At 49.7% G+C, this 65567-nt stretch overlaps 5 protein-coding genes and 1 long non-coding RNA gene across 20 annotated transcripts; 3 read left to right on the top strand and 3 right to left on the bottom strand.

Moving 5' to 3' along the window:
* Window positions 1–4927: 4927 nt before the first annotated feature.
* On the bottom strand, window positions 4928–8194 carry LOC134759433 (uncharacterized). Its single transcript, XR_010135569.1, has 2 exons — window positions 7891–8194; window positions 4928–6685 (listed from the first exon to the last, which is right to left on the bottom strand). It is a non-coding gene; the product is annotated as an uncharacterized LOC134759433 (long non-coding RNA).
* Window positions 8195–8282: 88 nt separating this feature from the next.
* On the top strand, window positions 8283–21357 carry HYOU1 (hypoxia up-regulated 1). 8 transcript variants are annotated; one of them, XM_024254572.3, is made up of 26 exons: window positions 8283–8370; window positions 9356–9453; window positions 9680–9773; window positions 9953–10031; window positions 10182–10336; window positions 10461–10537; window positions 10848–11029; window positions 11287–11402; window positions 12693–12885; window positions 13093–13227; window positions 13363–13445; window positions 13584–13716; window positions 13910–14097; window positions 14362–14500; window positions 15696–15756; window positions 15898–15977; window positions 16330–16515; window positions 16647–16819; window positions 16969–17056; window positions 17162–17284; window positions 17452–17585; window positions 17714–17798; window positions 18739–18979; window positions 19074–19124; window positions 19734–19787; window positions 19913–21357. In XM_024254572.3, exons 2-26 carry the CDS (start codon window positions 9363–9365, stop codon window positions 19972–19974), a joined length of 3003 nt encoding a protein of 1000 aa, XP_024110340.1. In that variant the 5' UTR covers window positions 8283–8370; window positions 9356–9362; the 3' UTR covers window positions 19975–21357.
* Window positions 21358–32296: 10939 nt separating this feature from the next.
* On the top strand, window positions 32297–38861 carry SLC37A4 (solute carrier family 37 member 4). 6 transcript variants are annotated; one of them, XM_054523541.1, is made up of 10 exons: window positions 32360–33170; window positions 33648–33990; window positions 34799–35031; window positions 35354–35597; window positions 36133–36291; window positions 36540–36625; window positions 37148–37261; window positions 37471–37536; window positions 37897–38035; window positions 38150–38861. In XM_054523541.1, exons 2-10 carry the CDS (start codon window positions 33843–33845, stop codon window positions 38314–38316), a joined length of 1356 nt encoding a protein of 451 aa, XP_054379516.1. In that variant the 5' UTR covers window positions 32360–33170; window positions 33648–33842; the 3' UTR covers window positions 38317–38861.
* Window positions 38862–39544: 683 nt separating this feature from the next.
* Window positions 39545–44487, bottom strand: TRAPPC4 (trafficking protein particle complex subunit 4). Of its 3 annotated transcripts, none has more exon segments than NM_001132446.1 (5): window positions 39545–39898; window positions 41301–41427; window positions 42952–43055; window positions 43906–44080; window positions 44253–44487. In NM_001132446.1, coding segments are annotated over 5 exon segments (660 nt in total). In that variant the 5' UTR covers window positions 44428–44487; the 3' UTR covers window positions 39545–39819.
* Window positions 44488–44807: 320 nt separating this feature from the next.
* RPS25 (ribosomal protein S25) lies at window positions 44808–47562 on the top strand. Its single transcript, XM_003777898.4, has 5 exons — window positions 44808–44980; window positions 45209–45304; window positions 45715–45898; window positions 47335–47433; window positions 47516–47562. The coding sequence occupies exons 1-4, from the start codon at window positions 44978–44980 to the stop codon at window positions 47427–47429; spliced, it is 378 nt and encodes a 125-aa protein (XP_003777946.1). The 5' UTR covers window positions 44808–44977; the 3' UTR covers window positions 47430–47433; window positions 47516–47562.
* On the bottom strand, window positions 47529–64000 carry CENATAC (centrosomal AT-AC splicing factor). Its single transcript, XM_002822564.6, has 11 exons — window positions 63742–64000; window positions 63466–63629; window positions 62950–63048; window positions 52251–52317; window positions 51800–51862; window positions 51079–51143; window positions 50828–50933; window positions 49825–49855; window positions 48191–48277; window positions 47836–47968; window positions 47529–47737 (listed from the first exon to the last, which is right to left on the bottom strand). Exons 1-11 carry the CDS (start codon window positions 63859–63861, stop codon window positions 47677–47679), a joined length of 996 nt encoding a protein of 331 aa, XP_002822610.1. The 5' UTR covers window positions 63862–64000; the 3' UTR covers window positions 47529–47676.
* Between the last annotated feature and the right edge of the window lie 1567 nt (window positions 64001–65567).

Here is a 65567-nt window from a genome sequence, read left to right as displayed (position 1 = left end):
GTAGTAAATTATATCTAATAAAGTGCCTTCGCTTTTCATGGAATCTTCATAGCAACCATCTGCAGAAGAGTTATCATTATCCCTGATGAGAAACGGAGTCTCAAAGAGTTTAACTTAAAGTGGCTCTCTCTGGGCAAAAACTTCAAAGTTCTTTGGAAACAAAATGAGTAATTCAGTCCCCACCCTCTAATTAGATAGTTTGATGGGTGTAAAGCTAGATTATGCCTGTCAGAACATACACCAGGGTTTGTCTCTTAGTTACACTGGTCTGAACCCAGGAATTTCAGGATAGTGAGGAATATAACCAAGCAAATTACACAGAAAATGACTGTTCACTTACAGTTAGTTCTGCATACTGAGAACTCAAGTTCTGAAGAGACTAAAGATAAAGAAGAAATGCAAGTCTTTAGTTTCAAATTAGAGAGGTCATAACTCAGAATCAAGAATGCAAGAATTGTCTTGCAGTATTCTCTCTTTTCCCTTTAGCAAACTGCTGCCCATGATATAAAACAGTTATATCCACTGGAACAAAACAGGAACACTTCTTGTCCCAGATCCAAACTTTAATTTATTTTATTTTATTTTATTTTATTTTTGAGACGGAGTCTTGCCCTGTCGCCAGTCGTCAGGCTTGAGTGCGGTGGCGCGATCTCGGCTCACTGCAACCTCCGCCTCCCGGGTTCAAGTGATTCTCCTGCCTCAGCCTCCTGTGTAGTTGCCTCAGCAAACTTTAATTTTCTGTTTTTCTCATCTGGCTCTCCAGGTAGAAACTATCTTCTTTTCTTTTTGAGATAGAGTCTCCCTCCATTGCCCAGGCTGGAGTGCAGTGGCACGATCTCGACTCACTGCAACCTCCGTCTCGTCTCCCAGGTTCAAGCGATTCTTGTGCCTCAGCCACCCAAGTAGCTGAGACTACAGGCGCACACCATCATGCCCGGCTAGTTTTTGTATTTTTTGTAGAGACGTGGTTTTGACATGTTTCCCCGGTTGGTCTCAAACTCCTGGCCTCAAGTGATCCGCTTGCCTCTGCCTCCCAAAGTTCTGGGATTACAGACATGAGCCACCACACCTGGCCTGTTGTTGTTTTAATATTCTTCCAGTTTTCGTCAATAACCACATATTTTTTTCATTCTTTTTTGTTTTGTTTTTTGAGACATGGCTAGAGTGCAGTGGCACAGTCACGGCTCACCACAGTCTCCACCTCCTAGGCTCACATGATTCTCCCACCTCAGCCTCCCCAGTAGCTGGGACTACAGGCTCATACCATCACGCCCAGTTAATTTTGTTGTTGTATTTTTAGTAGAGACAGTGTTTCGCCATGTTGCCCAGGCTAGTCACAAACTGCTAGGCTCAAGCAATCCACACGCCTCAGCCTTCCAAAGTGTTAGGATTACAAGTGTGAGCCACCATATTTCTTTGTTTTTTTTGGACGCAGGGGCCAGGGGGACAGGGTCTCACTCTGTTGCACAGGCTGGAGTGCAGTGGCTCGATCTCAGCTCACCCCAACCTCCACCTCCCAGGTTCAAGTGATTCTCCTGCCTCAGCCTCCCAAGTATCTGGGATTACAGGCACATGCCACTACCACCCAGTTAATTTTTGTATTTTTACTACAGATGGGGTTTCACCATGTTGTCCAGGCTGGTCTCAAACTCCTGACCACAAATGATCCACCCGCCTGGGCCTCCCAAAGTACTGGGATTACAGGTGTGAGCCACCGTGCCCGGCCCTAGCCACATATTTCTTTTGTAATTTTAAAAATGTTGTTATAGAAGTAGGAAAAAATTTATCTTGGTTCATCTCCTGCTGAAAATGGGCTCTCTCCTGCCTGGGGTTATAGCAAAGTCAAACCTAGAATCTCTTGAGGCCAGGCAAAGTGGCTTATGCCTATAATCCAGCACTTTGGGGGGCCAAGGTGGGAGGATTACTTGAGGCCTGGAGTTCAAGACCAGCCTGGGCAACATAGGCAGACCTCATCTCTACTAAAAATAAATAAATAAATAAGTAGCCAGGTGTGGTGATGTGCACCTGTAGTTCCAGCTACTAGAGAGGCTGAGGAGGGAGAATTGCTTAAGCCCAGGAGACGGAGGCTGCAGTGAGCTGTGATCACACCACTGCACTCCAGCCTGGGCAAGAGGGTGAGCACCCTGTCTCAAAACAACAACAACAACAAACCCTAGAGTTGTTTGTATGACAGACAAAATAATTTTTAAATGTTTTATTGAAGTAACAACATACAAAAAAGTTGTAGAGTAGTACAACCCACTGAAATTCCACAAACTAACTGGACACTCCCATCGTAATCAGCAATAAGAACATGGCTAGCAGCCAGGCACAGTGACTCAGGTATGTAATCCCAGTATTTTGGGAGGCCGAAGCGGGCAGATCGCCTGAGGTCAGGAGTTCGAGACCAGCGTGGGCAACATGGGGAAACCCTGTCTCTACTAAAAATACAAAAATTAGCTGGGCATGGTGTTGCACGCCTAGTCCCAGCTACTTGGGAGGCTGAGGCTGGAGAATGGCTTGAACCCCAGAGGCAGAGGTTGCAGTGAGCTGAGATTGTGCCACTGCACACAAGCCTGGGTGACAGAGTGAGACTGTCTCAAAAAAAAGGGGGGGGGGAACATATCTAGCACCCCCAGAAGCTTGTCTTATGTCCTCTTCTAAACCCTCCAGCTCGGGCAACAGAGCGAGACCCTGTATCTAAAGGATAGCAGCATCCTGACTTCTATCCCTGTAGCTTAGTTTTGCCAGCTTTTAAACTTGATATAAGTTAAATCATACAGTATATACTTGGGCTTCTTTCATTCAGTATGATGTTTGTAGAATTCATCTAAGTTGTCCTATGTAATAGTAGTCCACTTATTCTTATTGCTGTATAGAATTCCACTGTATGAATCTCTGATTCATTTATCTATCCAATTGTTGATGAGCATTTGGATAGTTTTCAGCCCGGGGCTGTTATAAATAAAGCTATTACCAACAGCCTCTGGGTGAACGTTTGTTTACTTTTTTTCTTTTTTGTGACAGAGTCTCACTGTGTCACCCAGGCTGGAGTGCAGTGGCACGATCTTGGCACACTACAACCTCCACCTCTTGGGTTCAAGCAATTCTCCTGCCTCAGACTCCTCAGTACCTAGGATTACAGGTGCGTGCCACCACGCCGAGCTAATTTTTTTTTTTTTTTTTTTTTGAGATGGAGTCTGGCTCAGTCACCCAGGCTGGAGTGCAGTGGCGCGATCTCGGCTCACTGCAACCTCCACCTCCTGGGTTCAAGCGATTCTCCTGGCTCAGCCTCCTGAGTAGCTGGGACTACAGGCATGTGCCACCACCATTTTTTGTATTTTTAGCAGAGATGGGGTTTCATCGTGCTAGGATGGTCTTGATTTCCTGACCTCGTGATCTGCCCGCCTCAGCCTCCCAAAGTGCAGGGATTACAGGCGGGAGCCACCCCCAGCCGACAACTAATTTTTAAAAATTCTTCTGGTGTAGGATGTTCTCTCTGATCAACACTGCCCTCAGCCCATCATATAATTTGCATGGTTTATGTACATATATACCCTCACCAATGTGTCTATTTTACACCTCTGTCAGTTTGGCACATGTTCTGCAAGACGGCAACTTTCTTCCCTTGGGTTTCTGCAGTGTTGGGGAAGGGATACAGTCCTCAAATGTTAACAAGTTATTGTGGAGAAGAACCAATAAGTTCACCTGCCTAGGTCAATCTAAATCAGGTGTTTTACATTAAAAATTTCCCATTGTTCTTCAGCTTGTTCTTGTGAAATACTATTCTACCCTCTGGTCCCAGAACAAAACAGCTGACTCCTCAGAGCACTTGCACCTGCTTCACTACCCAGGAGGACAGATACCCAGGTTAAGAACTGTAGCTGTGGCAGAACCATGCTCCCACCAGGGGTATTCATGGTTGGAGCTCTCTTAGGAGCTTCGAGAGCTTTCTTCTTCTTTTTTTTTTTTTTTTTTTTTTTTTGAGACAGGGTCTCACTCTGTCGCCCAGCCTGGAGTATAGTGGTACAATCTCGGCTCACTGCAGCCTCTGCCTCCTGGGTTCAAGCAATTCTCCTGCCTCAGCCTCCCGAGTAGCTGGGACTACAGGCATGCACCACCACATTGGGCTAATTTTTTTGTATTTTAGTAGAGACGGGGTTTCACCATGTTGCCCAGACTGGTCCTGAACTCCTAAGCTCAGGCAATCTGCCTGCCTTGGCCTCCCAAAGTGCTAGGATTACAAGCGTGAGCCACTGTGCCCGGCCCTCCCAAATAGATTTTTAATAAGCGCATGAAACAATGAACATATTTGTTTCCCAACACATTATGACTTCTTTGAGGGTAAGGACAAGCTCACACCCATCTCTGGATTAGCAGCACCTAGCCCAGTGCTTGCATATCAGAGTGGCCCAATAAATGTTAAAACGCATGCTCTCTGTTTGAAATGGATGGAAAGGCTGGGTGTGGTGGCTCACGCCTGTAATCCCAGCACTTTGAGAGGCCAAGGCAGGCGGATCACCTGAGGTCAGGAGTTCGAGACAAGCCTGGCCAACATGGTGAAACCCTGACTCTACTAAAAATACAAAAATTAGCCAGGCATGGTGGTGTGTGCCTGTAGTCCCAGCTACTTGGGAGGCTGAGTCAGGAGAATCGCTTGAACCCAGGAGGTGGAGGTTGCAATGAGCCAAGACTGCACCACTGCACTCCAGCCTGGATGACACAGACTCTGTCGCAACAAAAAAAAAAAAAAAAAAAAATGGATGGAAAGAATCTACTGGATAGTTGGCCAAAAGTGGAGTCAATTACTGAGAAAAAAAATATTTCCCTGTGGAATTGAACTGACAGCTTATATGTCTATCATTATGACAGAACGAACCCATGCTATGGAATGTTCTACAGCAGTAAACGAGGAAGTGAATCACAGTTACATGCAAAATGCTCCATTTTATTAGTTTATTAGTTTAAAAAATGCTCCAATTTATTAGTTTAAAAAAAATTGCAAACAATGTAATTGTGTAACATTTTATGGTTTTAAAAAAGATAAAAGGCAAACAAGGTGTTGGTTACAAAAAATAAAAAAATGTATATTATGAAAAGATAAAAGCTACATGTTTCTAAGATATATATATGTGTAAAAGGGGGAAATACCTGGAAGCTTATACACCACACTGACAATAGCAGATACCTCCACGAGAGAGTGGGGGTTTGGGTTGGCGTCAAGGAAATTTACCTTTTTTTTAATTAAGTATTTATTGATCATTCTTGGGTGTTTCTCGGAGAGGGGGATATGGCAGGGTCATAGGATAATAGTGGAGAGAAGGTCGGGAGATAAACACATGAACAAAGGTCTCTGGTTTTCCTAGGCAGAGGACCCTGCGGCCTTCTGCAGTGTTTGTGTCCCTGGGTACTTGAGATTAGGGAGTGGTGATGACTCTTAAAGAGCATGCTGCCTTCAAGCATCTGTTTAACAAAGCACATCTTGTACCGCCCTTAATCCACTTAACCCTGAGTTGACACAGCACATGTTTCAGAGAGCACGGGGCTGGGGGAAAGGCCATAGATCAACAGCATCCCAAGGCAGAAGAATTTCTCCTAGTCAGAACAAAATGGAGTCTCCTATGCCCACCTCTTTCTACACAGACACAGCAACAATCTGATCTCTCCTTCCTTTCCCCACACTTCCCCCCTTTCTTTTCAACATAACCACCATCGTCCTCATGGCCCGCTCCCGATGGTCGCTGTCTCTTCGGAGCTGTTGGGTACACCTCCCAGACAGGGCAGAGGCGCTCCTCACATCCTAGATGGGGGGCGGCCGGGCAGAGGCGCTCCTCACTTCCCAGACGGGGCGGCCGGGCAGAGGTGCTCCTCACTTCCTCCCAGACGGGGAGGCGGCCGGGCAGAGGCGCTCCTCACCTCCCAGACAGGGCGGCCGGGCAGAGGTGCTCCTCACCTCCCAGACGTTGGGTGGCCGGGCAGAGGCGCTCCTCACCTCCCAGACGGGGCGGCCGGGCAGAGGCGCTCCTCACCTCCCAGACGGGGCGGCCGGGCAGAGGCGCTCCTCACCTCCCAGACGGGGCGGCCGGGCAGAGGCGCTCCTCACTTTCCAGATGGGGCGGCCAGGTAGAGGCGCTCCTCCCTTCCTCCCACACGGGGTGGCGGCCGGGCAGAGGTGCTCCTCACCTCCTAGACAGGGCAACTGGACAGAGGCGCTCCTCACATCCCAGACGATGGGCGGCGGGGCAGAGACGCTCCTCACTTCCTATACAGGATGGCAGCCGGGCAGAGGCTCTCCTCACTTCCTAGACGTGGTGGCGGCGGGGCAGAGGCTGTAATCTTAGCACTTTAGGAGGCCAAGGCAGGCGGCTGGGAGGTGGAGGCTGTAGCGAGCCGAGATCACGCCACTGCACTCCAGCCTGAGCAACATTGAGCATTGAGTGAGCGAGACTCCGTCTGCAATCCCAGCACCTCGGGAGGCCGAGGCGGGCAGATCCCTCGAGGCCAGGAGCTGGATACCAGCCCGGTCAACACGGCGAAACCCCGTCTCCACCAAAAATACAAAGACCAGTCAGGCGTGGCGGCGCACGCCTGCAATCCCAGGCACTCAGCAGGCCGAGGCAGGAGAATCACAGGAGCCCGAGGCAGGGAGGTTGCAGCGAGCCGAGATCACGGCAGTACAGTCCAGCTTTGGCAACAGAGGGAGACCGAAAAAAGAAGGAGAGGGAGACCGAAGAAGGGGAGAGGGGAGAGGGGAGAGGGCGGAAATTTACCTTTATGTAGAATGAATTTTTTAAAGATTACATTTGTGTATTATTTGTGTAATTAAATTCTGTTAAAATTTTAAGTGAATTTCTATTTCTACCAATTTGTCTACTGCCTGAATACGTAACTATTCTTAAAAGGAAGAATAGACTCTCTCTGGGACTGCCAATAATTTTTCCTTCTAAGCATAGACACCGGACCACTCTCCACCTAAGCATCACGAAAAATGTAGAGAAAGGAAGAGCTAAGAGCTCCTTAAACAAGTTCAGGCTTGACACAGCCCTGGCCCTGACAGCCAGGGCCTTCAAGCGGGCCTTTCTGTGAAGGGTGGCCAGGCATCAACTTAGTAGGAGAGAAAACAGATGACTTATTTCCATCCACACTTAAGGAAAATGCACTCTCCAAGGACTGCGCACATTTCTTTTTCTTTTTGTTTTTTGATTAGGAGTCTTGTTGTTGTCGCCCAGGCTGGAGTGCAGTGGCGCAGTCTGGGCTCACTGCAACCTCCGCCTCCCGGATTCAAGCAATTCTCCTGCCTCAGCCTCCTGAGTAGCTGGGATTAAAGGCGCCCAACACCACGCCCGGCTAATTTTTGTAGTTTTGGTAGAGACGGGGTTTCACCATGTTGGCCAGGCTGGTCTCGAACTCCTGACCTCAAGTGATTCGCCCGCCTCGGCCTCCCAAAATGCTGGGATTACAGGCGTGAGCCACCGCGCCCGGGCGACTGCGCACATTTCTATGGCGCTGTAAGTTAAAAGAGAAAGCTGTGAGGTGCTTCTGTCATTCTATGACAGAAACAGCTAAAGAGTAATGTTCACAAGATTTAATAGAACAGAAATATGAGAAGGTGCACACAAGCTCAACCAACTATAGCCTCACAAATAAAAGTGTCTTTTGTGTGTAGCACTTAAGTTTGGAATATTCTTTCTTATACAAATGAGTGGGGCTTAACCTAAGAAATCCAGGCCAGATTCTGCGACGAATGCATCGGTTATCTCTGACCCATCAGCAAACATCTTTTTCTGTGGCTTGTTTCCTCAGCAAAACAGAGGGGGTTGCGGCGGACTCAGTCCGAGGCACAGCCATTCTCCAATGTCTATCCAAAGCCTAGGGCACCTCAATACCAACCGGCAGACCAGCGCCTCCTCCGCGGGGCTGCGGACAGGATGTCTGTCATTCCATTCCTCGGCCGGGCTCTCCAGGTGACCGGAAGAAGAGCCCTGAGTGCGGGACTGCAGTGCGGCCGACCTGCTCCAAGCGCAGGTTACTCCCGAACCCCGGCAGCAAAGCATCCAGCGCCGGAAAATGTCCCGCGGTCGCCCCGGGGCCGGCGCTGGGGAGGAAAGAGTGCAGCGCGCTGGCCCCGTGACGTGGTCCAATCCCAGGCCGACGCCGGCGGCTTCTGCCCAACCGGTGGCTGGTCCCCTCCGCCGCCCCCAGTACAAGGCTGGCAAAGGGAGGGGGCGGGGCCTGGGACGTGGTCCAATGGGTACGCGCGCCGGGGCGGCGGGGGCGGGGCCGGGCGCACAGCGCAGGGCCGGGCGGCCGAGGCTCCAATGAGCGCGCGCCGCGTCCGGGGCCGGCTGGTGCGCCAGACGCCGCCGAGAGGTTGGTGGCTAATGTAACAGTTTGCAAACCGAGGGGAGTTGTGAAGGGCGCGGGTGGGGGGCGCTGCCGGCCTCGTGGGTACGTTCGTGCCGCGTCTGTCCCAGAGCTGGGGCCGCAGGAGCGGAGGCAAGAGGTAGCGGGGGTGGATGGAGGTGCGGGCCGGCCACCCCTCCTAGGGGAGACAGCGTGCGAGCTCCGGGGGCGGGTCGGGAGCGCAAGGGAGGGCCGCGCGGACGCCGGGCGCTCGGCCTCGCACTGGGGGGCACGCAGCTCGGCCCCCGGTCTGTACCCACGCGCTGGGGCGGGCTGGGATCCGTTTCCGGGAGTGGGAGCCGCCGCCTTCGTCAGGTGTGGTTTAGGTGAACACCGGGTACCGGATGCCCGCCGGGCGGGGAACCTTACCGCCCGTGGCACTGCGTCTCTGGGCACAGCGGGGCCGGGGAGTGAGCTGGGAAAGGGGAGGGGGCGGGACAACCCGCAGGGATGCCGAGGAGGAGATAGGCCTTTCCTCCATCCTAGCCACCCCCAACGTCATTACCTTTCTCTTCCCGTCCAGGCCCAGCCTGGCTTTCACCGTCAGCGGGGGAGCTCCAGGTGTGGGGAGGTGGTTGAGCCCTGGGCGGGGATCCCTGGCCGCACCCCAGGTGTCTGACAACAGGCACAGTGCTGCGGTGCGCCACTCACTGCCTGTGTGGTGGACGAAAGGCTCGGGTCTCCTTCCTCTTGTCCTGTTAGCTTCCCTGTTTAGGGATGTGGCAAAGCCGAGGACCCATGCTCTTTCACTTGGGCCTTTGTGTGGGCGCTGCTGGGATGGTTAGAGAGTGGTTTGTACCCATCAGGAGGGAGAAGGGGAGAAGTAGGCTGCTCTGCCCTGGGTAAGAATGGAGTAGATATGATCTTACAGCTTCTCCGTTCTGGGATGTGGTTCCGTCTCCTTCACTCCGGGCATCCAGTTTCAAGTGTTTTCTTTCTTCGCCTCCCCCAGGGGCACTATGGCAGTCAAAGTTAGGAGGCAGAGGCCGAGGAGGCGAGTCTGTTGGGCCTTGGTGGCTGTGCTCTTGGCAGACCTGTTGGCACTGAGTGGTATGTACCCCAGTAGAGGGAGCAAATGGATAAATGATGACTGAAGGATGCATGATGGGAAGTGGGCTTGGGGCTGTTGGTCAGAAGTCTCTTGAGTTGTTAGGTCCAGGCCTTTTTGTCTTTTGCCATCTTCGTTTACCCACGGAAAGTGGTATGCTTTGATTAGAGGGAGTCTCAGGAAGGTGGGCGAAGGGAGAGCTAACTGACAAACCTCTTTTCCCTTCAGATACACTGGCAGTGATGTCTGTGGACCTGGGCAGTGAGTCCATGAAGGTGGCCATCGTCAAACCTGGAGTGCCCATGGAAATTGTCTTGAATAAGTGAGGGTGGCCCCCGTGTTAAGGGTGGGGAACGAGGGAGTCTGGGCTCCCAAGTGTGAATGTGTTAGTCACAGTGCCCACAGCAGACTTTGGCATCTGAGTGGTTAAATGTGTGTGAGTGTCGAGGCTTCTGAGTCCTTCTGCTGCAGGCACCTGGGCCCAAAGTCTCTTTTCCTCAGGGAATCTCGGAGGAAAACCCCGGTGATTGTGACCCTGAAAGAAAATGAAAGATTCTTTGGAGACAGTGCAGCAAGCATGGTGAGCTAGCAGTCCCCCTTCCCAGAGTGGTGGACAGAGGAGAGGAGATGGCAGCCCCCAGAGTCTGTTTCCTTATCAGGCTCTGTGATGTAAGTAGGTAATGGTGGACTTGGGAGCCTAACACTGGTCTGCTTCTTCTTCACCCCTCAGGCGATTAAGAATCCAAAGGCTACGCTACGTTACTTCCAGCACCTCCTGGGGAAGCAGGCAGATAACCCCCATGTAGCTCTTTACCAGGCCCGCTTCCCGGAGCACGAGCTGACTTTCGACCCACAGAGGCAGACTGTGCACTTTCAGATCAGCTCGTGAGTGTTCTGTTGGGGAAGGTGGTCTCGGCAACGCTGCTGGGCTCCTTATTGGTGTGTGTTCCTGATTGTCCTGCCTTAATGCCTGGCTTTCCTTGGCTCTAACTACCTTCCCTCCCCTCAGGCAGTTGCAGTTCTCACCTGAGGAAGTGTTGGGCATGGTTCTCAATTATTCTCGTTCTCTAGCTGAAGATTTTGCAGGTAAGTGGTCAAGGTGGGGCCCTTGGTGGCCAGGCTCCCCAGGATCTAGGGCAGTGATTCTCCAACAGGGGCAACTTTGCCTCCCAGGGAACATTTAGCAACATCTGAAGATATATTTTGGTTGTCACATCTAAGGGGTGCAACTGGTATCTAGTGGGTAGAGGCCAGGGATGCTGCTAAACATCCTACAGTGCACAGGGCAGCAGCCACAACAAAGAATTACCTAGTCCAAAATGTCATTAGTGACGAGATTAGAAGCCCTCATCTAAGGTATGGAGCCGGCGGGACCTTTTTCTGTTGTCGTCTGTAGAGCAGCCCATCAAGGATGCAGTGATCACCGTGCCAGTCTTCTTCAACCAGGCCGAACGCCGAGCTGTGCTGCAGGCTGCTCGTATGGCTGGCCTCAAAGTGCTGCAGCTCATCAATGACAACACTGCCACTGCCCTCAGCTATGGTGTCTTCCGCCGGAAAGATATCAACACCACTGCCCAGGTGAGCCAGGGGAGCCTCGACCAGACGTGCAGGGTGACTGAATCTAAGGATGGAGGCCACTTGGTCCCTTTTGCATCTTGTTTGCATGGCTAGGCTGGCCCTTGGCAAAATGCACCAATAGCCTCCTCCCAGCCCCTGTTGGAGCTGTTTAGTTTTGTGTTAAGAGTCAGACAGCCCTTTGGAAGCAGGTGGGTGAGCAAACAGGCCCCCTGGAGTTTGAAAAGGTTCCTGTGACAGTTGCCTCGATATCTCTACAGAATATCATGTTCTATGACATGGGCTCAGGCAGCACCGTATGCACCATTGTGACCTACCAGATGGTGAAGACTAAGGAAGCTGGGATGCAGCCACAGCTGCAGATCCGGGGAGTAGGGTGAGTGGGTACTTGGCAGGGAGGGCTGCTTGTGAAGACCCTCAAGTCAGGGGTTTCTTCTTGGAGGAGACACACTGCTTTGCTTTCCTGCATGCTGCAGGAATGGTCTCCTGATTGAGGCATCAGTCATCGTAGGGGACCACTCACAAAGAGTAAGGGGAAGCCGGGGCGCAGGGGAGGACAGTTTGGGAAAATTGGAAGACATGGAACTTTCAAAATGTATTCTAAGGAAATCCATGGAGCTGTAGGCAATATGTAGGGTGTCAGATTCAATTATGTTTTTGTTCTTTTGTCATTTCTAGTTAAATAATTTAACATTCTTGTTGTCTTATTTCTTTTTAATTTTTTTTCATGGCCTGTGACATAGCCCTCAGGAGATCCTGAGAACATGTGCCCTGTTGTCTTATTTCTTGAAATCATCTTTTTGCGTTTTCACCATTACCACCCAGCCCAAGTTACCATCACCTCTTATTTGCAGAATTAAAAACATCTCCCTGTTCCTAGTGACGTCTCCTTTCAGTTCTTTCTTCATATTGCAGCCAGAGGGTTCTTCCTAAAATCCAACCTGATCATTACCTGTTTCTTTAAAAACGTGTCACTGGCTCCAAAACTTTCCCTGCGTCTGTCTCAACCCTGTCTTCCACAGCCTGTCTGAGCCCTGAGCCCTCTCTCTCTTTGAGCCCCAGTGATGCTTGCCCTCCTCTGGAACTTGCCATGCACTCTCCCACTTCAAGGTCTTTATGAACATTGTTGCTTCTGTCTAGAATGTTCTTTCCCCTCCAGCTAGTGAACTCTGAACTCTTCAGTTCAGGTGATGCTTGCACTGAACTTATCCTTCAGGTTTCAGTTCAGGCATCACTTTTTAGGGGACATGTTCTTGGGTCTCCCTCAGTAGCCTGAATCTCCCCCCATACATGTTCTGCAGGCATTGTCCCCTCACCTTTACAACATGTGATGTAGTGATAATTTCACATTTGTGTGATTATTCAACTTTTCCATAGCAGGGACCCTGTCTCTTTCCCCGCCGCCACATTTGTATTCCCAGAGGGAAGTACATAAGTAATGCTCAGTAAACACTGTCGAATGAACGAGTGGAAGAAGGGTCACTGCGAGGTGTCAGCTGTGCTGTAGAGAGTTGAGGGCAGAGTGTGTGTCCACACATGGGGCACTGGAGATGAACAAGGTCCCCTGAGATGAAGGAAAGGTGCCATGTGGGGATGAGAGGCTCCTATGCAGATGCGGGGACTCCATGTGTTCTTCATGTTTTTCCCTGCTCCCTTTTCTCAACAGATTTGACCGTACCCTGGGGGGCCTGGAGATGGAGCTCCGGCTTCGAGAACACCTGGCTGGGCTTTTCAATGAGCAGCGCAAGGGTCAGAGAGCAAAGGATGTGCGGGAGAACCCGCGTGCCATGGCCAAGCTGCTGCGTGAGGCTAATCGGCTCAAAACTGTCCTCAGTGCCAACGCTGACCACATGGCACAGGTGCCCACAAGTGGCTGGTTGAGGCTATATTTTGTCCCACATAGAGGGTGGGGGACCCTGCCACTGAACTGGGCTGCTCGTGCCTGGCATGGCCCATGCTCCTCCCTCTACCATCCTCCCAAAGACCTATTCTTTTTGTTTCTGTCCTACTCACCAAGAGAGCGGGATCTGGGCAAGAACCCCCTGACAGTCCCCATCCTCTCCCAGATTGAAGGCCTGATGGATGATGTGGACTTCAAGGCAAAAGTGACTCGTGTGGAATTTGAGGAGTTGTGTGCAGACTTATTTGAGCGGGTGCCTGGGCCTGTACAGCAGGCCCTCCAGAGTGCCGAAATGAGTCTGGTGAGCGAGTAGGGGAAGGCGGGAATGCCCCTTAGGAAAGGGCATAGTAAACCCATGGGACGTCAAGGGGCGAGTCAGTGCCAAGGAAGGGTGCTAACTACATGCTGTTCCACCTCTCATTCTTACCCACTGCAGGATGAGGTTGAGCAGGTGATCCTGGTGGGCGGGGCCACTCGGGTTCCCAAAGTTCAGGAGGTGCTGCTGAAGGCCGTGGGCAAGTGAGTGTGGGGGCTAGAGCGCTGGGCTGAGTTCTGCCTGGGGCAGGGCTTTGGGGTGAGCAGCTGGAGGGCTGAGGGGAGGGAAGTCCCGGTTGCATGCTCCAGGGTAGACCGTGCTGAGGCTTGGGGCTTTCCCAGGGAGGAGCTGGGGAAGAACATCAATGCAGATGAAGCAGCCGCCATGGGGGCAGTGTACCAGGCAGCTGCGCTCAGCAAAGCCTTTAAAGTGAAGCCATTTGTCGTCCGAGATGCAGTGGTCTACCCCATCCTGGTGAGTGAGCCTGACTGAGCAAGTGACAAGCTCCCTTTACCTCTCCCAAGTGGGGTTTCCCCTTCTGTCTGCTCTGGCTCATCCCTTTGTCTTTCTGCTAAGAGGTATCCCCCACCCCACCCCCATCCTTACCCCAGAACCTACTCGGGTTCTCTAGTGTGCAACAGTTTGCCTCTGTCTGCCTGCTGTGTAGGTGGAGTTCACGAGGGAGGTGGAGGAGGAGCCTGGGATTCACAGCCTGAAGCACAATAAACGGGTACTCTTCTCTCGGATGGGGCCCTACCCTCAACGCAAAGTCATCACCTTTAACCGCTACAGCCATGATTTCAGCTTCCACATCAACTACGGTGACCTGGGCTTCCTGGGGCCTGAAGATCTTCGGTGAGGGGCGGGGGTGCAGGATGGGAGCTCCAGGGAGGGGGAGGCGTGGCTGCTGGATAATCTGAGGACTGGGGGGTGAGGGAGGATGTGGGTCTGCAGGGCTGAAACAGGGCAGCTATGAGCAGCTTCGCTGGAGAATGCATCCGTCCTCTTGAGTGTGCCCTTGGGGAGTGCCCCGACACCTCGTGCCAGGAGGCCATGTAGTCTAGAGGGGGAGATGGGCTGGGGTGGGTCCCCCTGAACTCCTCTTTCCTCCCCAACCAGGGTATTTGGCTCCCAGAATCTGACCACAGTGAAGCTAAAAGGGGTGGGTGACAGCTTCAAGAAGTATCCTGACTACGAGTCCAAGGGCATCAAGGCTCACTTCAACCTGGATGAGAGTGGCGTGCTCAGTCTAGACAGGGTGAGAGCTAAAGGAGACCCTGTGTGCAGAGCAGGGGCTCAGACCCTGCCAGCCATTTCCAAAGTGGGTTCCACATGGCATTAGGATATGATAACCAAAAAAGGTTTAGGAATCAGAAAAATGTTGGCTCTGAACAGAGCTAACTGATGATCTGGTGCAGACCTCCTTATAGCCTATAAATGCTTATAGGCATTGTAAATTCCTTGGAACTATTGAATGGTTTGATATAGGCATTGTAAATTTCTTGGAACTATTGAATGGTTTGAAGAATCCACTGTTTTTTTTTTTTTTTTTTTTTTTTTTTGAGAGGGTCTTGGCTCTGTTGTCACTTAAGCTGGAACATAATGGCATGGTCATAGCTCATTCCAGCCTTGAACACTTGGGCTTAAATGATCCTCCCATCTCAGCCTCCTGAGTAGCTGGGACGATACGCATGTGCCACCACATCCTGCTAAATTTTTTTGTACTTTATTTATAGAGACAGGGTCTCACTATGTTGTCCAGACTGGTCTCTAACTCCTGGGATCAAGCGATCATCCTGCCTCAACCTCCCAAAGTACAGGGATTACAGGTGGGAGCCACTCTGCCTGGCCTCAGGAATCCACTTATTATTATTACTACTTTTTCCAGACAGAGTCTTGCTCTGTTGTCCAGGCTGGAGTACAGTGGCGTGATCTTGCAACCTCCGCCTCCTGGGTTCGAGTGATTCTCCTGTCTCAGCCTCCTGAGTAGCTGGGATTACAGGTGCCTGCCACCACGCCTGGCTAATTTTTGTTATTTAGAGTAGAGATGGGGTTTCACCTTGTTGGCCAGTCTGGTCTCAAACCCCTGACCTCAAGTGATCCACCTGCCTTGGCCTCCCAAAGTGTTGAGATTACAGGCATAAGCCACTGCACTCAGCCAGGAATCCGTTTTTGAAGAACAAATCTGGGGGTAATATGGATGTAATGGCCCATACAGTTATTGAGTGGAGAAGTAGGGGGCTCTTTGGAGAAAAAGGAGCTGGGACCCTATTCATGGAGGGCTCTTAATCAAAGGAGATGGGCGACCACCTCCAAGTCCTTAGAAAAGGCAGGTGAAAGACTAGGCCTGTGACGGCATGGAGTGTGCATAAGCAAACACCCACTTTGGCAGGATGTTTGTGGAGAAAAGGTGGATTAGCCTGTGTGTTTCTTCATTTTGAACCTGTTTTCAGGTGGAGTCTGTATTTGAGACACTGGTGGAGGACAGCCCAGAAGAGGAATCTACTCTCACCAGTAAGATGAGCTTGCGTGTGTGTATGGGAGAGAATGTACTTGTGTGAGGGTTGGGGAGGTGGACAGGGCATGGCCCTTGGGTTAGAAGGTGGAGTCACTGCTGTGGTCTTCTTTTGAGTCTTTGGGTTTTGCTCCCCCTAGAACTTGGCAACACCATTTCCAGCCTGTTTGGAGGTGGTACCACACCAGATGCCAAGGAGAACGGTACTGATACTGTCCAGGTGAGTTCAGGATGGAGCCAGGGAAGCATGGAGGATGGTGGGGGGTGCAGGTAGTAGCAGCAGAGGAAGGGGGTGAGGGTAGGCCACCCCTGCCCCTGTTGTGTTAACCATTCACTCCCCAGGATCCTCTGGGCTCTGAGCTGTTTCTTGACCGGCGCTCCCAAGGCCCATTCCCCTCATTGCAGATGCTCTTCCTTTGTCCAGCTAGATTGCCACAGTCCAAGCAGGCCATTGACCGTTTCCATACAGCAGTCACCTGTATGGAACCCCCATGGGGTCGGCAGTGCTGAGCCAGGCCTGCCTGGAGGCTCTGCTCCTGATCGTTCCCTGGGGCGCCTGTGGTGTTTCCCAGGAGGAAGAGGAGAGCCCTGCAGAGGGGAGCAAGGATGAGCCTGGGGAGCAGGTGGAGCTCAAGGAGGAAGCTGAGGCCCCAGTGGAGGATGGCTCTCAGCCCCCACCCCCTGAACCTAAGGGAGATGCAACCCCTGAGGGAGAAAAGGCCACAGAAAAAGAAAATGGGGACAAGTCTGAGGCCCAGGTGAGCTGTGGCAGAGGAAGGCCAGTGTGGATCCAGAGGCTAAGGGAGCGGGCGCCTGCCTTGTTTCTGGCCTTGTGGAGAATGTAGGAGGGCAGAGGCTTTTCCTGACACCCCTGACTCTTCCCACCCAGAAACCAAGTGAGAAGGCAGAGGCAGGGCCTGAGGGCGTCGCTTCAGCCCCAGAGGGAGAGAAGAAGCAGAAGCCCGCCAAGAAGCGGCGAATGGTAGAGGAGATCGGGGTGGAGCTGGTTGTTCTGGACCTGCCTGACTTGCCAGAGGATAAGCTGGCTCAGTCGGTGCAGAAGTAAGTGAGGACAGCTGGTGTGTATGTGTACATGTGTGTGCAAGGTGGCAGGATGTGGGATGGTGCCCTGGGAGGGAGGGCTGTCTGACCCAGAGTCTCAAGTTCTCACTTCCCCTCTGCCTCATCCCTTCCCCTCTTTTGTCCCATAGACTTCAGGACTTGACACTCCGAGACCTGGAGAAGCAGGAACGGGAAAAAGCTGCCAACAGCTTGGAAGCGTTCATCTTTGAGACCCAGGTCAGTGGGCAGGAGGCAGCAGCCCCCCCACTGGGCTTACGCCTGGCTCTGTGGGCCTTGCCTCTGGGCTTGCGGGTGCATGTGTTTACATGTCCCCCTCCCCAGGACAAGCTGTACCAGCCCGAGTACCAGGAAGTGTCCACAGAGGAGCAGCGTGAGGAGATCTCCGGGAAGCTCAGCGCCGCGTCGACCTGGCTGGAGGATGAGGGTGTTGGAGCCACCACAGTGGTGAGGGGCCTCTCAGGACATGGCAGGTGGAAGGGGAGCTCTCCTTCCTCTCCCAGGGTGAGAGAGAGAGAAGAGCTGGGGCTTGAGCCCATACAGAAGGACATGGGGCTGACTCCAGGCTCTGCTGTCGTCCCTTCCACCCCTCTGCCCAATCCCACATCCATCAGATGTTGAAGGAGAAGCTGGCTGAGCTGAGGAAGCTGTGCCAAGGGCTGTTTTTTCGGGTAGAGGAGCGCAAGAAGTGGCCCGAACGGCTGTCTGCCCTCGATAATCTCCTCAACCATTCCAGCATGTTCCTCAAGTGAGCAGCCCCTGAATCCTTTTTGCAGTCCTGCCAAGGCCACTGGTTTTCATTCCTACCAGCTTCCCACTCCCCACACTCCAGGCCCCTCTCCCTCTGGGGCTAATGGTCTCCTTTCTGGCTTCCAGGGGGGCCCGGCTCATCCCAGAGATGGACCAGATCTTCACTGAGGTGGAGATGACAACGTTAGAGAAAGTCATCAATGAGACCTGGGTAATCACTTCGTAAATACTTAACCAGATACTTAGCTGCCATCCTAAGAACTGTGGGAGAGGCGGAGAGATGAAGCCACGGCAGCCCCTGCCTCCTGGCTTAGCATCTAATCTGAAGACAAAAGATGTTTGTATTTGAGCCCACATCTGATTAGTCCCAAGCAAGGGCCATGGCAGTAAGAGTCATCAGCCTGGAGGAGCAAAAAAGCCCATCCCATGAGGACAGAGAAAGCTGCTTTGAGGGGCTGGGATTTGAGCTAGGTTCAGAACATGGTCCAGGGTTTGGCTAGGTGAAACTGATGTGTCATGTGAAGTAGAAACTGTTTTGGATGTGTGGGGACTCTTGAGCCAGAGCTCAGTAAAGTGGAGAGTCAAGAAATGAGTATTCAGCCGGGCGCGGTGGCTCACGCCTGTAATCCCAGCACTTAAGGAGGCTGAGCTGGGCGAATCACGAGGTCGAGAGATTGAGACCATCCTGGTCAACATGGTGAAACCCCGTCTCTACTAAATACACAGAAATTAGCTGGGTGTGGTCGCCTGTAGTCCTAGCTACTTGGGAGGCTGAGGCAGGAGAATCCTTTGAACCCAGGAGGTGGAGGTTGCGGTGAGCCGAGATCGCGCCACTGCACTCCAACCTGGCAACAGAGCGAGACTCCGTCTCAAAAAAAAAAAAAAAAAAAAAAAAGTATTCAAGGGGTTTGTTCAGTTGTAGTCACTCCAGAGTAGTAGGATGTAAACCAGAAACATGCAGGTTGGGACTTCATTGTGGAGAACCTTTAATACCCTTCTGAGGAGTCTGTTAGCCTCATGGGGCTGAGGCCAGGGGTGGCAGTTATTTGCAGTCTGAGGGAAGAGGCTGGTTGGGGGTGTGATTCCATCTGGGACAGAGATGTCTGCTCTCTCCATGGCTAGCTTGGAGCCTCTCCTGGTCTCACCCACAGGCCTGGAAGAATGCAACTCTGGCCGAGCAGGCCAAGCTGCCCGCCACAGAGAAGCCTGTGTTGCTCTCAAAAGACATTGAGGCTAAGATGATGGCCCTGGACCGAGAGGTGCAGTATCTGCTCAATAAGGCCAAGTTTACCAAGCCCCGGCCCCGGCCTAAGGACAAGAATGGGACCCGGGCAGAGCCACCTCTCAATGCCAGTGGCAGTGACCAGGGGGAGAAGGTCATCCCTCCAGCAGGTGAGGACGGGGTACCTGGCTGCATGTTCTACTGGACAGGGAGACAGCCTCCTTTCCTTCCTGAGGCTATGTCTTAGCCCTGGTTTCCTTCCAGGCCAGACTGAAGATGCAGAGCCCATTTCAGAACCTGAGAAAGTAGAGACTGGTGAGTTGGAGCAACCATGGTTGAGCACGTGGATGTTACATTAGCCCAGGGGTAGGCAAACTGGTAGGCACAGCCTGTTTCTGTTTCTAGACAGCCCATGAGCTTGAATGGCCTTTGTGTTTTTAAAGGGTTGTTTAAAAAAAAAAAAAAAAAAAAAAAAAAATGCCGGGCGCAGTGGCTTAACACCTGTAATCCCAGCACTTTGAGAGGCTGAGGCGGGTAGATCACCTGAGGTCAGGAGTTCGAGACCAGCCTGGCCAACATGGTGAAACCCCATCTTTACCAAAAAAATACAAAAAAAAAAAAGAGTCAGGCGTAGTGGCACACAACTTTAATCCCAGCTACTCAGGAGGCTGAAGCAGGAGAATCACTTGAACATGGGAGGCGGAAGTTGCAGTGAGCCGAGATGGCGCCACTGCACTCTGCACTCCAGCCTGGGCAACAGAGACTCTGTCTCAATAAAAAAAAAAAAAAAGAGTAGGCAAAGAGACCAAATGTGGTTCATGCATCCTGAAATATTTACTAGCTGGCTCTTCATGGAAAAACTGGCCCAGCATTCCCCTGGCCTCTTCCTCCCTTCTGAAGAGACTAACCTGTTCCTTCCCAAAGCAGGATCCGAGCCAGGAGACACTGAGCCTTTGGAGTTAGGAGGTCCTGGAGCAGGTGAGGGTGGAGCTGGGGCTACGGTGGGAAGCCTGGTGGGGTCTCAGGAAATCCTCTGCAAATAACTGGGGTTGGTTCCTCTGTTTCACCTGCCATGATTCTTTTGCTCCCCCAACTCCCAACAGAACCTGAACAGAAAGAACAATCGACAGGACAGAAGCGGCCTTTGAAGAACGACGAACTATAACCCCCACCTCTGTTTTCCCCATTCATCTCCACCCCCTTCCCCCACCACTTCTATTTATTAAACATCCAGGGTTGGGGGAGGGGTTGGTCCTGCCCTCGGCTGGAGTTTCTTTCTCACCCCTGTGATTTGGAGGTGTGGAGAAGGGGAAGGGAGGGACAGCTCACTGGTTCCTTTGGCAGTACCTCTGTGGTTAAAAATGGAAACTGTTCTCCTCCCCAGCCCCACTCCCTCTTCACTACCCATATAGGCCCTAAATTTGGGAAAAATCACTATTAATGTCTTAATCCTTTGCCTGTGGGTAGGAAGAGAATGGCTGCCAGTGGCTGATGGGTCCTGGTGATGGGAAGGGTATCAGGTTGCTGGGGAGTTTCCACTCTTTGGTGATCGTTCCTTCCCTCCCCTCCTCTCCCACCATGCGATCAGCATCCTTTCAGGCCAGTGTCTGCAGAGCCTTGGTTACCGGGTTTGGTTTCTGAGTGCCTATCTGTGCTCTTTCCTTCCTCTGCGGGCTTCTCTTGCCCTGAGCCCCCCTTCCCCATTCCCATCCAGCTCCTTTCCCCCGGGTTTCCTTGGCTTCCTGCTGCAAATTGGGCAGCTCTCTGCCCCTTCCTAAAAGCCTGTACCTCTGGATTGGCGGAAGTAAATCTGGAAGGATTTCCCACCCCTGGTGGCAAGAGGAGGGAGGGACACAGTGAAGAAGGGAGCCCACCACCTCTCCGAAGAAGAAAGCCACGTAGAGTGGTTGGCATGGGGTGCCAGCATCCTGCAAGCTGTGTCATAATCTGCATCTTCCCAGCAGCCTGGTACCCCAGGTTCCTGTAACTCCCTGCCTCCTCCTCTCTTCTGCTGTTCTGCTCCTCCCAGGCAGCCTTTCCTTCACCCCCTGACCCCCTGGGCTGACCAAAATGTGCTTTCTACTGTGAGCCCCTATCCCAAGATCCTGGGGAAAGGAGAGACCATGGTGTGAATGTAGAGATGCCACCTCCCTCTCGCTGAGGCAGGCCTGTGGATGAAGGAGGAGGGTCAGGGCTGGCCTTCCTCTGTGCATCGCTCTGCTAGGATGGGGGCCCCCGACCCACCATGCCTACACCTAGGGAGCCCGTCCTCCAGTATTCCGTCTGTAGCAGGAGCTAGGGCTGCCGCCCCAGCTCCAAGACAAGAATGAACCTGGCTGTGTCAGTCATTTTGTCTTTTCCTTTTTTTTTTTTTTTTTTTTTTTTTGCCACATTGGCAGAGATGCGACCTAAGGGTCCCACCCCCACCTCTTCTGTATGTTTGAATTCTTTCAGTAGCAGTTGATGCTGGTTGGACAGGTTTAAGTCAAATTGTACTTTGCTCCATTGTTAATTGAGAAACTGTTTCAATAAAATATTCTTTTCTACAGTTTTTGTGCTGTGAGTTTTTAAAAATAGAAAAATTTTTAAATAGAAACTTCGGGCCAGGCATGGTGGCTCATACCTGTCATCTTAACATTTTGGGAGCCCAAAATGGGAGGACAGCTTGAGGCCAGACCAGCCTGGGCAACAGCAAGACTCTGTCTCAAAAAAAAAAAAAAAAATTATCTGAGTGTGGGGATGTGTGCCTGTAGACCCAGCTACTTGGGAGACTGAGGCTGGAGTGGGGGTCCCTTGGGCCCAGGACTTCGAGGCTTCAGTGAGCTATGATCGTGCCACTGCACTCCAGCATGTGTGACAGTGAAAACCTCAAAAAGTTTGAATAATTACATCATCAAAACATTATTAACACTTTGGACTTAGTTGAGATTTGTATATGTGTTTTTTTCAAGGAAACAAAATACTGGTTTTATCTTACTGCTAACATTATTTGGACTCCTATATCCCAGGCATTTTTAGGTAACATACTTTTTTTTTTTTTTTTGAGACTGTCTTGCTCTGTTGCCCAGGCTGGAGTGTAGTAATGCAATCCAGGCTCACTGCAACCTCCGCCTCCCGGGTTCAAGTGATTCTACTGCCTCAGCCTCCTCAGTAGCTGGGATTACAGGCACCTGCCACCATGCCCAGCTAAATTTTTTTTTGTATTTTAGTAGAGACGGGGTTTCACCATGTTGGCCAAGCTGGTCTCGAACTGACCTCAAGCGATCCACCTGCCTTGGGCTCCCAAAGTGCTGGGTTTACAGGCCTGAGCCACTGGGCCCAACTGGTAACATTAATTTTTAAAATAGCAACTTCATTGTACAAATAAGATACCAGTTCATAAAGATTTAGCAAGTAATTGGTCCAAGGAATGAATCAATGTTGAGTGCTTCAGCTAGATTTGAGCTTAATTCCAACCTATTCGCCCTTGTTCTTCCTACTTAGCCGTGGGAATGTGTTGGTAGAGATTCACCATTTGTAGCAGTTTCGGTTCATCAGTTTAGGATGGAGCATGCCTAGCCCAAATTTTCTATTACCAAGGGAGGATCCCTCTTGTCACTAATGTACATATCTAAGCAGTTGTATACAGTATACTTGGTGTTGCTCTGTCACTCAGGCTGGAGTGCAATGGTGCCATCTTGGCCCACTGCAGCCGTGACCTCCCAGGCTGAAGCAATCCTCCCACGTCAGCCCTGTAGCAGGGACTACTTGGCTAATTTTTGTATCTTCTGGTGGAGACAGGGTTTCACTATGTTGCCCAGGCTGGTCTTGAACTCCTGGACTCAAGTGATCTGCTTGCCTTGGCCTCCCAAAGTGCTGGGATTACAGGCATGAGCCACTGAGCTTGGCCCCGTTGTATTTACATTTAATAACCATGAAGGCCCAGCCGGGTGTAGTAGATCACGAGGTCAGGAGATCGAGACCATCCTGGCTAACAGTGAAACTCTGTCTCTACTAAAAATACAAAAAATCAGCCGGGCGTGGTGGCACCCGCCTGTAGTCTCAGCTACTCAGGAGGCTGAGACAGGAAAATCAATTGAACCCGGGAGGATGAGGTTGCAGTGAGCTGAGATCGTGCCACTGCACTCCAGCCTGGGCGACAGCAAGACTCCATCACAAAAAAAAATAACAATAACCACGAAGGGTTGTCTTTTTTCTCTAAAAGTTGAACAAGTCAGATAAGTTTTGAATGTGGAAGTTTTGGGAGTTTTTTTTTTTTTGATGACTTTTAGACAGTTTCAGATTCACAGCAGAATTGAGCAGGAAGTACAGAGTTGCCATATACCTCCTGTCCCCACATCCTCGATCTCCCCCAGAGTGGTATATTTGTTACAATCACCCAAAGTTCTGTATGACACCATAATGGTGGGTACATATACATTTGTCAAAACTTAGAGAATGTGCAACACCAAGGCAACTGAAAAGTGTAGACTTTGGGCAAATATGATGTGTCAATGTAGGTTCCTCAGATGTAACACCTGTAGACCTCTGGTGTGAAATGTTTGTTATGGGGGAAGCTGTGAGTGTATGGAGGAAGGGAATATATGGGAATTCTGTATTTTCCCCTCAATTTTGCTGTGAACCTAAAAGTGCTCTAAAAAAAAAGGCGGGGCTAAGTGCAGTGACTCATGGCTGTAATACCAGCGTTTGGGGAGGCAGGAGTGGGAGGATCGCTTGAGGCCAGGAGTTTGAGACAACATAGCTAGACCTCATCTCTATAAAAAATAGTAGTCCTAGCTACTCAGGAGGCAGAGGCAAGAGGATCACTTGAGACTAGGAGTTCAAAGCTGCAGTAAACTATGATCGCACCACTGCACTGCAGCCTGGGAGGGAGAGACCCTGACTCTAAAAAATAAAAATAAAAAAAAGGCCCAGCGCACCTTGGCTTACGCCTGTAATCCCAACACTTTGGGAGGCCGAGGCAGGCGGATCACCTGAAGTCAACAGTTTGAGACCACCCTGGGCGACAAGAGCGAAACTCTGTCTCAAAAAAAAAAAAACGGGGGTGGGGGGCAGGCACGGTGGCTCGTGCTTGTAATCCCAGCACCTTGGGAGGCTGAGGCAGGAAGATCACAAGGTCAGAAGTTCGAGACCAGCCTGGCTAACACAGTGAAACCCTGTCTCTACTAAAAATACAAAAATTAGCTTGCCGTAGTGGCGGGCGCCTGTAATCCCAGCTACTCAGGAGGCCGAGGCAGGAGAATCACTTCAACCCAGGAGACAGAGTTTGCAGTGCGCCAAGACTGGGCCACTGCACTCCAACCTGGCAACAGAGCAAGACTCCATCTCAAAAAAAAAAAAAAAAATCTGGACCAGATGGCTTCACTGGTGAATTCTACCAAATATTTTTAAAATATTTATTTTGGCCAGGGATGGTGGCTCACATCTGTAATCCTAGCACTTTGGGAAGCTGAGGTGAGTGGATTGCCTGAGCTCAGGAGTTTGAGACTACCCTGGGCAACATGGCAAAACACCATGTCTACTAAAATACAAAAAATTAGCCGGGTGTGGTGGTGTATGCCCGTAGTCCCAGCTACTCAGGAAGCTGAGGCTTGAGAATTACTTGAACCCGGGAGGCAGAAGTTGCAGTGAGCTGAGGTCATGCCACTGCACTCCAGCCTGGGCAACAGAGCGAGACTCTGCCTCAAAAATAAAAACAAAAAATAGCCAGGCCCGGCTGGGCGCAGTGGCTCACACCTGTAATCCCAGCACTTTGGGAGGCCGAGGCGGGCGGATCACCTGAAGTCAGGAGTTCGAGACCAGTCTGGCCAACATGGTGAAACCCAGTCTCTACTAAAAATACAAAAATTAGCCGGGCTTGGTGGCAGGCGATTTAATCCCAGCTATTTGGGAAGCAGAGGCAGAAGAATCATTTGAACCTGGGAGGCAGAGGTTGCAGTGAGTGGAGATCGAGCCATTGCACTCAAACCTGGGGGATAAGAGCAAGACTTCTCTCAAAAAAAAACAAATAGCCAGGCCCAGTTGCTCACGCCTGTAATCCCAGTCAGGAGACCTCAGGTTGAGACCAGCCTGGCCAACATGGCAAAACCCCATTTCCACTAAAAATACAAAAAATAGCTGGGCGTAGTGGGGCTGGGCGCAGTGGCTCATGCCTGAAATCCTAGCACTTTGGGAGGCCGAGGCGGGCGGATCACCAGGTCAGGAGATTGAGACCATCCTGTCTAACATGGTGAAACCCCATCTCTACTAAAAATACAAAAAAATTAGCCGGGCATGGTGGCGGGCGCCTGTAGTCCCAGCTACTTGGGAGGCTGAGGCAGGAGAATGGCGTGAACTCGGGAGGCGGAGCTTGCAGCGAGCGGGGATCACGTCACTGCACTCCAGCCTGGGTGACAGAGCAAGACTCCATCTCAAAAAAAAAAAAAAAAAAATCCTCCTGCCTCTGCCTCCCAGTGTTGGGATTACAAGCATGAGCCATCCTGTTCAGCCAGGGGCTAATTTTGAAACAAGCCAGGAATAAAGACCCAGCTACCTGTGGGGAAAAGAGAGATCAGATTGTTAATGTGTCTGTATAGAAAGTAGACATAAGAGACTCCATTTTAATCTGTAACCCCACCCCCAACCCTGTGCTCCCTGAGACATGTGCTGTGTCAACTCAGGGTTAAATGGATTAAGGGCTGTGCAAGATGTGCTTTGCTAAACAAATGCTTGAAGGAATCTCAAGTACCCAGGGACACAAAACACTGCGGAAGGCCACAGGGACCCTTGCCTAGGAAAGCCAGGTACTGTCCAAGGTTTCTCCCCATGTGATAGCCTGAGATATGGCCTCGTGGGAAGGGAAAGTCCTGACCGTCCCCCAGCCTGACACCCATAAAGGGTCTGTGCTGAGGAGGATTAGTAAAAGAGGAAGGAACGCCTCATTGCAGTTGAGACAAGAGGAAGGCATCTGTCTCCTGCTCGTCCCTGAGCAATGGAATGTCTTGGTGTAAAACCCGATTGTAAATTCCATCTACTGAGATAGGGGAAAACCGCCTTAGGGCTGGAGGTGGGACATGTGGGCAGCAATACTACTCTTTAAGGCATTGAGATGTTTATGTGTATACATATCTAAAGCACAGCACTTAATTCTTTACCTTGTCTATGATGCAGAGACCTTTGTTCACGTGTTTATCTGCTGACCTTCTCTCCACTATTATCCTATGATCCTGCCACATCCCCCTCTCCGAGAAACACCCAATAATGATCCATAAATACTAAGGGAACTCAGAGGCTGGCATGATCCTCCGTATGCTGAGCGCCGGTCCCCTGGTCCCCCAATTTCTTTCTCTATACTTTGTCTGTGTCTCTTTCTTTTCCAAGTCTCTCGTTCCACCTAACGAGGAACACCCACAGGTGTGGAGGAGCAACCCACCCCTTTAGCTACCGAATCCTCCTGTTTAGGGGGAGTCATGAACAATTAATCCAAAACCACCAGGTAGAAGTCAAGATGATGCCGACTGGGCTTCCAGACAAGAAATTACTCAAAAGAGCTATCGGAACAAGACACACAGATACCATCCTGTACCACTCCCATATGTTTCCCATACCAAGTTTTTCTTATAAAATCTCTTCACTGAGGCCAAAAAGCTGGAACAGTCTTTTAAAGGCATGAGTCTGGCCATATCTCAGCTGTTAGCATTTGATTAATAAAACTGCTCTCTGTAGGCCGGGGGCAGTGGTTCACATCTGTAATCCTAACACTTTGGGAGGCCAAAGTGGGTGGATCACTTGAGGCTAGGAGTTTGAGACCAGCCTGGCCAACATGGCGAAACCCCGTCTCTACTAAAAATACACAAATTGGCTGGGCGCAGTGGCTCACACCTGTAATCCCAACACTTTGGGAGGCCGAGGCGGGCGGATTACCTGAGGTCAGGAGTTCAAGACCAGCCTGACCAATATGGTGAAACTGCATCGCTACTAAAAATACAAAAATTAGCCGGGTGTGGTGGCACACGCCTGTAATCCCAGCTACATGGGAGGCTGAGGCAGAAGAATCAGTTGAACCCGGGAGGAGGAGGTTGCAGTGAGCTAAGATCTCGCCACTGCACTCCAGCCTGGCAACAGAGCGAGACTCTGTCTCTAAATAAATAAATAAATAAATAAATAAATAAATAAAAAGAAAAAAAAAGAAAACTAGTGTTGATGAGGCTGTAGAGGAATTAAAACTCTCACATGGCTGGGTGTGGTGGCTCACGCCTGTAATCCCAGCACTATGGGAGGCTGAGGCGAGAGGATTACTTGAGCCCAAGAGCTCGAGACCTGTCTGGGCAACAATAGTGAGACCCCCATCTCTACAAAAAATAAAAATAAAAAATTAGCCAAGCATGCAGCTGGGATTATTCTGGTGGTTACTCTTGAATTATTAAGACCTATCCTTATGTTTATTTTTCTGTCAATTCCTTAAGCTTTCAAAATTGATATTATCCCCCTTTACCAAGTAAATTCCTCAGTATTAATTTATCAAGTTACCTCTCCCATGTTGATACCATCTCTAATTTTCTTTTTTTTTTTTTTTGAGACGGAGTTTCGCTCTTGTTGCCCAGGCTGGAGTGCAATGGCGCGATCTTGGCTCACCGCAACCTCCGCCTCCCAGGTTCAAGCAATTCTCCTACCTCAGCCTCCCGAGTAGCTGGGATTACAGGCATGCACCAGCACACCTGGCTAATTTTGTATTTTTAGTAGAGACGGGGTTTCACTCTGTTAGCCAGGATGGTCTCGATCTTCTGACCTCATGATCCGCCCACTTCGGCCTCCCAAAGTGCTGGGATTACAGGTGTGAGCCTCCGCGCCCGGCCTAATTTTCTTTCTTTTTTTTTTTTTTTTTTTTTTTTTGAGACGGAGTCTCACTCTGTCACCCAGGCTTCAGTGCAGTGGCGCGATCTTGGCTCACTGTAAGCCCCACCTCCCAGGTTCACGCCATTCTTCTGCCTCAGCCTCCTGAGTAGCTGGGACTACAGGTGCCTGCCACCAAGCCTGGCTAATTTTTTATTTTTAGTATTTTTAGTAGAGACGGGGTTTCACCATGTTAGCCAGGTTGGTCTCGATCTCCTGACCTCGTGATCCACCTGCCTCAGCCTCCCAAAGTGCTGGGATTACAGGCGTGAGTCACCACGCCCAGCAGTTTTATTTTCTTAAATGACATTTTCTTTTTTCTTTTCTTTTCTTTCTTTCTTTTTTTTTTTTTTTTTGAGATGAAGTCTCCCTCTTGTCCCCCAGGCTGGAGTGCAATGCTGTGATCTCGGCTTACTGCAACATCCGCCTCCCGGGTCCAAGCGATTCTCCTGCCTCAGCCCCCAAGTAGCTGGGATTACAGGCACCTGCCACCACGCCTGGCTAATTTTTGTATTTTTAGTAGAAATGAAGTTTCACAGTGTTGGCTGGGCTGGTCTCAAACTCCTGACGTCAGGTGATCTGCCCACCTCGGCCTCCCAAAGTGCTGGGATTACAGGCGTGAGCCACTGCGCCCGGCCTCTTTTTTTATTTATTAATTTTTCTGAGACGGAGTCTCTGTCGCCCAGGCTGGAGTGCAGTGGTGCAATCTCGGCTCACTGCAACCTCCGCCTCCTGAGTTTGAGCGATTCCCCTGCCTCAGCCTCCTGAGTAGCTAAGACTACAGGCATGTGCCATCACGCTCAACTAATTTTTGTAATTTTAGTAGAGACAGAGTTTTACCATGTTGGTCAGGCTGTTCTTGAACTCCTGACCTCAGGTGATCTGCCCTCCTCGGCCTCCCAAAGTGCTGGAATTACAGGTGTGAACCACTGTGCCAGGCCTTAAATGGCATTTTTAAATCTATCTGGGATTTATTTTGTGTGGAGTGTGCAATAGAGATCTAAGTTGATTTTTTCTAAATACCTAGAACAATTTATTTATTTATTTATTATTTATTTATTTTGAGGCAGGGTCTCACTGTCACCCAGGAGGGAGTGCAGTGGCGTGATCACAGCTCATTACAGCCTCAACCTTTTGGGCTCAAGCAATTCTCCTGCCTTGGCCTTCCAAAGTGTTTCAATTACAGGCATGAGCCACTGTGCCTGGCCTTATTTATTAGTTAATCCACTCCACTCTATTGATTTGGGATGTCTTCCTTTTTTTTTTTTTTTTTTTTTTTTTTTTTTTTTTTTTTTTTTACTTTTTTGGAGACAAGGTCTCACTCAGTTGCCCAGGCAGGAGTGCAGTAGCACAATCACTGCTCAGTGGAACCTTGACCACCCAGGCTTAAGCAATCCTCCCACCTCAGCCTCCTGAGTAGCAGGGACTATCAGCATGAGCCACCACGCCTGGTTAATCAAAAAAAAAATTTATTTATTTATTTATTTTAAATTTTGAGATGGAGTCTTGCTCTGTCACCCAGGCTCAAGTGCAGTGGCATGATCTCAGCTCACTGCAACCTCTGCCTCCCTGGTTCAAGTGATTCTCCTGTCTCAGCCTCCTGATTAGCTGGGATTACAGGTGCACGCCACCACACCCAGCTAATTTTTGTATTTTTAGTAGAGACAGGGTTTCACCGTGTTGGTCAGGCTGGTCTCGAACTCCTGACCTCATGATCCGTGCCTCAGCCTCCCAAAGTGGTGGGATTACGGGAGTAAGCCACCATGCCCCGCCTATCTTCTCATTTCTTAACATTCTTTGGAAATACAGTGAGCAAACTAGCATTTGGGTCCCACAAAAACAGGCGTGTTTGTGGGCACCTATAATCCCAACTACTCAGGAAGCTGAGGCAGAAGAATTGCTTGAACCCAGGTGGCCTGGTCCTGTAGTCTTAGCTATTTGGGAGGATCGCTCAATGCTCAGGAGTTTGAGGTTAGAGTGAGCTAAGATACCATTGAACTCCAGCCTGGGCAACAGAGCAAGCCTGTCTCAAACAAACAAACAAACAAACAAAAAAACAAAAAAAAACAGACCGGGCACGGTGGCTCACGCCTGTAATCCTAGCACTTTGAGAGGCTGAGGTGGGTGGATTACCTGAGGTCAGGAGTTCGAGACCAGCCTGGCCAATAGGGTGAAACCCTGTCTCTACTAAAAATACAAAAATTAGCTGGGCGTGGTGGCACATGCTTGTAATCCCAGTTACTCAGGAGGCTCAGGCAGGAGAATGGCTTGAGCCCGGGAGGCAGAGGTTGCAGTGAGCCGAGATCGTGCCACTGCACTTCAGCCTGGCTGACAGAGCAAGACTCTGTCTCAAAAACAAACAAACAAACAAATAAACAAACACCATCGACTGGGCACAGTGGCTCATGCCTATAATTCCAGGACATTGGGAGACCAAGGCGGGCGGATCCCTTGAGCTCAGGATTTCGAGGCCAGCCCGGCCAATATGGCGAAACTCTTGTCTCTACGAAAAATAGAAAAATTAACCGGGTTGGCTGGGTGCAGTTGTTCATGCCTGTAATCCCAGCACTTTGGGAGGCCAAGGCGGGGCAGATGACCTGAAGTCAGGAGTTCGAGACCAGCCTGACCAACATGGAGAAACCCTATCCCTACTAAAATTACAAAATTAGCCGGGCATGGTGGGGCATGCCTGTAATCCCATACTCGGGAGGCTGAGGCAGGAGAATCACTTGAACCCCGGAGAAGGAGGTTGCAGTGAGTTGAGATCACTCCATTTCCAAAACAAAACGATAGGGCTGTTAATTTAGGTGGTGGTTACAGGGGTATTAACATGTGTAAAAAATCATTGAGTTGTACATGTAAGATTCATGCACTTTTTATATTTTATTATGTGTATGTTAAATCTTAAAAATAAAAGGGGAGAAAAACCTGATGGCTCCCTACTCCTCTATTGGGTAAAGTAAGAATCTGCTCTGGTTTGGTTTCGGAGGAACTGTTTCCTGGTCCTCTGATCTACCTGGCTGAAAGCCCAGTGCCTGGTACAAACTAGGCTCCTCCCCAGTTTTGAATTAACGAAGTTCAGTGACATTGTCATCCTATTTTTTTTTTTCTTTTTGAGACAGGGTCTCGCTCTGCCACCCAGGCTGGAGTGCAGCGGCACGATCTCGGCTCACTGCAACCGATTACAGGCATGCGCCACCAAGCCTGGCTAATTTTGGTATTTTTAGTAGAGACAGGGTTTCACCATGTTGGCCAGGCTGGTCTCGAACTCCTGACTTCAAGTGATTTGCCCGCCTTGGCTTCCCAAAGTGCTGGAATTACAAGCATGAGCCATCACGTCCGGCCTGTCATCCTATTTTATCTCATCTCCTCCTCCTCCCTTCCCTGACCACCTTCTCTAGAGTAAAAGATCTTTGCTCTCAATTTTGGAACACTTACAATTCCTTCAGCCACTCTTGTTAGGAAGATATAAGGGAAGAGCGAGAGCCAGGAGGCAACTCAACGGCCAAACAGGTTTATTCACAGGAATAAGCCTGCAAGGAGTTCCAGTCAGGAGTCTGGCTGAGACCCTGATCGCTTACAAACTGACGCTTTTATAATAACGTTTCTATTGGGGAGGGGTCGGGAAGTGCTGGCTGATTGGGACTGTTGGGGACTTTGTTAGGCTATGTTACCTTCTGTTGAAGCTATGGGCAGGGTTAACATTTGCTCTGTTTCTGAGAACACAGTCATCATTGTTGTAAAATAGCATCACTACTGTTACTCCTCACAACTCTTACCTGGGATCAGTGAAAACCATTGTTGTTGAGAACTCTTATGGAATTTCTGAGCTCTTATCTAAATCATCTGTTGAGTCTTCACAATGACCTACCAGGCTGGTAGGAAACGGGAGCTCACAGAGATTAACCAAGGCCATACAGTTAGAAGGCCGTGGGTCTCGGACCAGAATTTGATATTTACCCCGGGCCCCGTCTCTGTCCCCAACAATCGAACCACAACTTAAAATTCCAAATTGTGGGCTGGGCGCGGTGGCTCACGCCTGTAATCCCAGCACTTTGGGAGGCCGAGGCGAGCGGATCACGAGGTCAGGAGATCGAGACCATCCTGGCAAACACGGTGAAACCCCGTCTCTACTAAAAATATAAAAAATTATCCGGGCGTGGTGGCGGGCGCCTGCAGTCCCGGCTACTCGGGAGGCTGAGGCAGGAGAATGGTGTGAACTCGGGAGGCGGAGCTTGCAGTAAGCCGAGATCCCGCCACTGCACTCCAGCCTGGGCGACAGAGCGAGACTGTCTCAAAAAAAAAAGGAAAAAGAAAAAAGAAAATACTATGTTCTCTTACAACACCTTTCCCAGACTGTGAGCAACTTGGGAACAATGATTATCACCTTAGTGTTCGGTGTGCTTTGTAGAGGAGGGCACTCACTAAAAACTGGTTTATTTAATGCAACCACAGAAGAATTGGACATGCCGTGCCCAGCCCCTAAGGGGCGCTATGTTCGTTCGTCCAAGGAGCAGCGTGACCTGCGGGAAGGAGTAAGTCGACGTCCCCAGCATGCGGGGCGGGGAACTCCACTGGCCGGCAAGCGAAGCAGCAGGCGAAGACCACGCCCCCGCCCGCCGCGCATGCGCAGCCTTCGCTGGCCCCGCCCCGTCCTATTCGGGCTCCCGCCTCTGTTCAGGTACGGGCGGTATGCGGGGGAGGGGCGTCACCTGAGGGCGGGGCTCTCAGGTCCTGGGGGTCCATTGTTGGCGAACCCCAACTTCCGATACGACCCGGAGCTGTTCCTGCAGTTCCGGAGACAATTCATGGGTCTTGGGGCCACCGAGGCGCTGTCCCTGACCACTAGCACAAGACCCCTTTCTATCGTGCCAGTCCTGTGGTCTCTGCACCTCTCCAGCTCCTGCACCCCCGGCCCCCGGGGTTCCCAGGCGTACAATCGCGTGTCCCGGGTAGCGTGAGGACCCACGGGGCTGGGCAGGTGCCACGAGTCCACCGCCTCTTCTCCCCCGCCCGCCGCCTCTCCTCCTCCCCCGCCCGCCGCCTGGCCCTCCCCTACCAGGCTGAGCCTCTGGGTGCCAGAAGCGCGGGGCCTCTGGGAGAATACGTGCGGTCGCCCGCTCCGCGTGCGCCTACGCCTTCTGCTCCAGTTGCTTTCCCAATTGAGCGGAAAAGCCGGGCCATGTTGCCGGGGCCCTGGGCGGGACGGTTGTGCCCTGCAGCCCGAAGCCCGCCGGGGCACCTTCCCGCCCACGAGCTGCCCAATCCCTCTGCTTGCGGCCCCTGCCAACGTCCCACAGGTTGGAAACCAGACCCTGCAGCCCCCAGCTAGCCCGAAGGAAGCCCAGACTGACGTCGCAGGGTAATGGGGACCCAGAGGTAGCTCTGTGGGGCCCCATCAGGACCTCAGCCCTTAGCGGGGCTTTCTGTGTGACACCGTGGGACCTGAACTGGGGAGGTCCCCCTTGCATAGAATTACAAGGGGCAACTGTAAGAAACAATTACATCTATTATGTGCTAAGGATTGAGAGTTCCACGGATTGAGGCCCTCTCTAGAAGGCTTAGAAGTGGGGTAGCCGGGGTATATGTCTGACTTTGTGTTTTGGTGGGGTGGTGATGAGTGGGTGTAGAAACTAATAGTGCCAAGTGCAGTGCCTGTCAACTAGTAAGTTAATAAACCTTCCGTGAATGAATGAGAAGGTTCTGTGACTGACAGAGCAGGGCTAGAGAGGGCATCTCTGCTCATCCCACCCCTACCTCCCCTGGGCTCATGCAGACAAAAGTAATTAGGTTGAACCTTTAATCAAAACTGGTTTCACAGGCAAGCAGACATGATAGAGGAGGTAAAGGCAGAAATCCTGGGGACACAGGGTGCTGGCCTGGCTCACAGGCATGCCTCCTTCTGGGACCTCCTCCACCCCCTACAGTTTGGCGCTCAGTAATCTCTTGTTTTCTTGTCTCCCTCAGGACACTGGGTCCCCTAGGAGCCTCCCCAGGCTTAATGATTGTCCAGAAGGTGGCTATAAAGGGAGCTTGGGAGGCAGGGTGGAGGAGGGAGCAGAAAAAACCCAACTCAGCAGATCTGGAAACTGTGAGAGCGGCAAGCAGGAGCTGTGGTCAGAGGCTGTGCGTCTTGGCTGGTAGGGCCTGCTCTTTTCTACCATGGCAGCCCAGGGCTATGGCTATTATCGCACTGTGATCTTCTCAGCCATGTTTGGGGGCTACAGCCTGTATTACTTCAATCGCAAGACCTTCTCCTTTGTCATGCCATCATTGGTGGAAGAGATCCCTTTGGACAAGGATGATTTGGGTGAGCCCTGAAACAGCAGGGTAGTGGACCTGGGGACACAGAACCAGCAGGACACATTGGGTGTTTGTGTACGGGCATGTCGTGTGGGTGGAGTGTCTGCACAGTAGAGGCCAGGGGCCAGTCTGCATATGCCGGATGAAGAAGCTCTGAGATCCACGGACATGGGTGTATGTGGGGCTAAGGAGGGCTGCTTATTTGATGGGTGTGTGCATGCCCCTGGAGGCACTGTTTATTCCAAGAGTGTTTGAGGGGCTTCTGAGCATGGTTTTCACACCTGTGTGGGTGCATGTGGAGGCTTCAGCGTGAGTGCTGGCTACTGACACTGTGAGCACTGGGAACTAAAAAGTTGGCACAACGACTTCATGTGGCCTGGCATGCTACCCTTCAGGAGGGACAAGGTCCCTGACTCCAATCCTGAGCCCTTCGCCCCATGTTGGGTGGTGGAGCAACAGAACTGCTAGAGGCCCGGGACTGGCATCCAGGGGGAGGTGGGAAATCCCATATGCAAATCCCAGGGAGGGGGAACTGCCATGTCCTGCTCCCTTTTTGTTCCCTGACAACTGTAGCTGAGAATCATGGGTCAGTCTGGGGCTAGTGCTGATGGTGAGGCAGGAGAAGTGGCTGAAGTAGTAGGGCCCCATGAGTGTCAGATTGCAGCGCAGGCTCCTCCTGTTCCTCTGGGAAGTAACCTGTCTCACCCCACTGGGCACCCCTACACACCTGACCCCATGCCTTCTTCCATTGCTCCTGTGTTTCTCCCCTGGTCCCTAACCCCTAAGTGTAAGTTCCCTGCTCCCCTCCCCTGCAGGGCTCATCACCAGCAGCCAGTCGGCAGCTTATGCTATCAGCAAGTTTGTCAGTGGGGTGCTGTCTGACCAGATGAGTGCTCGCTGGCTCTTCTCTTCTGGGCTGCTCCTGGTTGGCCTGGTCAACATATTCTTTTCCTGGAGCTCCACAGTACCTGTCTTTGCTGCCCTCTGGTTCCTTAATGGCCTGGCCCAGGGGCTGGGCTGGCCCCCATGTGGGAAGGTCCTGCGGAAGGTGAGTGCTTCCAAAGAGCCTGTTTGGATTGTCATAGAGGATGCCTAAAGAGCATGTGGGAGCGCCCCTTCTTACCCACCACCTCCACACCGAACCCAGAGCAGGTTCCTGAGCGGTTCCTGGCCAGCTCCTATTGCTTGTCAAGATATTTTAGGAGGCTGAGAGTGGTGGGGTCAGGTGGCAGAGGAGGAAACTGCCCTGCCAAACAGAAGCGCCCTCTCCCTCTTCCCTGTAATGTGAGCTTCTGGGGCTGCCCCACCTGACCCCACCCTCAACATGGGCAGTAGGCTGGACACCTATGTTGTCGCCCTCTGCCCCACAGTGGTTTGAGCCATCTCAGTTTGGCACTTGGTGGGCCATCCTATCAACCAGCATGAACCTGGCTGGAGGGCTGGGCCCTATCCTGGCAACCATCCTCGCCCAGAGCTACAGCTGGCGCAGCACGCTGGCCCTGTCTGGGGCACTGTGTGTGGTTGTCTCCTTCCTCTGTCTCCTGCTCATCCACAATGAACCTGCTGATGTTGGACTCCGCAACCTGGACCCCATGCCCTCTAAGGGCAAGAAGGGTGAGCCCCCATCCAAACCGACCACTGGGGCACTCATTCAGCAGGCAGGTTTTTGTTGAAGACTAGGCATTTGCCTGGTCCTGTGCTAGTCAGTGGATGTAGGGGAAGAGGTGGTAATGTAGGCTGCATGGGGAGTAAACAAAACTCCATCCCAAGAGGCAGTTAAGTACTGGACAAGTGGCAGAGCCAACAAGTGCTGTGACTCATGTTATTTTCTGGCCCTTCCTCACAACAGCACAGACTTCCCTGTCCTGGATAGATAGAATCATGAGCTTTAGTGGCTTGGTCCTGTTTGTCTTTCATTCATTGAGCTTGGTCCTTAAGTGGCTTGGTCCTCCCTGGTCCTGTTTCTCTTTCATTCATTGACCTTGCAGCGGAGAGGGGGAGAGAGGAGTGGGGTGAGGGAATACCTTTCATGCTGATCCTGGCTGTGCGGATGGACTCTGCCCCTGTGGCTGGTTAATGAATGTTGGGGGCTCAGGTTGGGGAGAGCAGTCAGGGCACAGCCTGACGCCCAGCCTCTTCCCACCTCCAGGCTCCTTGAAGGAGGAGAGCACCCTACAGGAGCTGCTGCTGTCCCCTTACCTGTGGGTGCTCTCCACTGGTTACCTTGTGGTGTTTGGAGTAAAGACCTGCTGTACTGACTGGGGCCAGTTCTTCCTTATCCAGGAGAAAGGACAGTCAGCCCTTGTAGGTAAGATGAGCATGGGGACAAGGGTGGGCATAAGGAGCAGGAACCAATGCAGGGGATGGAAATTCAGGCCTTGCTTCCTTTTATCCTCTTTATTCGTTCCTTGAGGCCGGGCACTACTCAGGCAGCTATGGCCAGTCACCCATGGGAACCCTGTACCTCTCCAGGTTTAAGCCATTGTGGGACAACCCCAATGTGTAACACCCTCCCACCCTTCCCTTCCCTCTTCCCACCACAACTCCCCACTGCAGGTAGCTCCTACATGAGTGCCCTGGAAGTTGGGGGCCTTGTAGGCAGCATCGCAGCTGGCTACCTGTCAGACCGGGCCATGGCAAAGGTGAGCGGGCAGAAGGGACAGGAAGGAGAAGGGTCCCTTTCAGTCTTCACAGCGTGGCTGGGACAGGCACTGGAGAGATGGGAGTCCCAGGGCACAGGCAGGTTGGCATCTGCTGGTTTAGACCGGGTGAAGAGGGAATGATTCCGGGCTGGTCTTAGCTTTCCTACGGTTGTGGAGGTAAGGCTCTTGGGGAGAGTTTTAACTGATGTGAAGGACAGCCAGAATATTTCTTAGCTTAGCTGTAGGTTTCTCCACAGCCCCAGGAAAACGGGCTGGGAACAGACTAGGTGCCCTCCCCAGCACGTGTCCTAGTCCTGCCTGATGGGGGAGGAAGGGATGTTGTGGAGTTTGGCCTCAGAATGTAATGAGCAGGTCCCAGGGCCTCCCAGAGCTGCCCAGGGCCAAGAACTGTGGTGGGATTGCCAAAGACCTGTCAGCAGAGGCCCTGCTGTGTCAGAGTCCAGGGGTGGGGGTTCTCTGCCCTGTTCTGAGGGCATGACATTGCCAGGACTGTATCCATAGGCGGGACTGTCCAACTATGGGAACCCTCGCCATGGCCTGTTGCTGTTCATGATGGCTGGCATGACAGTGTCCATGTACCTCTTCCGGGTAACAGTGACCAGTGACTCCCCCAAGGTAATTAAGAAAGGCCTGGCTCACGGCAGGGCACAGGGAGAGAAGGCAAGGGCCACTGACTCTGTCTCCCTCTCCTGGCTCCAGCCTGGGCCAATCTTTCCTTTGCCTCTTGGATTCCCTTTTCAGTTCTGATTGGACCACTCCTCTGTGTCTGGGTTCTCCTCCTCCACTCTGGGCCTGGTTTTCTTTTCTTTCCTGTGCTCCTCTAGGATGTTGCTTTCTGGACTCTGGCTCTTCACCCTCTCGCGGAGCTCACAGGCTTTACAGAGCATGAGGTGCCTTAAAGATATCTCTGGTTTTTCTCCTGGTCTGTCTCACCTTTGTCCTCCCCTTCCGCCTTACCCCCAGCCAATCCAGTTTGTGTAAATCCTGAGGACAGCCTCTAGCTCAGAGGGATGACTTCTGTACCTCCTTTCCTTGCCCACCTAGGTCCCTGGGTTTGCTCAATGTGGCATCTACTACTCTAGCTCTGTATTGTCAGTTGTGTTGGGGAGTGGGAGGAAAAGAATCACTTACTTACTGTCCCTTTATGACTAGTTTGTTCCTGGGGACCAAGCCGCCTTCTTGCTTTGGCAGGGGTGGGTAGGCAGGTCGGCTTTCCGACTCTGAATGCCACTCCACTCTGCCCTTGGCAGCTCTGGATCCTGGTATTAGGAGCTGTATTTGGTTTCTCCTCGTATGGCCCCATTGCCCTGTTTGGAGTCATAGCCAATGAGAGCGCCCCTCCCAAATTGTGTGGCACCTCCCACGCCATTGTGGGACTCATGGCCAATGGTAAGTGTTACTTTCTAGAGTCTCTCCCTCACCCCCACCCGTGCTTTGCATATAGACCAGTGAGAAGCTGGAGCTAGCACCACTGGCTTAGGTTCTTCCCCTTCCCCCTGACAGTGGGCGGCTTTCTGGCTGGGCTGCCCTTCAGCACCATTGCCAAGCACTACAGTTGGAGCACAGCATTCTGGGTGGCTGAAGTGATTTGTGCAGCCAGCACAGCTGCCTTCTTCCTCCTACGAAACATCCGCACCAAGATGGGCCGAGTGTCCAAGAAGGCTGAGTGAAGAGAGTCCAGGCTCCGGAGCACCATCCCACGGTGGCCTTCCCCCTGCACGCTGTGGGGGAGAAAAGGAGGGGCCTGCCTGGCTAGCCCTGAACCTTTCACTTTCCATTTCTGCGCCTTTTCCCTCACCTGGGTGGCACTGGAAGTTATCAGTGGCTAGTGAGGTCCCAGCTCCCCGATCCTATGCTCTATTTAAAAGATAACCTTTGGCCTTAGACTCCATTAGCTCCTATTTCCTGCCTTCAGACAAACAGGAAACTTCTGCAGTCAGGAAGCCTCCTGTACCCTTCTTCTTTTCCTAGGCCCTGTCCTGCCCCCATCCCCACCAGAAGTGAGGCTATCCCTGCAGCTGCAGGGCACTAATGACCCTTGACTTCTGCTGGGCCCTAAGTCCTCTCAGCAGTGGTCGACTGCTGTTGCCAATACCTCAGACTCCAGGGAAAGAGAGGAGGCCATCATTCTCACTGCACCACTAGGCGCAGTTGGATATAGCTGGGAAGACAAGATGACTTGTTATAGAAGATTAAAACTAGATTTGATACTGAACACTGTCAGTGATTCATTTTTTCAAAGTGAGGCAGCTTCCTTGGGAAATACTGTCAATACCTGCTCTTTCCACCCTAAAATGGAAAGACTTCATTTCCCTGGAATGGGGAGGCTGAAGTGTAGATGGACTCCTTTAAAGCTCATGCCTCCTCTGCCTTCACCTGAACATTGAATAGTTCAATGATTATTTTAGAGATAAAGCTATTGGGTTGTGGACAGATTAAATAACTTGATGGACGGAAGAAGTGTAACAGTGGTTTATTGAGTGTGTAGTCAGAAAGCCTAGGTTCAAACCCAGACTGTCAGTAACTAGCTTGGGAACTCTGAGGCAGGAAGTCGGCTAGATCTCTTGTCTGTAACAGAATGTACCCCTGGAGTGAGGGTGAAGGTCAAGGGAGCTAAAGCAGGAATGCCTGGCTGTAAGTGCTTGAAATATGTTCCATCATGATCATCATCATCATCATAACAGCCACCACCACCGCTGCACCACCCCAGGACCCCAGGAAATCAGCCGCAATTCTGCGACTAGATCCAATGCTCATGCTTCAAAATCTTATTTCATTTATTTAATGAACACCTATTTGTTATGTTTTTTACTAGAACATAATCATCTTCCCAGAATTCTCTAACCATTTTTGACTCACTTCCTGTATCTTTCCCCCAAAACCATCGATTAAGACAGATTGCAAACACCAAGATCAAAGGAATATTTATTACAACATTTATGGACCTAGCTCCTCCATAAATAAATCTGTACAGGGTTGGAAAGTAAGAGCATGGTATATACAGAAGGAAAGAGCACAGTGTTAAGGCTCAGGAATCGGTACAAGTCATCAGGGTCAGCATTCTCCCATTTTCGAGTGCACTAACAAGGCTGCTGGGATTTCCACGGGAGTGTAAACAGCAGTATTTCTGTTGCAGGAACTCTCAGAATTTGGGGGTCCATCACAGGTTCAGCCTATGACCCAGGTCCAAAAGTTCCAGCCTTCTCTGCCACCTCCAGAGCTAGCTTCAGGTTCTGGTCAAAGAGCTCACACCTAAGCCAGGCCCAGGGTGGGGAAAAAAAGTGTGAGGCCTGAGGCTTTCTCCCCACTTAAGCCAGGGGAAACTGCTTGAAGAAAACATATATCATGGAAGGCCAAGGTGGGCAGATCAGCTGAGGGTCAGGAGTTCGAGACCAGCCTGGCCAACATGGTGAAACCCTGTCTCTACTAAAAATACAAAAATTAGCCAGGCATGGTGGCAGGCGGCTGTAATCCTAGCTACTCCGGAGGCTGAGACAGAAGAATCGCCTGAACCCGGAAGGCAGAGATTGCAGTGAGCCGTGATCGCACCATTGTACTCCAGCCTGGGTGGTAAGAGTGTAACTCTGTCTCAAAAACAAAACAAAAACAAAGCAAACAAACAAAAATGACATAAACCCCAAGGAAAGTCTGTTTTCTCTGAATAGTCACCCAGGCTGGAATGCAGTGGTGCAATCTCAGCTCACTGCAACCTCTGCCTCCCAGGTTGAAGCGCTTCTCTTGCCTCAGCCTCCTGAGTAGCTGGGATTACAGGTGCACATGACCACATCTGGCTAATTTTTGTATTTTCAGTATTTTTAGTAGAGATGGGGTTTCACCATGTTGACCAGGCTGGTCTTAAACTGCTGACCTCAAGTGATCTGCCCGCCTCGGCCTCCCACAGTGCTGGGATAACAGGCATGAGCGACTGCACCCAGCGACTTGTTGTCTTATTTATTTAGAGACACGGTCTTGTTCTGTTGCCCAGGCTGGAATGCAGTGGCACGAGCATGGCTCACTGCTGCCTTGACCTTCCAGGTTTAAGCAATCTTCCCACCTGAGCTTCCTTAATAGCTGGCACTACAGGTGTCCACCACCGCACCAGGCTAATTTTCTTTTTCGTAAAGATGGGGTCTATGTTGTCCAGGCTGATCTCAAACTCCTGGGTAAAGTGATCCTACCCCCTCCGTCTTCCTAAGTGCTGAGATTACACACGTAAGCCACCGGCCTGTCCTTTTGTCTTACTTAAAAGTAATACTTGGCTGGGCGCAGTGGCTCATGCCTGTAATCCCAGCACTGTGGGAGGCCAAGGCAGGTGGATCACCTGAGGCCGGGAGTTTGAGACCTGCCTGACAAACGTGGTGAAACCTTGTCTTTACTAAAAATATGAAATTAGCCAGGTGTGGTGGCACATGCATGTAATCCCAGCTACTCAGGAGGCTGAGCCAGGAGAATCGCTTAAACCCGGAAGGCGGAGGTTATGGCGAGCCAAGATTGCACCATTGCACTCCAGCCTGGGCAACAAGAGCAAAACTCCGTCTCAAAAACAAACAAACAAAAAAAGTAATACTCTACTGTGCTTCAACTAACTTTGGACAGAGCACACAGGCAGGGGCAAGGAGGCTTTAAACAGTATCTGGGAAATGGGGCCACTTACCTGATGGGCATCTCTAAGGAGTAGAATGGATTCTTGAGGGCAAAGTCTGAGTAAATCTCATAAATCTTTCGGAGAAGAGAATCTATTCCAGCTTGCCTAGGATCTGCTAGAACCACAAACTTGATCCCTGGAGAGAGACCAAGAATGGTTACCAAAGGGTAGACACTGGAGCAAATAGTGTCATCCTGTATTTGTACAGCACTTTCAATTTTGCAAAAACACTTTTATAAGCCTATTTTAATTTTATTCTTTTTACCACATAATGCAGGAAAGGCAAGACTTTGAATCTACCAATGAGACCAGAGAAGTGAAGTAACTTTATTATGTCACCCACCTGGTTAAGACCAGGCTTTGAGTTCTAGCTCTGCCACTTACTAACAGTTTTGGAGTCCCTCAGCAGAAACACTGCCAGGCAGGGGACAAACTCAGGCAGTTTTCAATAAATTAAGGGGGTGAAGCAATGACACTCGCAATCCAAAGGTCATATCCATTTGGCTTTCAAATTTCATTTTGGAAAAACAAACTTAACACCTTCCAAAGTACATGCAACAGGAAATAGCATTAAGGTGAGTTTTATCTGAACACAAGATAACCTGTGCTGAACATGCTGGGTGGCATGGACAAAATCAGTTTCAGATTAAATATTGGTTTTGTATTCACAAAACAAACAAACAGATGTGTCTGTAAAATTGTGCCAGGAAGGCCGGGCGCGGTGGCTCATGCCTGTAATCCCAGCACTTTGGGAGGCAGAGGCAGGTGGATCACCTGAGGTCAGGAGTTTGAGACCAGCTTGGCCAACATGGTGAAACCCCATCTTTCCTAAAAAATACAAAAATTAGCTGGGTGTGGTGGCGGATGCCTGTAATCCCAGCTACTCAGGAGGCTGAGGCAGGAGAATTGCTTGAACCCGGGTGGCGGAGGCTGCAGTGAGCCAACATCGCGCCACTGCACTCCAGCCTGGGCAACAGAGCAAGACTCTGTCTCAAAACAAGACAAAACAAAACAAAAAACCTCATAAAAAATTAGCTGGGTGTGGTGGCAGTCATCTGTAGTTTCAGCTACTTGGGAGGCTGAGGCAGAAGAATTGCTTGAACCCAGGAGGTGGTGGCTGCAGTGAGCCAAGATCATGCCACTGCACTCCAGCCTGAGTGGCAGAGTGAAACTCCATTTCAAAAAAAAAAAAAAAGAACTGTAGGCCGGGTGCGGTGGCTCACGCCTGTAATCCCAACACTTTGGGAGGCCGAGGCGGGCAATCACCTGAGGTTGGGAGTTTGAGACCAGCATGACCAATATGGACCATCTCTACTAAAAACAGAAAAATTAGCCGGGTGTGGTGACACATGCTGTAATCCCAGCTATCTGGGAGCCTGAGGCAGGAGAATCACTTGAACCCAGGAGGCGGATCACGCCACTGCATTCCAGCCTGGGCAACAAGAGTGAAACATCTCAAAAAAAAAAAAAAAAAAAAAAACAGAGAATTGTGCCAGGAAAAACACACCCCCTCTTCTTGCTTACCAAAGGTATCTTTGGTTAACGCCCTCCTCCCACCTTCTCCACCACACTCCTCTGGCCCACCTGGAGATGCAAACTTGTCAGTGTCTCTTCCCCACCTTCTCCATCACACTCCTCTGGCCTCCGTGGAGATGCATACCTGTCAGTGTCTGGTAGCAGTGCAATTTGAATGTGTCTGTCTCCAGCATCTCAATGCCTGAGCTTCCCTGTTCAGGAGACAGCTGGGAGCCGATGGCAAAGAGCCTATATGCAAAGGAGGCAAAGTTGCTCTAAGGAAGGAGTGCTTCTCAAACTTCCACTGAAGTGTCCCTATTTCTGAGGAGTTCACATTACGGCCTAGGACAGTCAGAAGAAGTAGTGTGAACTGTCTGGCAGTAGTGTCAAAATTTCTAAGTTCATCTGAATTCTGTGAATATTTTACATTCATACTTTGTTACAAGACATTTTACATCTAAAACTTTGGGTAAAATGAATACTCTAAGAATATGTGCCACGCTTACTAAGCTTGTGTTTAAGCAAAGGCCGGCACATCTGATACCACAATTGAGAGCAGAAAAATATTTTTTAAGATCATTTAGTTAAATTGGCTTTCTTTAAATATGAAGAAACTAAGGCTCAGAGAAGAGAAGTTGACTTTAAGTAAGATGACCTCTCGGCCGGGCGCGATGGCTCACTCCTGTAATCCCAGCACTTTGGGAAGCCGAGGCAGGTGGATCACCTGAGGTCAGGAGTTTGAGACCAGCCTGGCCAACATGGCAAACCCCCTCTCTACTAAAAATAACAAAAATTAGCTGGTCGTGGTGGCACGCGCCTGTAATCCCTCCCTACTCGGGAGGCTGAGGCAGGAGAATCGCTTGAACCTGGGAGGCAGAGGTTGCAGTGAGCCGAGATCACACCACTGCACTCCAGCCTGGGTAACACAGCGAAACTCCGCGGCCCCTCCCAACCCACCCAGCAAAAAAAGATGACACCACTGCCATTATTACCTAAAATCTAGATCTGGATCGGTTGCGTTTTTCATAACACCAGAACGACGATTTAAGAAAAGATAGACAAATTACAAGCGCTGCCTTTCAGGAGACGGGGGACTTACGAGTGGAACATGGAGGCCAGCATGAGCTTCTCATTAGAAGTGAGGCGGGGCCGGCCAAATCGAATGGACACCGGGTAATTAGCAGGGTTACCCAGATACTCCAGCACCTCTTTCCCGTCGGCCGTGTACCTGCCATTCACGTCCATGCCATTGATGGCCAGCACTGCATGACCCACTGCAGAGGTGAAGCTAACGGTCAGCGAAGCTGCAGCCCCGGGATTCCGCCGAGGGGACAAGGGACCCAACACCACCCCTTTTCCCCCAACCCCGCACCTACAACCAGCCCACTTCTACAGCACTGGGGCCCTCCCACTCCCCCACCCGCCACGGGCCCGAGCCTAGCCCACCTCGGATGCCGTCCCGTTGGCCGAAAGCAACCAACACACGCTCATCGTGTAGCTTAAGCAGCAGATCCAGCGGGTAACTGAAAGTTTTCTCAGCCTCAGCCCGTGGCGCGTAGCTGTCCAACTGGTAAATCAAGCCACCAGCTTTGTTCACCACATACACACTAAAAATCGCCATCGCTGCCGCTGCCGCTGCCGCTGCCGCTGCCGCTCGGAAACTGGTATTCGGCCTCTACCCGACGGCCCCTCCCCGGAACCGCATCACAGCACTTGCCCCGGGCCCTACCCCAGCCACCGCCTCCTCCTCCTCCTCCTCCTCCTCCTCCTCCTCCTCCCGCGCCCTGCGTGCAGCCACCTGCGGCACCTGCGCACTGGGAGCGACACGCTCGGGCATAAAGTAGTGCCGGAAAGTTAGTTGCCGAGACCTGGTGGATTGCTTTTCGTTTATCAGTGCAGGAAAACGGTGTTATAGTACTGCGTCACAACTAGCGCAGACTCTTGCAGTATTTAGGCGGTGCGGCTTGGGAACTGGAATCCACTTCCTGTCTTCCGCCTCAGGCTAGAGGGCGAGCGCTTCGCCGTGGGACTTTCTCCGCCTGGCTCCGCCTCTTGCCCCGGAAGTACTGACAGCCGACGGTGGTTTCTGGGCCCGTTTCTGAACAGCGCTTCCTTTTTGTCCGACATCTTGGCGAGACTGCGGTGTCTGCTGCTACTCTCCGAGCTTCGCAATGGTAAGCTTAAGGGGTTGGAAGTCGCCGGGGTTCTTGGATTTGAGGACTCAGTGGGGAGAGCCTTCGGTGGGAGCCGTCCTTGGCCTGCCGGCCTCGGTTGCAGGGCGGGCGCGGTTATTGCTTCGCCCATGTGCTCTGGTGGTGGAGTTTGCGGGGGCTGGGGGCGCAGTATTAGGGGACTTTGGCGCTATTTGAGGACCTGGTTGCATTCCCGCTGCCCTCCTACAGCCGCCCAAGGACGACAAGAAGAAGAAGGACGCTGGAAAGTCGGCCAAGAAAGACAAAGACCCAGTGAACAAATCCGGGGGCAAGGCCAAAAAGAAGGTAGAAATAAGACCTCTCTGAGAGAGACTAGGGGTCATCTTCTCGTAACCCTCTAGTAATAGGTAACTTGTATAGTAAGTGGTTTTTCAGGTGTAGATTTCTAGAGTCAAAATGTTAGAGTTTATCTTCCCGTTACCACTCGTTCTTTTTCCCATTAGGATCATGAAAATGAGTCCGTTGTGCAAAGTGTCTGTCCTTGTGCCTGCTGTTTTATTTTTAACTGATCTAGTGGGGCTCGGCCCCTGTTCTGAAGGCCAAAAACGTGTCGGTATTTGTTTTTTTTTTTTTTAGTAATGTGTAATTTATCTTTGATAACGGTGGAGCAGATTTCTCTGACGCAGATTACTCGAGAGGAAAAGGGTGCTTCTGCCGGAAATACTAACTTGTTTCTGTTTTGTTTTGGTGAGCAGAAGTGGTCCAAAGGCAAAGTTCGGGACAAGCTCAATAACTTAGTCTTGTTTGACAAAGCTACCTATGACAAACTCTGTAAGGAAGTTCCCAACTATAAACTTATAACCCCAGCTGTGGTCTCTGAGAGACTGAAGATTCGAGGCTCCCTGGCCAGGGCAGCCCTTCAGGAGCTCCTTAGTAAAGGTGAGGGGTGTATTCTACATGTGTGCTCTTCTAGGTTAAATTGTCTTGACCATGTTAACCATCTTCAGTGGTTTTGCTGGAAAAGCAGAATTAAAAAAAAAAAAAAAAGGCATGGCTTGATCATTGGTTTGTTAGTAATGTAATTCTGACGTCTTACTCATGAGATGAATTCTCAGGGTTCTTAGCCACTTTTGTGCCGTGGACCCTGTGGCAGTTTAGTGAAGCCCAAGGATATTTTATGTTTCAAGTAAATGGATGCATAGAATTACAGGGACAACAATTTTTGAAATAATTAGATTACTATTTTGAAACAACTTTGAAAATGTTTAAAACCTTTATGGTAAATATTTTGTTGATGTATTAAATTTTAAAACCAGAAATTTAGTACGGTCTACTCAGTAGTATGGTCTGATTACCGTAATTCCACAATAATAAGGCTCAGCTAACTATAGTGACTGAACGTCTGTAATTCTAGCACTTTGGGAGGCCAAGGCGGGTGAATCACCAGAGGTCAGGAGTTAAAAGACCAGCCTGGCCAATATGGTGAAAACCTGTCTCTACTGAAAGTTAGCTGGAGGTGGAGGCACACGTCTGTAATCCCAGCTACTCAGGATGCTGAGGCATGAGGATCGCTTGAACCCAGGAGATGGAGGTGGCAGTGAACCGAGATGACACCACTGCACTCCAGCCTTAGTGACAGAGCAAAAGACTGTCTTAGAAAAGGGGCGGGGTGGAAGATAATGGGCCCCTAATTTAAAGGAAAAGTAAGGATAGATGATCGTTAAAAACTGTAGGATTCTCTAGCTGTTACCGAACATCAGATTAAGCAATTCGGGAGCCAGGTGCAGTGGTACCTTTGTATTTCTAGCTACTTGGGAGGCCAAAGCAGGAGGATTATTTGAGCCAAGGAGTTTTGAGACCATTCTGGGCACCTTTGAGAGAACCCTGTCTCTCTTTGTTTTCCTTTTCTTTAAATAGAGATGCGGTTTTGCCATGTTGCCCAGGCTGGTCTCCTGGGCTCAAGAGATCCACCTGTCCAAAGTGCTGGAATTACAGGCATGAGCCACTGCACCCAGCCAAAACAAACCTTCCTAGAGTCTCACTCTGTTGCCCAGGCTGGAGTGCGGAGGGGCAATCTTGGCTCACTGCAACCACCAATTCCTGGGTTCAGGTGGTCCTCACACCTCAGCCTCCCAAGTAGCTGAGATTACAAGCATGTGCCACCATGCCCAGCTAATTTTTGTATTTTTGGTAGAGATGGGGTTTCACCACGTTGGCCAGGCTGGTGTGCAACTCCTTACCTCAAGCTATCTGCCCGCCTCCACCTCCCAAGGCAGTGGGATTACAAGCATGAGCCACCGCGCCCAGCCAAAAACCTTACTAGTTTCTATTGTAGCATCTATTAAGCATCTCATTGTACTATCCTCTCTCCCTAGGACTTATCAAACTGGTTTCAAAGCACAGAGCTCAAGTAATTTACACCAGAAATACCAAGGGTGGAGATGCTCCAGCTGCTGGTGAAGATGCATGAATAGGTGAGTAGGAATGTGTGGGCTCATGGTGTAGGAGGTAGATACAAAGCTTTATGGTTCTGATTATTTTAATTTTTTTTTACAGGTCCAACCAACTGTACATTTGGAAAAATAAAACTTTATTAAATCAAATGAATGAGTATGTCTGTTTCCTAAGAAAGACAACGATAAAGAATTTGGTGGAAGGTACGATAGTAGGGGTTTGTTGACTTTGCTTTTAGCCTCATGGTAGTTGGTAGAGCATGATTAGCTTTTTTCTGTATGTGACTGCTTCTTCATTGCTGCAGCTTCAGTTTTGAATTGATGTCTGAAAGGAAATAAAGAGTTAACACGATGATGAAGGGTGACATCTCCAAAGAGGAGGTTGGATGGGTAGGTTGGAGACCCGGCAATGAACACACATACCTGGACTGCCAGCGGCGTCCATTATTCCAGACGCGGCCAAAAGAGGGCAGCCAGCCTGCACTGGTCCTGGAGCTGTGATCAAAGTTGGCCCCAACTCGGTCTGGGGGGAGTTTTTTCAACTTCTGTTTTTCCTCTGTGCAATCATAGGGAAACTTTTTTATTTTTCTTTATTAAAGAATATAGAGATGTCTCACTATGTTGTCCAGGCTGTTTTCAAACTTCTGGGCTCAAGTGACCCTCCCACCTCAGCCTCCCAAAGTGCTAGGATTATAGCCATGAGCCACCACACACAGGCAAGGAAACCATTTTTGAGTGTGAAGATTTAGAAGACCCTCTCCTGAATTAGTTTACTTACTTTCTTTAAGAAATTCTTCATAGGATGGTCCTATTTCTTGGTTCCCAGCAGTGTATTCATCTTGGATCATCCAGGGAGGTGTGGCACCTGAAAAAAGAAATTAAGGCTTTTTTTTTTAAGTCTTCAGGCTGTTGTGAAACATGTCCTAGCTGTTAGCTTACCTCTCCTAATTAAAAGGTAGAAATGTCTAAAAGCAAAGCCCAGGAATTCTGGAGCTTAAGAAGGCCCTAGGCTAATTTAAAGCAACATACCCCATATGTGATAGTCATTTTAAAATGGCTTTGAGGCATAACTGACAAACGATACACACTTAAATTTGGTGACTTTGGGCAAAGCCATTACAATCTAGACCCCAAACATCCCCCTCTTAAGTATCACTGCCCCCATTAAAATATTTTCCTGTCCAGGCAGTCAGTGGTCTTTCAGTTGCTTTATTGGTTTGTATTTTTTAGGATTTTCAGTGTGTGGACATTGAGGTGGGTTCTGGCCTTTTTTGTTTTTTTGAGAGGAGTCTCGCTCTAGCCCAGGCTGGACACAATCTCAGCTCACTGCAACCTCCGCCTCCCAGAATTGTTCAAACAATTCTGCCTCAGCCTCCCAAGTAGCTGGGATTACAGGCGCGTGCCACGATGCCCAGCTAATTTTTGAATTTTTAGTAGAGATGGGGTTTCACCGTGTTGGCCAGACTGGTCTTGAACTCCTGACCTCATGATCCGCCCGCCTTGGCCTCCCAAAGTGCTGGGATGACAGGCATGAGCCACCATGCCGGCCAGGTCTGGACTTCTGAGATTCATCTGTGTCGTATGTATCAATAATTCTGTCTTCATCCTGGAATCCTATTCCATTGTTAATCCATTTGCCTGTTGATAGACATCTGAATTGTTTCCAATATGGAGCTGCTACAAATTAAGCTGTTCTGAAGATTCGTGTACAAGTCTATGTAGACAAGCTTTCTTTTCTCTAGTTAGGAGTGGAACGGTTGGATAATATGGTAGGTGAGGTGTATCCCGAACTGTTTTCCAAAGCGACTGTACCAGTTTACATTCTAAGCAGCAGTGTATGAGGGTTTGGTTTTTCTACATTGCCAAACACTTGGCATATCAGTCTTTAATTTCTGCCATTCCAATACATATATAGTGGTATTTCACTGGGGTTTTAATTTGCATTTCTCTGATGACTAATGTTGAACATTATTCATATGCTTTTATTGGGTTGTTTCCTTATCAAGTTGACAGTTCTTCATATATTCTGGATATAAGGCTTTTACCAGATACATATGCTTTATCTTGGCCAACTTTATTTAAAAAAAAAAAAAGGCTGGGCTTGGTGGCTCACGCCCGTAATCCCAGCACTTTGGGAGGCCGAGACGGGCGGATCATGAGGTCAGGAGATCAAGGCCAACATGGTGAAACCCCATCTCTACTAAAAATATAAAAATTAGCTGGGTGTGGTGGTACACACCTGTAACTCCAGCTACTTGGGAGGCTGAGGCAGAAGAATCACTTGAACCCGGGAGGCAGAGGTTGCAGCGAGCCGAGATTGCACCACTGCACTCCAGCCTGGCGACAGAACAAGACTCCTTCTCAAAAAAAAAAAATCTCCCAGGGTTTTAAAAACACTGCCCTGGACCTTACCTGAGTGGATGTTACCAACTCCTGGTATATCCTGTAGTTGGAAACGGGAAAAAAATGCTAGTTAAAGTCTAGGCATGATTAAAAAAAAAAATCCTAGAAACGATAGACAAGCACACTTTAAAAGAGGTGGGTGTGACTGCTGCCACAATGCTAATTCTGCACCCCAGCTGATGTTAAACTTTGAAAGCATAGTAAGTCACTCTAAGACAGCCCTGTCCTCAGGAAGCTCACAGTCATAACAGTGGAGATGTCTGTAAGTAGAGTGGCTATTACATGCCAGGTGAGCAAAACCTTGCCCTCACAGCATACATATAATTGGGGAAGAGCATTAAGCACAAGTTAGTAAATTACATTTGCAACTTTACATGGTGCTACATCCACTTGAAATAGAGATAACCTGTTCAGATAAGCCTTTTATGAAAAAGTGACATTTGAGCTAACAGTTAAAGGAAGGTAAACTTTGGGGGAAGGAAAGCATGTTTTAGGCAATGGCAACTGGAAAAGCCCGAAGCAATACAGTTGAAGTGTAGAGTAAGATCATAAGTGGTACGATGATTTTCTGTTTGTGAGGCAGGATTGGAGGGGGAGTAGAAATTGTCCAAAGGCTGAAGGGAGGCAGACAGGTTAAAACTGACTGCTTGTTGACGGGATATGGGAGATGGAAAAGAAGGAAAGGATCTGCATCTAGTGATTGGAAATACAGGAGTGGTGGGGGTTAGTTTCAGATGCCTGTGGGATATTTAAATATAATGTCCTGTGTTGAGTTGGAACTGAGTTCTACAGAGGGCAAGATTTAGGAGTTGGCACTCCTAAGCGTTAATACATGTGAATAGGATCCCTTTGGAGGGTGAGAAGAGGTCTGAGAACACTACTAGGGAACAGTGAAAGAAGGAAAAGCCTGCAGTGGAGACAGCAGTGGCTAGAATAGGTAGAAAATCAGGAGAAAGGGGTCCTGAGACCTGAGGGACCATTGGCCCTCTTCTGGCTTGCTTATCCTTTGTACCTGATGGCCAATGAATGTCAGAGATGGTCCTGTCTCCATCCAGTCAAGCTCTGGAGCTGGTGGCAGGTCCAAGTTTGCGGGCTGCTGTGAGCTGGAAGCTACTTGGCTGAAAAACATGAGCCAGGCTGCCAGATGAGGTCCTTGAGTCACGAGAGTGGCAAAGATGAGATCTGTTTCCATTTCCCGGCCACAAGGTTGCAGAATGTTCTAAGATGTCAAATTCCCAACAAGAGATTCCCTAACAGTCTTACCTGTTTATCCCTTTCCAGCTTCCATGTGCTGAAGAGCCCTCTTCTGGGTCTGGCACTGTCTGAGGCTGAGTTTGATTCAGGAAAAATAAATGTGTCTGGGATGCTTAAGAGCCTGCCTAGGCCATGCCTCCACCCTCCAGACCCCAGTATCACAGGAAGGAAACAAATTAGCATATGGAAGGTACTGCCCATCTTTTACAGACTCTTCCCTCCCTCCCTCCCAGTCCTGTCCACATATTCACTGACTAGGCCGGCCCCCTGGCGCACAGGTAAGGGAATTCAAGCCAAGCAGATGAGAATGCAGTCAGAGTTCTCTTAGAAGCACTGGTTCATGGCTGGGCGCAGTGGCTCATGCCTGTAATTCCAGCAGGCTGAGGCGGGTGGATCACCTGAGGTCAGGAGTTCAAGACCAGCCTGGCCAACATGGTGAAACACCATCTCTATTAAAAATACAAAAATTAGCCAGGCGTGGTGGCGGCACCTGTAATCCCAGCTACTCGGTAGGCTGAGGCAGGAGAATTGCTTGAACCTGAACCTGGGAGGTGGAGGTTGCAGTGAGCCGAGATCGTGCCACTGCAGCCCTGCCTGGTTGACACAGCGAGACTCCGTCTCCAAAAAAAAAAAAAAGAAGAAGAAGCACTAGTTCATGAAACGCTGGACCTGGGAATGCCAGGGATCAGTGGATTTGGATACTGGTCTGGATCCTCCGAGGGAAACCAACCTCTAAGACAGACCGAACCACCTCCTGTCGGCTCTGCTCCACTTCACGGATCTGAGCTGCCATCTGTGGGAGAGAGGCTGCTTAGACAGGTACAGGATCATGGGGGCCAGTTTCTTCAGAGGCCTTTCCTTTCACTCAGAGGCCCTCCACCCCCAGGCGTGGACCAGTACTGGTCTGTGGCCTGTCAGGAAGCAGGCTGCAACAGCACTGCCACCTGAGCTCCTGTCAGTTCAGTGGTGCTATTGCATTCTCATAGGAGCGCAAACACTATTGAGAACTGGGCATGCAAGGCATCTAGGTTGCTCCTTATGAGACTCTAATGTCTGATGATCTGAGGTGGAGCAGTCTCATTCTGAAACCATCCCCTGCCTGGGTCCATCTGTGGAAAAATCGTCTTCCAGGAAACCAGCCCCTGGTGTGAAAAGGGTGAGGGACTGCTGCTTTAACTTACCTCCTTGATCACTTCATCCTCCTTTTCTTCATAGGAATCCAAACCTTTCACCATGGATTTCTTGAATCTAAAAAGAAAAGGGGCAAAACCGCCCAGAACCCATTCCCCACCAGTTAAAATGAAAAGCTCCTCAGTAGATACTTTTTTAATTTTGAGACATTTCAAATTCAGAAACAAAACAGTATAGTAAGCACCTATGTACCTCTCACCCAGAGTCCTTGTAAACATTTTGCCATACTGGCTTCATTTCTTTTGTACAGACACATGTCCTTTTTGCCAAAACAAAAACAGGTTTAGACATCAAACCCTATTTTCAGCACACATCTCCCAAGAAGAGGAACATTCTATACAACCATGATACCATCACCACATTAAGAAAAGTATTCTTTTTAGTGTTCAAATATTTGGCTGGTTAGTATAGGCATGGTTTATATATCTTCAGACTTGAGTGCAGGCATACAGGCTATATTCACATTTCCCTCGTCTCAAAAATGTGCATTATGCCTTCTCTACTCTCACCCTCAATCCCAAAGTCCAACAAAAGATCACATGGAATCCAGCTATTAGGGCTCTAGTCTTCCCCTAGTCTGGAACAGTCTTACTGCTTCCATTACTTCACATCCTCAGAAGAATCCAGGCCAAATCTTGCATACCATCCCAAATTTCTTTTTCTTTTTTTTTGAGACGGGCTCGCTCTGTTGCCTAGGCTGGAGTGCAGTGGCACAATCTCAGCTCGCTGCAACATCTGCCTCCCAGCCTCAAGAGATCCTCCTGCCTTAGCTTCCTGAGTAGGTGGGACTACAGGCCTGCACCACTATGCCTGGCTAATTTTTGTGTTTTTTGTAGAAACAGGGTTTTGCCATGTCACCCATGCTAGTCTCGAACTCCTGGGCTCAAGCAATTCTCCTGCCTTGGCCTCCCAAAGAACTGGGATTACAGGCATCAGCCACTATGCCTGGCCTTAAATCAGTAATTTGTACTGTCACCTCCCTATTCAAATGCCTCCATTCCTTACTTGTATCTTCCTTTTGCCATAGTGAAAACCCTGGTTCTCAACACAAACTTTCAGTATACCAATACCAGTGTTCCCTGAGAGCCTTGAACATATCCAAGGAGACAATGGCTTGAGCCACACCTTACCGAAGTGTGGCCGAAAGGCTTCTTTAATCCTCCTGGAACACAAGAGGATGGGAGGTCTGCCAGAAGCTGCTATAAGGCCATCTCCCACTTCCCTCCCCATCTCTCCTAGGAGGTTGTCATCAAATGGTTTCTCATCAACTCCCAGGTTCTGATGAGGCACGGGGCTTTCTGTTCCACCCCTCTCAGATTAAAATTGCGGAATATTAAGCCACTTAGCTATAAAAAATCATTTAAGCTGGGTGCGGTGGCCCACACCTGTAATCCCAGCACTTTGGGAGGCCGAGATGGGTGGATCAAGAGGCCAGGAGTTCAAGACCAGCCTGGCCAACACAGTGAAACCCTGTCTCTACAAAAATACAAAAAATACAAAACATTAGCCAGATGTGGTGGCAGATGCCTGTAATCCCAGCTACTCGGGAGGCTGAGACAGGAGAATTGCTTGAACCTCGGAGGTGGAGGTTGCAGTGAGCCGAGATCGGGCCACTGCACTCCAGGCCAGTGACAGAGCAAGACTCTGTCTCAAAAATAATAATAAGTAAAATTTAAAAACAACAAAAAAGCCACTTAGCTACTACAGTCTAGATTTGATTCCCCAGCAACAGAATATCCCACAGCTCACACTGGGGTCATCCAGTCCTTTTTGTTTCAGTGTTGTCCTTTTTGGTGTATGAAACAAGGACCTGAGAAGCTGGCTCTTTGGTCTTCCTCTTCTTTTCACTGTCTATGTAAGAAACCATCTAAATCTAAAAGTGCCTCTTCGTATCTTTACCAGTCAAATCAGCCAAGCCTTGGAATTGCCGTGTGTGTGTATGTTTTACAATTTACAAGGTTCAAAAGTAAAAATTAGGCTGGGCACAGTGGCTCATGCCTGTAATCTCAACACTTTGGGATGCCAGAGTGGAAGGATTGTTTGAGCCCAGGAGTTTGAGACCAGCTCAGGCAACATAGTGACCCTGTCTCTACAAAAAATACAGAAATAGCCAGGTGTGATGGTGCACACTTATAGCCCTAGCTACTTGGAAGGCTGGGGTGGGAGGATTGCTTGAGCCTGGGAGGTTGAGGCTGTAGTGAGCTGTCATTGTATCATGGCACTCCAGCTTGGACAACAGAGCAAGACTCCATCTCAAAATAAATAAATAAATAAATAAAAAGGCCAGATTAGGTGGTTCACAACTGTAATCCCAGCAGTTTGGGAGGCCAAGGTGGGCAGATCATGAGGTCAGGAGTTTGAGACCAGCCTGACCAACATGCTGAAACCCCATCTCTATTGAAAGTACAAAAATTAGCCGGGCGTGGTGGCGCGTGCCTGTAATCCCAGCTACTTAGCAGGCTGAGGCAGGAGAATCACTTGAACCTGGGAGGCGGAGGTTGCAGTGAGCCAAGATCATGTCATTGCACTCCAGCCTGGGTAACAGAGCGAGACTCTGTCTCCAAAAAAAAGAAACGAAAAGAAAACTATATTTAGGTTGCTGGTATCTCCTGGCCACTGGCTGCCACTATAGTTCATTTATCTGGAACCTGGGCTCCTGAAGATGCAGCGCTGGAGCAGAGAGATGATGTTGACAGGGTGTATTAGTCCATTTTCACACTGCTGATAAAGACATACCCAAGACTGGGTAATTTACAAAGAAAAAGAAGTTTAATAGACTCACAGTTCTACGTGGCCGGGGAGGACTCACAACCACAGCAGAAGGTGAAAGGCATGTCTCACATGGTGGCAGGCGAGAGAGAATGAAAACCAAGTGAAAGGGGAAACCCCTTATAAAATCATCAGATCATGTGAGACTTATTACCATGAGAACAGCATGGGGGAAAACGCCCCCATGATTCAGTTATCTCCCACTGGGTCCCTCCCACAACATGTGGGAATTATGGGAGCTACAGTCAAAAAATTTTGGGTGGGGACACAGCTAAACCATATCACAGAGGTTGATGACTGACCCAGTCACATTAGAAATAGGTGGACTAAGCCAGGTGCAGTGGCTCAGGCCTGTAATCCCAGCACTTTGGGAGGCCGGGGCGGGCGGATCACCAGGTCAAGAGATCGAGACCATCCTGGCCAACATGGAGAAACCCCGTCTCTACTAAAAATACAAAAGTTAGGCCGAGCACGGTGGTTCACGCCTGTAATCCCAGACTTTGGGAGGCCGAGGCAGGCAGATCACGAGGTCAGGAGATCAAGACCATCCTGGCTAACAAGGTGAAACCCCGTCTCTACTAAAAATACAAAAAATTAGCCAGGTATGGTGGCGGGTGCCTGAAGTCTCAACTACTCAGGAGGCTGAGGCAGCAGAATGGCATGAACCCGGGAGGCGGAGCTTGCAGTGAGCCGAGATCGCACCACTGCACTCCAGCTTGGGTAACAGAACAAGACTCCGTCTCAAAAAAAAAAAAAAAAGTTGGGCGTGGTGGCCTGTGCCTGTAGTCCCAGCTACTCGAGAGAATCGCTTGAACCTGGGAGGCAGAGGTTGCAGTGAACTGAGATCACGCCACTGCACTCCAGCCTGGCGACAGAGCAAGACTCCATCTCAAAAACAAAAACAAAAATCCTGCCTACTCTGAAGGCCGAGGCAGGAGGATTGCTTGAGCCCAGAAGTTTGAGGCTGCAGTGAGCCATGATTGTACCGCGGCACTCCAGTCTGGGTGACAGAGCAAGACCCCGTCTCAAAAAAAAAAAAAAAGCATCTCAAATTATTTAACCAAATGGACTAAGCACATAATAATAATGGACTGTACAGACTGCCAGGTTTCTTTCCTATACTTTGTGTGATTATCACCAGGAAGTTTCTCTCTGGGTCTCATAATCCACAACACCTGAGTGTATCACATGAGTGAGCAGGACAATGAAGACACAGTGGAACACAACTAGACTTTCTGTAGACTAACCTGGAAGGCAGGTATCTAATTTCCAAACCAGAAGTTCCTGGAAACTGAGTTCAAGGAAACAGAAGAAACTGATTAAAAAAAAAAAAAATTAGTGTGGTTGAAGTCCAGAAATTTCTAGGCAGCTGGCTGGGCGCAGTGGCTCATCTGTAGTCCCAGCACTTTGGGAGGCTGAGGTGGGAGGATTGCCTGAGACCAGAAGTTTGAGACCAGGAGTTTGAGACCAGAGGAAAAGAAAATGACAATGTGGAATTGTAAAAAAAAAAAATTTTTTTTTTTTTTTGAGACAGGGTCTCACTCTGTCGCCAGGCTGGAGTGCAGTGGCACGATCTCGGCTCACTGCAAGCTCCATCTACTGGGTTCATGCCATTCTCCTGCCTCAGCCTCCCAAGTAGCTGGGACTACACACACCCGCCACCTCGCCTGGCTAATTTTTTGTATATTTAGTAGAGACGGGGTTTCACCGTGTTAGCCAGGATGGTCTCGATCTCCTGACCTCGTGATCTGCCTGCCTTGGCCTCCCAAAGTGCTGAGATTACAGGCATGAGCCATCGTGCCCGGCCAAAAATTTTTATTTATTTGAGGACCAGAGAGAAGTTTTGTGCTTTAGCAGACTCCTCCATGTTTTCTTCTTTTCACCCTGTTCAAAGTCTCCAGGTGCTGTTTTTTTTTTGTTTTTTTTTTGTTTTTTTTTTTCTGTTGTTGAGACAGGGTCTTTTGCTCTGTTGCCCAGGCTAGAGTGCAGTGGCGTGATCACAGCTCACTGCTGCCTCAACCTTGTGAGCTTAAGCAATCCTCCTGCCCCAGCCTCCCCAGTAGCTAGCACTACAGGCAAATGTCACCATGCTTGCCTAATATAATTTTTTTTTTTTTAGAGATAGGGTTTCACTATGTTGTCCAGGCTGGTCTTAAACTCCTGGGCTCAAATGATCCTCTGTCTCAGCCTCCAAAAGTGCTGGAATTATAGTCATGAGCCACTCCAACTGAATTGCGTTTGTTTTTTTTTTTTTTAAGAGACATTCTTGCTATGCTGCCCAGCTGGAGTGTAGTGGTGGGATCACAGCTCACTGCAGGTTCAACCTCCTGGGCTCAAGTGATCCCCCAGGCTCAGGTGATCCTCCTGCCTTAGCCTCCAGAGTAAGCAGGACTATAGGCTAGCCTCCAGAGTAGGTAGGACTATATGCCCAGCTAATCCAGATACCCTTTTTATTAAAAATCTGAAAATCAGGCCGGGCCCAGTGGCTCACACCTGTAATTGCAGCACTTTGGGAGGACAAGGTGGGTGGATCATGAGGTCACAAGTTCAAGACCAGCGTGGCCAATATGGTGAAACCCCGTCTCTACTAAAAATACAAAAATTAGCTGGGCATGGTGGCGCATGCCTATAGTCCCAGCTACTCGGGAGGCTGAGGCAGAAGAATCACTTGAACCCAGGAGGCGGAGGTTGCAGTAAGCTGAGATCGCGCCACTGCACTCCAGCCTGGGCAACAAAGCGAGACTCTCTAAAAAAAAAAAAAAAAGTCAAAATCATTATGGTATGTAATCTACCCTTATTATAGTGCTAAAATGATTTCTGATAAAATAGTTCCAAACTCAACTAGAAAACTATAAAGAATGAAAGAATGAGCAGAGTACTCATGATGCCTTTGAGTAAAATCGAAACATCATATAGCGTGATCTAATTTCCGAACCAATAGGCAGTATTGTAACATTAAAGGAAAACTATTCCAATCACTTAGAAATACTTGCTAAGTACTGCTTTTTACAGTTATGACAACTGTTTCTATGCATATGAACCAAGCAACCAAATATCTATAACCATGGAAATATCTGATTAGAAATATTTCTAATTTGGGCCGGGCTCGGTGGCTCACGCCTATAATCCCAGCACTTTGGGAGGCCGAGGCAGGCGGATCACCTGAAGTCGGGAGTTCGAGACCAGCCTGACCAATCTGGTAAAACCCCGTCTCTACTAAAATTACAAAAATTAGCCGGGTGTGGTGGCGTGCGCCTTTAGTTCCAGCTACTCGGAAGGCTGAGGCAGAAGAATCGCTTGAACTCAGGAGGTGGAGGTTGCAGTGAGCCAAGATCATGCCACTCCAGCCTGGGAAATAGAACAAGACTCTGTCTCTCAAAAAAAAAAAAAAAAAAGAGAAATATTTCTAATTATTGGCCGGGTGCAGTGGCTCACACCTGTAATCCCAGCACTTTGGGAAGCCAAGGTGGGTGGATCATTTGAGGTCAGGAGTTCGAGACCAGTTTGGCCAACATGGTGAGACCCTGTCTCTACGAAAAATACAAAAATTAGCCCCTTTTCACAAGATGGCACCAAAAGTTAAGAAGGAAGCTCCTGCCCCTCCTAAAGCCAAAGCAAAGGCTCTGAAGGCCAAGAAGGCAGTGCTGAAAGGTGTCCACAGCCACAAAAAAAAGAAGATCTGCATATCACCAACCTTCTGGCGGCCCAAGACACTGTGACTCCAGAGGCAGTGCAAATATCCTCGGAAAAGCACCCCAGGAGAAACAAGCTTGACCACTATGCTACCATCAAGTTTCCTCTGACCACTGAGTCTCCCATGAAGAAGACAGAAGACAACAACACACTTGTGTTCACTGTGAATGTTAAAGCCAACAAGCACCAGAAGAAGCTCTATGACACTGATGTGGCCAAGGTCAACACCCTGATTCGGCCTGATGGAGAGGAGGAGGAACATGTTCGACTGGCTCCTGATTACAATGCTTTGGATGTTGCCAAGAAAATAGGGATCATCTCAACTGAGTCCAGTTGGCTAATTCTAAATATATGTATATCTTTTCACCGTTAAAAAAAAAAATTATCAAGGCATGGTGGCGCATGCCTATAATACCAGCTACTCAGGAGGCTGAGGCAGAACTGCTTGAATCCGTGAGGCGGAGGTTGCGGTGAGCCACGATCGCGCAGCTGCCCTCCAGCCTGGACAACAGAGCGACACTCCATCTCAAAAAAAACCCGAAATATTTCTATTGGATTCTGAATACAAAATTTCCCTATGGGAGAAATCTTACTTCTTATGCCTGTTAACAGTATAATTCCCAAATGTACCATCAGAAAAAAAAAACAACAACAACTTATTTTTAAAAGTATACATAGAAATCTTTTTTCTAGGCCGGGTGTGGTGGCTCATGTCTGTAATCCTAGCACTTTGGGAAGCCGAGTCAGGTGGATCACTTGAGGTCAGGAGTTCAAGACCAGCCTGGCCAACATGGTGAAACCCCATCTCTACTAAAATACAAAAATTAGCCAGGCGTAGTGGCGCAAGCCTGTAATCCCACCTACTCTGGAAGCTGAGATGGGAGAACTGCTTGAACCTGGGAGGTGGAGGTTGCAGTGAGCTGAGATTGTGCCACTGCACTCCAGCCTGGGCGACAGAGTGAGACTCTGTCCAAAAAAAAAAAAAAAATCTTTTTTCTATTCCTATCAACTCTAAACATTTTTACTGACCCACAGACTGGGTCATACCAACTGGTTACACTAACTGATATGTTGTGATCAGTTTCTTTTCTTTTTTTTTTTTTTTTTTTTTTTGAGACAGAGTTTTGCTCTTGTTGCCCAGGCTGCAGTGCAATGGCATGATCTCGGCTCAGTGCAATCTCTGCCTCCTGGGCTCAAGCGATTTTCCTGCCTCAGCCTCCCGAGTAGCTGGGATTACAGGCACAAACCACCACGCCCAGCTATTTTTTGTATTTTTAGTAGGGATGGGGTTTCACCATGTTGACCAGGCTGGTCTCGAACTCCTGACCTCAAATGATCCTCCCACCTCGGCCTCCCAAAGTGCTGGGATTACAGGTGTGAGCCACTGCGCCTGGCCATGTGATCAATTTCATTAACTTCTCTAAAAAAAAATTCGTATTTCTTTTTAGAGATGGGGTCTTGATACATTGCCCAGGCTGGCCTCAAACTCCTGGGCTCAAGCTAGCCTCTTACCTCAGCCTCCTGAGTAGCTAGGACTACAGGTGTGCACCACCACATCTGGCAGTTTCATTAGTTTCTTGATTATCCTTTAGGCATTCCTTTTTGAGAAAATAAGCAAATACAGTTGACTCTTGCACAGCACAGGTTTGAACTGCACGAGTTCACTTGAAAATTTTTTTGGAGATTTGCAACAATTTGAAAAAACTTGCAGATGAACCACATAGCCTAGAACTATGGAAAAAATTAAAAAGGTATGTCATGAATGCATAAAATATATGTAGATACTAGTCTTTTATGATTTACTACCATAAAATACACAAATCCAGGCTGAAATGAGAGAATTGCTTGAACCCGGGAGGCAGAGGTTGCAGTGAGCCGAGATCGCACCACTGTACTCCACCCTGGGTGACAAAGCAAAACTCCCTCTCCAAAAAAAAAAAGTTAAAATTTATCAAAGCTTACACACAGAAACACAGACTGTACATGGTGACATTCGCAGTCAAGAGAAATGAAAATAAATGTAAAGATGCAATATTACATAACTGCATAAAATTATAATCCAAACTACAACTGTCACAATTTTGTAGCCACCTATTGCAGTGAACTCAAGTGTTGTATCTGCTTAAAACACAGTAATGCTGATCATCTTGTAAGCAGTTGTCTCACCAGTAAATTGCATATTACAGTAAAAGTGATCACTCATGTTTCCTGCATATTTTTCAGTAATGTCATACCATTAACTTCAAATAGTAACGCGGGACCTATAGGAGGTGCCACTAGTGATGCTTGAAGTGCTCCAAAGAAGCAGAGAAAAGTCATGACATTACAAGAAAAAGCTGAATTGTTTGATATGTACTGTAGATTAGGATCTACAGCTGCAGTTGCCCAGCATTTCAAGATAAATGAATCCATGCACATTGACAAAACCCATGTGGAAAAAAAAGGGTGAGGGGTGAGCAGGGTGGCTCACTTTGGAAGGCTGAGGCAGGCGGATTGCTTGAGCCCAGAAGTTTGAGACCAGCCTGGGCAACATAGCAAAACCCCATCTCAATTTAAAAAAAAAGAATTTTTTTTTTTTCCTTTTGAGACAGGGTTTCGATCTTTTGCCCACGCTGGAGTGAAGTGGTGTGATCTCAGCTCACTACAACCTCTGCCTCGCCAGGTTCAAGCGATTCTCCTCTCTCAACCTCCTGAGTAGCTGGGATTATAGGCACCCACCACCACACCCAGCTAATTTTTGTATTTTTAGTAGAGACAGGGTTTTGCCATGTTGGCCAGGCTGGTCTCAAACTCCTGACTTCACATGAGCCACCATGCCTGGACAAAAAAATTTTTTTTTTAAAGGCAAAGAAAAAAATAACTAAATCCAGCCTAAGGAACACTGTAAAAAAAAAGAGGAAATTCATGACGCTATCACTGCACCTATGCCAGGAGGCATGAAAACCCTGCATGCTTTGCACAATACCTTTTTATCTTCATATTGAAAACACAGCTTTTATGTGGGTACAGGGTTGTTATTAGAAAAGCCTACCTACAGCTTCTAATAGGATTCAAGAAAAAGCAAAATCATTACATGACAACTTAAAGCAAAAGGAAGGTGAAGGATCTAAAGCTGGATAATTTAATGCCAGCAAAGGATGGTTTGATAATTTTAGAAAGAAGTTTGGCTTAAAATATGTCAAAATAGCAGAAGGGGCAGCTTCTGCCAACCAAGAGGCAGCAGATGAATTCCCAGATACCATTAAGAAAATCACTGAGACCAGGCATGGTGGCTCACGTCTGTAATCCCAGCACTTTGGGAGGCCAAGGTGGGCGAATCACCTCAAGTCAGGAGTTAGTGACCAACCTGGCCAACAAGGTGAAACCCCATCTCTACTAAAAATACAAAAATTGGCCAGGCGTGGTGGCTCACGCCTGTAATCCCAGCACTTTGGGAGGCCGAGGCGGGCGGATCAGGAGGTCAGGAGATCGAGACCATCCTGGCTAACACGGTGAAACCCCGTCTCTACTAAAAATACAAAAAATTAGCCGGGCGTGGTGGCAGGCGCCTGTAGTCCCAGCTACTCAGGAGTCTGAGGCAGGAGAATGGCGTGAACCCGGGAGGCAGAGCTTGCAGTAAGCAGAGGTCGCGCCACTGCACTCCAGCCTGGGCAACAGAGCGAGACTCCGTCTCAAAAAAAAAAAAAAGAAAAAAACATAAAAATACAAAAATTAGCCAGGTGTGGTGGTGTGCACCTGTAATCCCAGCTACTTGGGAGGCTGAGGCAGGAGAATCATTTGAATCCAGGAGGCCGAAGTTGCAGTGGGCTGAGATTGTGCCATTGCACTCCAGCCTGGGCGAAAAGAGCAAAACTCTGTCTCAAAAGAAAAGATAAAATAAAATAGAGTCCAAAACTATTAAAAGTAGGTACTGGCTGAGCAGCAGTTTCTTACAAACTATAAACAGCCTCTTCTAACGTTAGTATTCTCTGTGCCTCATATATAAGTAGTTGCTAACAGTCAACTTTTAGTATTGTTCTCTATTTGCTAAATCCCATCCCCCAACTAAACCTCAAGAACTGTCACATTTTTGTGTCCAATATAGTACATAGACTAAGAAGTGCTATGAAGACAGCAGATACTTCGGAAGTCCCTCCTGAACTTTCCAGTTAATAGAGTAAGCTCCCATACCCGACAAAGATCCAGAGAATTCACTCTGCTACTTCACGTTCAATACCAGTGACTCACCGTGCATAATCCTGGGGAGTGACCAGAAACTTCTCTTTCATCTGGACCTCAGCTTTGTTCTCCCACCAGAATTTGTTGGTTGCTTTCTTGTGCTCTGGGCTGAAAATGGAGAGGATAAGTAATCTCAGCTATAGATTATAAAATATTACTCAGATATTAAGCATTAGGTTTGTAATGCTAACTGACATCTGGGTTTCTGCCTGGGGCACGGCTGAGACAGGAACACTGTTACCATCTCTTCAAGTTCTCGTGTCTCTTCTTCCCATAAAATTGTGAGAATCTGAGAGGAGGTTAGAGGCGGTAACCAAGCTGGCTTTCGCAGCCAGACCACCAGCACCACTTGGGGCCGTGGCAGCATACGACCTCTACCCTAACAAGGCTGGCAAAACCTGTCAAGTGACTCAATCCATCCATCTTGATCAAATCACAAAAGCGTCCTTTTTCTCACCCACCCCAAACCCTCCTCCCGTATATGTATGCGTCTGTGCTGGAGCAGGCTCCCAGCTCGGCTCTCACCTGGCCAGATGCTCCAGCAGCCCCCCGTACAGCACCGTCAGGTTTCCATGGCTCAGGTGTTCCCGCACCTCACAGCCGCAGCACAGGCACCAGCAGCATCGCTCGTGTTCGGGCACATAGCGCTCCACCTGAGCGGCGCGGATGGCCTTGCGGGCCGCCTCCACCTGCGGCAGAGAGTACAAGCAGAACCCCGAGGGGGACCCCCAAATCACACCCGCTCTGGCCTTCACTGACCTGCCCGGCACTCCCATCCCGTCTCTAGCCTTGCCTCCGCACCTGGGGCAGGAGCCTCTCCAAAGCCTCCTTCAGCTGCCGCTGGTGCTTGCGGCTGTAAACGTGCCCGCGACCACAGAAGAAGGTCTGGCGGCACAGAGGGCAGCGCTGCGCTGGCGCCATAGGCCGGGGATCCGGTATCACCACCACCAGCAGCAGATCCTACCCCATCCGACGGCCTCTGACCCCTGACCCCTTGGGGCGGGGCTAACCCAGCAGCTTCCGCGGCCGTCAGCGCCCGGCAGGCGCAACTGCAAGCCTTTCTGCGGCTGCGCAGACTCCTCCCAGGCCTTTAGTCCCGCCGAGGCACCAACATTCCAGCGCTGGGCCGGTTAAGGAAGAGGTCGGCGCCCTCCTGCAGATGTGCGGGGATGCGCGCCCGCCGCAACGTGAGGCTCATAGGCCACACGCAACTCTGAGCATTGGCCAGGACCTGTAGTAGCCAACAGGACACTTAATAACTGATGTATAGGTGCGCACTGTGTGTCCAGAGCTTTACGTTAACCACCTCACTGTGTCATCTCGCTGAGGTTGTGTGGTTTACTATTACTGTTATTAGCGCATTTTTAAGCGGGAAACCTGAGGCATGAGGAGGTAAGGAGCTTTGAGGAGGGTTGCACAGGTGTTAAGTAGCGCGGTCAGCACCTGAGCCCCGGCACTCATCAGTACGGCGGATGGAGGGGAATGCCTGCTGGAGGGGACCACGAACTAAACTCAATCGTAGTCGCCCCCACAGGGTGTGCTCGCCGTGGCTCCTATAAAGCTGTAAGGGAAGCTACACAGCGTGCAGCGTCGTTGCTGAGGGATCGCACGCTTCCCTTAGATTTTGTTGCTAGTTCTGGTGCACTAACCTGGATGGGCTGCTGTCTGTAGGGCCTACACAGGGTCAGCGCTACAGAATTCAGGCCCGGCGTAGCTACTTCCCCCTTCAAATCTTCACTTCCTGTTGGAACTGTCTCTCTAGACTCTAGCCTCTGCCAGAAATAATTCATTTTGAATACCCTTTTAACACCCAATTCCTTGATCTATCATTCCCCTGGCAGGGTCAGTCCTCGACCTTGTCCCCCCAAATTGCTCCGTCTCTGAGTCCAGACTCTGAAGTTCGGCTCTGCCTGCCACCTTAAGTTATCCCATGTGGCCTTACCGTCAGCCTAGTCTTTGACTGCAGGGAGACCTCTCTTCCTGAAGAAGACGCCTCTTTTCATCCATTCACTCTGGAAATGATTCAACGTCTGCCTGCTGCTGATGCTTTGCTCTCCACCAGGGGTTTTCGAAGTGTGCTTCCCCGTTCCCCCCGAGCCTATAGCATCAGCATCAGGGAACTTGTCACTAACGCACATTATTGGGCCCCAACCCAGAACTACTGAATCAGCAACTTGGGGTGAGGGCCGGTCGCAGTGGCTCACGCCTGTAATCCCAACACTTTGGGAAGCAGAGGAGGGTGGATCACCTGAGGTAAGGAGTTGAGGACCAGCCTGGCTAACATGGTGAAACCCTGTCTCTACTAAAAATAGAAAAATTAGCCAGATGTGGTGGCGTGTGCCCATAATCCTAGCTACTCGGGAGACTGAGGCAGGAGACTCGCTTGAACCCAAGAGGCGGAGGTTGCAGTGAGCCAAGATTGCACCACTGCACTCTGGCCTGGGCGGCAGAGTGAGACTCCGTCTCAAAAAAAAAAAAAAAAAAAAAAAGGAACTCAGGGTGAGGCCCAGCCGGCTGTGGTTTTATGAGCTCTTCAGGGGATACTGATGCGGGATCAAATTTGAGAAGCACTGGTCTAGGTCTTAGATCCTCTTGGTTCAGTTTCCTCATTGGATCTCAGGAATGTT

Source organism: Pongo abelii, chromosome 9, assembly GCF_028885655.2.
Source record: "Pongo abelii isolate AG06213 chromosome 9, NHGRI_mPonAbe1-v2.0_pri, whole genome shotgun sequence".
Lineage (NCBI taxonomy): Eukaryota > Metazoa > Chordata > Mammalia > Primates > Hominidae > Pongo > Pongo abelii.
This window is presented reverse-complemented; position numbering and strand designations above follow the sequence as displayed.

Excerpts from the sequence above, each read along its gene's own strand:
- HYOU1 (XM_024254572.3), top strand. The coding sequence starts at position 9,363 with ATGGCAGTCAAAGTTAGGAGGCAGAGGCCGAGGAGGCGAGTCTGTTGG. Across the intron at positions 12,886-13,092 it reads ACGCTGACCACATGGCACAG|ATTGAAGGCCTGATGGATGA; the intron begins GTGCCCACAAGT and ends ATCCTCTCCCAG. Across the intron at positions 17,799-18,738 it reads AAGTCATCAATGAGACCTGG|GCCTGGAAGAATGCAACTCT; the intron begins GTAATCACTTCG and ends TCTCACCCACAG.
- SLC37A4 (XM_063727830.1), top strand. The coding sequence starts at position 33,843 with ATGGCAGCCCAGGGCTATGGCTATTATCGCACTGTGATCTTCTCAGCC. Across the intron at positions 33,991-34,798 it reads TTTGGACAAGGATGATTTGG|GGCTCATCACCAGCAGCCAG; the intron begins GTGAGCCCTGAA and ends CCTCCCCTGCAG. Across the intron at positions 35,032-35,353 it reads GTGGGAAGGTCCTGCGGAAG|TGGTTTGAGCCATCTCAGTT; the intron begins GTGAGTGCTTCC and ends TCTGCCCCACAG.
- TRAPPC4 (XM_054523756.2), bottom strand. The coding sequence starts at position 44,427 with ATGGCGATTTTTAGTGTGTATGTGGTGAACAAAGCTGGTGGCTTGATT. Across the intron at positions 43,056-43,905 it reads CTGGCCTCCATGTTCCACTC|GCTCTTTGCCATCGGCTCCC; the intron begins GTAAGTCCCCCG and ends CTTTGCATATAG. Across the intron at positions 40,231-41,300 it reads TCCTTAGAGATGCCCATCAG|AGTTACACTCTTACCACCCA; the intron begins GTAAGTGGCCCC and ends TTTTTGAGACAG.
- RPS25 (XM_003777898.4), top strand. Across the intron at positions 45,305-45,714 it reads GGGGCAAGGCCAAAAAGAAG|AAGTGGTCCAAAGGCAAAGT; the intron begins GTAGAAATAAGA and ends TTTGGTGAGCAG. Across the intron at positions 45,899-47,334 it reads TCAGGAGCTCCTTAGTAAAG|GACTTATCAAACTGGTTTCA; the intron begins GTGAGGGGTGTA and ends CTCTCTCCCTAG.
- CENATAC (XM_002822564.6), bottom strand. The coding sequence starts at position 63,861 with ATGGCGCCAGCGCAGCGCTGCCCTCTGTGCCGCCAGACCTTCTTCTGT. Across the intron at positions 51,863-52,250 it reads AGGATGAAGTGATCAAGGAG|ATGGCAGCTCAGATCCGTGA; the intron begins GTAAGTTAAAGC and ends TCTCTCCCACAG. Across the intron at positions 47,738-47,835 it reads GGACGCCGCTGGCAGTCCAG|ACATCAATTCAAAACTGAAG; the intron begins GTATGTGTGTTC and ends ATTTCCTTTCAG.